General features: G+C 45.1%; 1 protein-coding gene and 1 long non-coding RNA gene across 2 annotated transcripts; both read right to left on the minus strand.

Moving 5' to 3' along the window:
- Positions 1 to 6,125: 6,125 nt before the first annotated feature.
- Positions 6,126 to 35,593, minus strand: npffr2 (neuropeptide FF receptor 2). Its single transcript, XM_033017938.1, has 3 exons — positions 35,266 to 35,593; positions 13,814 to 13,913; positions 6,126 to 6,973 (listed from the first exon to the last, which is right to left on the minus strand). Exons 1-3 carry the CDS (start codon positions 35,591 to 35,593, stop codon positions 6,127 to 6,129), a joined length of 1,275 nt encoding a protein of 424 aa, XP_032873829.1. The 3' UTR covers position 6,126.
- Positions 35,594 to 46,542: 10,949 nt separating this feature from the next.
- On the minus strand, positions 46,543 to 51,018 carry LOC116971099. Its single transcript, XR_004411400.1, has 3 exons — positions 50,834 to 51,018; positions 48,841 to 48,845; positions 46,543 to 46,573 (listed from the first exon to the last, which is right to left on the minus strand). It is a non-coding gene; the product is annotated as an uncharacterized LOC116971099 (long non-coding RNA).
- Positions 51,019 to 72,089: the final 21,071 nt, after the last annotated feature.

Consider the following 72,089-nt stretch of genomic DNA (forward strand, 5'->3'; position numbering starts at 1 on the left):
TATACCTTATTCTTAAACTGTGGCCCCTGGTTCTGGACTCCCCCAACATCGGGAACATGTTCACTGCCTCTAGCATGTCCAAACCCTTAATAATCTTATATGTTTCAATAAGATATCCTCTCATCCTTCTAAACTCCAGAGTATACAAGCCCAGCAGTTCCATTCTCTCAGCATATGACAGTCCCGCCGTCCCGGGAATTAACCTGGTAAACCTACGCTGCACTCCCACAATAGCAAGAATGTCCTTCCTCAAATTAGGGGACCAAAACTGCACACAATACTCCACGTGTGGTCTCACTAGGGCCATATGCATCTGCAGAAGGACCTCTTTGCTCCTATACAAGATTCAAGATTCAAAAGAGTTTATTGTCATGTGTCCCAGATAGGACAATGAAATTCTTGCTTTGCTTCAGCACAACCAAATATTGTAGGCATAAATAAATACAGAACAGATCAGTGTGTCCATATACCATTGACATACACATACACACATAAATAAGCAGATAAAGTGCAATAGGCTATTAAAGTTAAGATTTTTGTTTGAGTTGAGTTCAATAGTCTGATGGCTGTGGGGAAGAAGTTGTTCCTGAACCTGAATGTTGCAGATTTCAGGCTCCTGTACCTTCTATCTGAAGGCAGCGGAGAGATGAGTGCGTGGCCAGGATGGTGGGGGTTCTTGATGATGCTGCCAGCCATTTTGAGGCAGCGACTGCGATAGATCCCCTCGATGGTAGGGAGGTCAGAGCCGATGATGGACTGGGCAGTGTTTACTACTTTTTGCAGTCTTTTCTGCTCCTAGGAGCTCAAGTTGCCAAATCGAGCCACGATGCAACCGGTCAGCATGCTCTCTACTGTGCACCTGTAGAAGTTAGAGAGAGCCCTCCTTGACATACCGACTCTCCGTAATCTTCTCAGGAAGTAGAGGCGCTGATGTGCTTTCTTTATAATTGCATCAGTGTTCTGGGACCAGGAGAGATCTTCAGAGATATGCACGCCCAGGAATTTGAAGCTCTTGACCCTCTCCACCATCGAACCATTGATATAAACGGGATTGTGGGTCCCCATCCTACCTCTTCCAAAGTCCACAATCAGTTCCTTGGTTTTGCTGGTGTAGAGGGCCAGGTTATTGTGCTGGCACCATTTGGTCAATCGGTCGATCTCACTATTCTCTGACTCATCTCCATCAGTGATACGTCCCACAACAGTGGTGTTGTCGGCGAACTTGATGATGGAGTTCGCATTATGGTTGGCTACGCAGTCATGAATATAGAGTGAGTACAGCAGGGGGCTGAGCACGCAGCCTTGAGGTACCCCGTGCTGATTGTTATCGAGGCTGACACATTTCCACCAACATGAACAGACTGTGGCCTGTGAATGAGGAAGTCGAGGATCCAATTGCAGAGGGATGCGCAGAGACCCAGTTCTGAGAGCTTGGTAACCAGCTTGGAGGGGATGATTGTATTAAATGCCGAGCTGTAGTCAATGAATAACAGCCTGACATATGAGCTTTTGTTGTCCTAGTGGTCCAGAGTAGAGTGGAGAGCCAGCGAGATCACATCCACCGTTGATCTGTTGTGGCGGTAAGCGAACTGGAGTGGGTCCAGGGTTTTGTCGAGGTAGGAGTTGATTTGCGCCATGATCAGCCTCTCACAGCACTTCATCACCACAGACGTTAGTGCCACTGGTCGATAGTCATTGAGGCACGTCACCTTGCTCTTCTTGGGCACCAGTATTATTGATGCCCTTTTAAAGCAGGTGGGGACCACAGACCTCAGAAGTGAGAGGTTGAAAATGTCCATAAAAACTCCAGCCAGTTGGTCCGCACAGGTTTTTAGAACACGACCGGGTATACCATCAGAACCAGGTGCTTTTCGAGGTTTCACCGCTCTGAAGGATTTTCTGACGTCGACCTCTGACTGTGACCAAAATACTATCACGGCGAATGGGGGCTCGGGAAGGCACATCAGTGTTCTCCCTGTCAAAGCTTGCGCAATGAGCTCGTCAGGGAGTGATGCTTCGCTGACATTTGAGCTGCCTCCTGATTTCGCCTTGTACGAGGTGATTGCATTCAGGCCCGCCACAGCTGCCGAACATCTGTCTCGTCATCCAGCTTGGAGCAGAAGTCCCCTTTGGCCTTTTTGATTGCCTTACCAAGGTCGTATCTGGACCATGTAGACCTCTGTATCTTCAGACATGAATGCCCAGTGTCTGGTCTTCAGAAGAGTGCGGATTTTACAGTTCATCCAAGGCTTCTGATTGGGAAACACTCGGAAGGGTTTTGTTGGGATGCAGTCCTCCACACATTTCTTTATGAAGTCTGTAAAGATTGTGGAGTATTTATTCGTTCAGGTCCATTGCCGAGTCCCTGAACATTCCCCAGTTTACAGACTCCAAACAGTCCTGGAGTTGTTCCTCAGCACACTCCCCCCCCCCCCCCACCCCACCCCCCCGACCAGCTCCGAGTAGTCCTCACCTCTGGGGGTGCGCTCTTCAATTGCAGGAAGAAGCAGCACCGCAGTATGGTCGGATTTACCAAAGTGAGGGCGAGGGATAGAGCGATAGGCATCCTTGATGATCGTGTAGCAGTGGTCAAGGGTGTTTGGTCCTCTGGTGCTACAGGAGACATGTTGGTGGAAGTTAGGGAGCGATTTCTTAAGGTTGGCTTTGTTAAAATCCCCGACTATGGTGGTAAATGCCTCGGGATAAACCGCCGGTGCTTATTGACCACGGCATGCCAGATGGTCATCAGCCTGGGGTGGGATGTAGACCACGGTCAGGATGATGGAGGTGAATTCCCTTGGTAGGTAGAAGGGACGGCACTCCACAGCCAAGTGTTCCAGGTGTTCCAGGTGTGGAGAGCAGGAGTTGGACAGGACTGCCACGTCTGAGCACCATGCAGAGTTGACCATGAGTTGACCCCCTCCTCTCCCTTTCCCAGATGCTAGTGTACGCTCCATGCGATGGATGGAGAAACCATCAGGCTGGACTGCTGAGTCTGGGAAGCTGGGAGCCATGTCTGTGAAACAGAACACAGAGCATTCCCTCAGCTCCCTTTGGTGAAGCAGCCTTGCTCTTAAGTCCTCCACCTTATTTTCAAGGGACTGTATATTGGCCAGAAGGATGGTAGGGAGAGGGGGTCGAAGTCCCCTGCGCTTCAGTCTGACCTGAAGTCCTGCCCGTCTGCCACGTTTCTGGACACAATGGCCTCCCCGTTGTTTACAGGTACTGTACTTACTGTACCTGCTGTTTCTTCGAACCTGCGCTGGAACGGGGATTTCTTTACAGTCGGCAGCTTCAGCTCCATTACGAACGGGAGTTCTCTCGCAGTCGTCAGCTCCAGCACCGTTGATCCTGGGAGGTCCTGCCCATCGGCTCCGGAGGTCATCCTGTAGTTTCCAGGTACAGTACCTGTTGATCCTCCGTTGGGTCGGGTGTTTTCCAGCGAGCAAGGGAACGTTTACAGCAGCTGCGGGAGATCGCGATATCGCTAGTGCATTCAAGTGCACTAGCAGCTTGTCCGATACGGCGCCGATTTCTGCCAATTTCCTGATCTAGGTGAGTTGATTGAAGCTGTAAATAATCCTTTTCTGTTGGGCTGCTTTGCAAATGTCGCCACTGCCTGTTGTACCTGCATGCTTACTTTCATTGACTGATGAACAAGGACCCCCAGATCCCGTTGTAGTTCCCCTTTTCCCAACTTGACACCATTTAGATAGTAATCTGCCTTCCTGTTTTTGCTACCAAAGTGGATAACCTCACATTTATCCACATTAAACTGCATCTGCCATGCATCTGCCCAAAATGCTCCGAACTTGTAAGACTTGGATTTCTGAGCCTAATTCACTCTAATTTAGTTGAGGTCACCTATGCCACTTCAATATTTCTCATCAGCTCAGTTCTGAATTTGTTTACCTCCAAACTGGGCAGGTTAGACGATTCACATTCCGTCCATACAATTGCAAACTCACTTTTCACACGGGAATATTTAGGTGCAAGATCAGTCAAAAGTTTTAAATATTAAAAGCATTTGAATTGTTAAGGAATTAACTGGTGTGCATAGTAATAACTAATACATGATTCTGCAGAATTATCTTTAAATTATTTGAAATTAGGCTATTTGTAGCTGGTGGATTGTAAACTCCAGTTGATTTTTAAAAAAATGATATATTCACTGTTTTCCACTTGAGCAAATCAAGAAATAATAATTTCACTAGATGTACGTCCCACATGATAGGCCAGAGTGGAAGATTAGAACACATGAAATCCAGATGAGCTAGTCAAATAGATACAAAATCAGTTTAGTGGTAAGAGATCGATGGTGATTGTGGAGGATTGTTTATCAGATTGTGACCAGTGATGTGCTGGAGGGATTAGTGTTGGGTCTCCTGTTGTTTGTCATGTGTATATTGGAATAGAATATAAATGGCATGATTTGTGACTTTGCAGATTATCCCAAAATTGGTGGCACAGTGGACAGAGAAGAAGGCTACAATAAGATATTCAACAATTAAAAAAGTGGGCAAAGGAATGGCAAAGAATTTAACGCGGACAAGTGTGAATTGATGTATGTTAGGAAGCTAAACCAGGCCAAGAAACACACAGGGAAAGGTAGGGCCCTGGTGAGTATTGTTGAACAGAGAGTGTGGGGGATGCTACTACTCAGTTCCCTGAAAGTGACAACACAAGTAGAAAGGGCAGTGAAAATGTTTGGCACACTTGCCTTCATCGGTCATGGCACTGAGCACAAGAGTTGGGATGTCATGTTACAGTTGTATAAAACATTGTTTACACTTCAATTGCTAGTGTTGTGTGCAGTTCTGGTCACCTTATTATAGGAAGGATGTGATTAAGCTAGAGAGGAATTAGAAACAATTCACAAGGATGTTGCCAAGGCCAGGGGCTTGTGTTATGTGGAGAGGCAAGAGAGGCTGGCACTGTTTTTATTGAAGTGAAAGAGGCTGAGTAGTGACATTATAGAGGTATATACAATCACCAAGGGTATGGATAAAGTGAATGGTCACAGTTTTTTGCTCAAGATAGGGGAGCCTAAAAGTAGAGGGCATAAGTTTAAGGGAAGAGGGGAAGGATTAAAAGGGGATCTATGGGGCAAGTTTTTCACATAGAGGGTGGGAGGCATATGTATCAGGCTGCCAGAGGAGGTGGTAGAGGCAGGTACAGTTACAACATTTAAAACACATTTGGACTGATATATTAATAGGGAAGGTTGAGAGTAATGTGGGTCAATTGCAGGCAAATTGGATTAGTTTAAGTAGGCATCTTAGTTGGTATTGATGAGTTAAGCCACAAGGCTGTTTCCATGCTGTATAATCCCATGAATCTATGAATAAACTCAAGGAAGAGAAACGGGAAAAGATTGACAAAATGTAATGTTTTAGACGAGAAGTCTATAGGCCTTGGACTATTGGGCCAAGGAACCCCTGCAGTGATGTCCAGGGATCAGTAATTGCCAGCATCATTGTTCACGCCTGTGGAACATTTACCTCTTCATTCCCATTGTCTTCACTTTTATTTGAATATATTGGTGATGCACTCACCCATATACTGCCTTGATCTCAAGGGCAGTCACTCTCATCTCACTGCTGCAATTCAGCTCAATCACCGACACTAAACTAAGCAACAATATGAAGGACTCTGGAGAGCAATTGTTGCTTGGGCAGTAAATGGCTGGATTAGATTTGCTTAGCCTTTTGTGATTGGTTTATTCCCAGGATATGTTCCATATATTTGAGTGTATTTCAAGTGTTTACCTTGCTATAGTCCAGAGTTAGTGCATTAGCCACAGATCACTGCCTCCCGGTGCTTTCTGATTTAAAAACATAAAAGAGTTAAGTAGATGTCGATGAAACCCTATTTGTTTTCACGATCTACAGTCAAACTTGGAGAGTTAGCAGGTATGTACATCTGTGTGTTTTTATAAAAGGCCTGAAATGAACGACTTTCTTTAAATCGGCAGGTGGTAATAATGAGATCTATCTGAATCTAGTGGTGACATAAACTATTATTCATTTATGTGTGATTTTTTGCCTGGCAGGACTTACTTTGTTGAGTGTAATGGAAAAAGCATTGTAACTTCTTAATAATAATCTTGATCGGTGTATCATTGCTTTATAATGAAACGTCATGATCACTTTCCTTTATTCTATTATCAAGCTCTTCAAGAACGAGGTTTTCATTCCGTTTACAAACGTGTTTGTGTGCCTGACGTGTGCTGCAATCGTCCATTACCTCAGAGTTACTTGTGACAGGATCTTGCCCAATTTTATTCTGTGGCGTTAAGATGAATTTGTTGGATATTTGGCGAGTGTGGCTGACTTTAGAAGAGCATGGATGAAACCGGAAGACAGACTGAAAGCCTCGGCGAAAGTTCTTGTTGAAATAACCGTAAATGATGGGGTTGATGCTGCTGTTGCAGAAGGCCAACCAATGGGCAAAGGGGTAGATGTAGAAATTGATCACCCTCAGTTTATTGTGCGAGAGGCTGGCGTAGTCAGACAACATCATCAGAGTCCAAAGCGGCAGCCATGACAAGGTGAACACCAGAGCAACAATGCCCAACATCTTGATGGCTCGTCGCTTCCTTTTAGTCACAGCATTGCGACTTTCGTGCTGAGTCACTTCACTAACGGGCACGCTAGTTTTAAGGAGGGTCAGCCCCATCCTTGCGTACATAATAACTATAAGTGATAAAGGAGCTAAGTAAATGTTGGAAAATAAAACCGTCGTATAAATCTTTCTCATTTCTAGACTTGGCCATGCCTCATAACATTGATAGCAAGGGTATATATTCTTGCTGCTTTGGATGATCTTGACACTGTCAGGCAGCTTGGCCACCTGCAGCATGATTGCAGAAGGACACATTATTGAAACAGCGAGAACCCATATCACAGAGATGATGATGGCTGCAACAGTCATGTTCAGTTTCTGTTTGAAAGGGTAAACAATGCATCTGAACCTGCAAAAGAATTATACAAAGAACATATTTATTTAATTAAAAAAAAACTTATACAGTGCATGCACTTATAGTAAATAGTTTTACAGTAATATGGAATATATGGTCATGGCAAAGCAACTTCTTAGCAGATTGCTGGATCTCAGGAAAGGTGAGGCACCCTCACACAATGCTGCAGAGGCACAGTACATTCATATGAAGGGGAGACTTTACTGTCGTTGAACACTATTGACTGATGTTTGATTTGTGCAGATCAAACACTTGAATATTAGAAATGGGAGCAGGAGCAGGTCCTCTGACCTTCGATCATCTCGACCATTCATCAAGATCATGGCTGATCTTCTACCCCAATGCAAAGTTTGTGTTTTGTTCAAGATTCCAGGAGCTGTGCTTTCTTGTGTTTCTATTGCTTTCATTGTCCCCAGTTCTGGGGAAAACATGTGTTTGGTTTCAATCCATAAATCTGCTGAAATTCTGCTGAAGACATCTGAATCAGCATGCTGCAACTATTTTACCTCTTACTGGTTATTGACGTAACACCAAATCGACTGATACCTTGTCTTCCATTGCAAAACCACCACACGATCCCTGAATTAATATAAAAACATCTCTCGCTGCTCAAATCACCACAAACCATCAGCAGTGACCTAATTCCTCTCATGCTATCACTGATTCAGGTGATTCTTTTGGAAAAACTGCTAATACCTTGATGGCAAAACCTCCATTTCCATTGGTCCCATCCTTTTGCTTACTTAAGAAGATTCACACTATAAAATCCATTATGGATCATTGCAAATTGTGAAGACTTTAGCATTTATTGCACATACACATTCTCAATAGTTGATAGAAGATCATCCCGTGTGCGGACGTGGCGCCGACAGACAAGAAGCCGAAGCAAATAAGCCGAAGCCAAAGAACTGAATAGAAACGAGGCCGAAATGCCAAAGAACCGAAATTTCCGAAGACGAAACGCCTACTAACCAAAAGGATGGGACGCCTAAATGCAAACTAACCGAAAGGGCGGGATGCCTAAACGGCAACAAACCGAAAGGCTGCATCGCCTAAAAGCAAACTTACCGAATGGGTGCTCAGTCGAAACGCCACCTACCCGAAAGGCGTCGGCGCCTTCAGGTCAAAAGACCGACTGCCGCTCAACAGAAAAGTCCAATAACGGACTTGACGTTGCCGGGGGGCGGGACTTGTCAGCGATTGGTCCAGACTCCCGCGTCCATCACATCAGTGTGAAGGCATGAACATTGTCCCAAACCTCCGCTCCACCCGACCCGCAGCCCGCGGAGGGTGGCCGTGGGAGAGTGGGGGCTGTCCCGAGGGATGCGCACCTTCGGCCGCTTTCAACTTGGTGCTTGGGTTCAGATTGCCCAGTCACCTATGGCTTGTGTGGGAAAATGAACCTCACGCTCCCGTCTCCCTCTTCTCTCTCCCCTCTTCTCTCTCTCCCCCTCTCTCTCTCTCCCTTCTCTCTCCCTTCTCTCACCTCCTCTCTCTCCCCTCTTCTCTCTCTCCTCTCTCTCCCCTTTTCTCTCCCCACGCTCTCTCTCTCTCTTCTCTCTCCCTCCTCTCTCTCCCCCTTCTCTCTCTCTCCTTTCTCTCTCTCCCCTTCTCTCTCTCCCCTTCCCTCTCCCATTCTCTCTCTCCTCTGTCTCCACCCGCGGGAGTGTCCCACAGTCATTGACCGCGATGCACTGCCATCGGACCCCAACCTCCACACCAGGGTGAACCCCTCCCCCCCTCCAACCCCCGGTCATTGACACCCACACCGGGTGATTCACCCCAGCCACGGAGACAGGCGGTTAATTTATTACCGTCTCGGTGTTTGCGGAACGCACCCAAGCTCCCGCGCACAAAACAGGCAGCATCTCTGGAGAGAAGGAATGGGTGACGTTTCGTGCCGAGACCATTCTTCAGAGTGCGTTTGAAAGGTCTTGACCCGAAACGCCACCCATTTCTTCTCTCCAGAGATGCTGCCTCTTCAGCTGAGTTACTCCAGCATTTTGTGTCTATCTTTGGTGTGACGGTTGTGTCATTTCATCGGCTTCGTGTATTGCGCGCCCAGGAGAGAAGCTGGACATGCCGCTTGCATTTATTCAAACAATTGCGCTTAAATTGAAATCCCACATCTTTGCGAGGGAGGGATGGAATAGCTGTAATCACTGGCTAAAACAAAGGCCGTTAGGACAGGGAATTGATGCCACCAGTTAATTAACCATGTTCCCGAATGTAAGAACGATTCATAAATGTAATACATGTTATACATTTATACATGGTTAATTAACTGGCTGCGGGTCGGGTGGAGCGGAGGTTTGGGACAATGTTCATGCCTTCCCATCCGGTTAGTAGGCGTTTTGTCTTCGGACTCTTTCGGTTCATTGGCGTTTCGGCCTCGTCTCTATTCAGGTCTTTGGCTTCGGCTTCTTTCCTTCGGCCTCTTGTCTGTCGGCGCCGCGTCCGGGTACCGATCATCCTACTATTTACTGCACTCTGTCTTTTGAATCTGAGCAGGTGCAAAATAGTAATTCTTCTTGGAAGTGAATCTCTGGGTGACTGAGGAGACTACTCTGGGCGACAGAACTCTCTGGGCGACTGAGGAGACGACTCATGACCATACAGGTGGCACCCTGGTGACATGTCGTGGGGTGAAGCCTGCATGGTCATGAGTAGTCGCCCAAAGCGTCGTACCTTGTTCTGGTTGCCGCTGGATTTTCAACATGTTGAAAATTTTCAGCGACCTGCTGCATCTATGACGGGTACCGGCAAGTTGCCGAAAAAAATTGCGTGTGGGACTGGCCCATTATGCTCTGTTTATCTCACAACGTTGGCATCAACAATTAAGCTCATTATAGAAGGAGATTCAAGAAGTAAGTGAGGCAATACTGCCTTTTCACAAGCCATTTAATTTTGCAAATATGTGAATGTTTTAGGATGGCTATGTGGGTTTGATGCCATTAGACAGATTGGCTAAGATTGGTGTCCAGGATGCACAAATTTTTTTAACCAAAATCAGACCCATTACACTTGGTCAATTTCCAAGATGCATTGCTCAAATTAGTTTTACATTGCCAGTTTATGGGCTTTTGCAACTGCCTTATTGAGATGGATGTATTCCACAGAACATGATGATTTGGATTCACCATAAATATCACTTATTCAAGCTTTTTAAAATTGCTGTCTTCCACGTGAAGTGCTTTAATTTGGGCATAGATCATAGCAACAACGCAAGTTTACTATTGTTAAATTTAAAGACGTATACACTTTAAATGGGAAGGAATGCAAATAGAAATAACAATATTGGAACGTTCTGATCATATCAGGTTATGGGGAGAGTAAGAAAACATTTGCCCACTCCCAAGCTCACGTCTCATAGCACCCTGCTGTTATGCTTTATTCCCCAAGCTGCACATTTGTGGGCAGTCACACCTCCGCAGAAATAAAGGAACATGACCCACTGTGTCCTAAGAAGCAATTTCTGTTTGAAGGATTGATTGGCATCTGTGATTGACATAAGAATAACCATTAAAAAAATAAATAAAGGCAGGAGTTGTCTGGAACTTGGTAAATCTTCAGCCTTGATTTCATTTTCAAGCACTTTTTCGAGTCTCCTTCAAGTTTTCATATCCCTTAATCCACTTGAATTCCAGAAATCCCTCAATCTCTTTTGAATGAGTTTATTGAATGAGATTCCAAGGCCTTCTGGGTTGGAGAATTTCAAAGCTTCACCACTCTCAGTGAAGAATGTTTTCCTTTCAGAGTGCTAAACAGCCTACATGTTAATTTTCAGGATCTGGTCTGGCATTAATTTCTTATTTCATATTGTCCCGCAGGAGATGGTATGGTTTTGAGATGCAGCGCAGAAACAGGCCCTTTGGCTCACCGGCCAGCGATCCCCGTACACTAGCACTGTCCTACATATTAGGGAAAATGTTTATGAAGCCAATTAACCTTCATGTCTTTGGAATGTGGGAGGAAACCGGAGCACCTGGGGCAAAGCCATATGGTCACGGGGAGAATGTACTAACTCCATTCAGACAGCACCCGTAGTCAGGATTGAACCAGGGTCTCTGGTGCTGTAAGGCAGTAATTCTATCGCTGCGACATTGTGCTGCCTCTAAATGGACATTTGCTATTTTTGAATTAGAATTAGATGGCCTGGGGTTGGGATGATTGACCTACATCCTTTGTGCAAGGTTGTCTCCAAGCACGTAAGTATACTCCGTTTGATGCCCATTTACTTCAGTTTCACTAGGGCTCCTTGAGGCCACACTCAATCAAATGCTGCATTGATGCCACTCTCACTCCTGGTTCATACACTTTAGCTCTTGAGTCCATGTTTGGACTAAGGTTGTGATGAGATCAGCAGCGATTGGTATGAGTGATACCTGAACCAAGCATGAGTGATGAGGTTATTGGTGAAGAAGTGCCTATTGATAGCCTGTTGATGATGATTGAGAGTAGACTGATTGGGAGATAATTAGCCAGAGTAGATTTGTCCTGTTTATTGTGAGCAGGTTGTATCTGGACAACTTCACACAATGTCAGGTACCTGTAGGTGCAAGTGCTGTAGGTGTATTGGAAGTGTCTCGTAAGAAGCACAACTGGTTCTCAAAGAGAACAATTTCTGGAACAAAGAATGTCAGTACTGGGAAGTTGTCTGGCCCTTTAACCTTTATTGTAGCTATCCTCAGCCATTATTTGATCTCACAAGTGGTGAATTGAATTGGCTGGAGACCAATATGTTGCGCTGATATGCTGTGCTCAATCATCATTCAGGGGGATGTTTTTTGCGCTTCCTGGAGTCTTGTGCACATCCAGTCATATTTTACTGGTAAACTTCAGAGCCAGGAGAACAGCCTCTGTGGTGAACAACCCCTGGATGTCAGTTATAATAATGGGCCTGTCCCACTTAGGCGACTTTTTAGGCGAGCGCAGGAGACTCTGCACTCGACACATGGTCACCACATATTCGCTGATGGTCTCTGGTGAGTCTCCTTCATGGTCGCGAGGAGTTCCCACATTCTGGGAACTAGTCACGACCTCAGTGTGGTCCCTGCAAATTTTTCAACATGTTGAAAATTTTTCTGCGGCCAAAAATTGGTCGCCATGGTGAAAATCGATAATCCTGTAGTCGTAGGTGCAGTTGTAGTGGGGTCGCCATGTAGTTATGGGTAGTCGAGGTAGTCGTAGGTAGTTTTAGTTAATCGCCTTTGCTGACCGGTCATTTTCATTAGCTCATTGGGGGAAAAAGAACGTAAGCAGAAGTTTTCAGAACCAAGGATAACCGACTGGTAATGCTAATTGTCAGCCGAATTTCACAGCTGTGTATCTCTGGCTTATTAAAAGTTATCTGGCTTCTTAAAAGTTGTCTCCACTCCTTCTCCCCCCATCTCTTCCCCCCCCTCTCTTCCCCCCCCTCTCTTCCCCCCCCTCTCTCTTCCCCCCCCCCTCTCTTCCCCCCCCTCTCTTCCCCCCCCTCTCTTCCCCCCCCTCTCTCCCCCCCCCTCTCTCCCCCCCCCCTCTCTCCCCCCCCCCTCTCTCCCCCCCCCCTCTCTCCCCCCCCTCTCTTCCCCCCCCCTCTCTTCCCCCCCCCTCTCTTCCCCCCCCCCTCTCTCCCCCCCCCTCTCTTCCCCCCCCCTCTCTTCCCCCCCTCTCTTCCCCCCCTCTCTTCCCCCCCCCCTCTCTTCCCCCCCCTCTCTTCCCCCCCCCTCGCTTCCCCCCCCCTCTCTTCCCCCCCCCCTCTCTTTCCCCCCCTCTCTTCCCCCCCCTCTCTTCCCCCCCGCCTCTCTTCCCCCCCCTCTCTTCCCCCCCCCTCTCTCCCCCCCTCTCTCCCCCCCCCTCTCTTCCCCCCCCTCTCTTCTTCCCCCCCTCATCTTCCCCCCCCTCTCTTCCCCCCCTCTCTTCCCCCCCTCTCTTCCCCCCCCTCTCTTCCCCCCCCTCTCTTCCCCCCCCTCTCTTTTCCCCCCCCTCTCTTCCCCCCCCTCTCCTCCCCCCCCTCTCTTCCCTCCCTCTTCCCTCCCTCTCTCTACCTCTCCCTCCCTCCTACTCCCTCTCTCTCCCTCTCTCCCCCCCTCTCTTCCCCCCTCTCTTCCCCCCTCTCTTCCCCCCTCTCTCCCCCCCCCTCTTCCCACCCCCTCTTCCCCCCCCTCTTCCCACCCCCTCTTCCCCCCCTCTTCCCCCCCCCTCTTCCCCCCCCCCTCTTCCCCCCCCTCTTCCCCCCCCTCTTCCCCCCTCTTCCCCCCCTCTCTCCCCCCCTCTCTTCCCCCCTCCTCTCTTCCTCTTCCCACCCCTCCTCTCTTCCCCCCCTTTTATTTCTCCAGTTTATTGTATGGTATGAAGATCAGCAACCTCCCATAGACAAAACCAAGCACCAATCAGCAATCTGTATTAATGACATTGACCCAAGCTCATAGTGCAACCAGGATTTCTGTGTTTGTGTTCAGATGCCATTCCAGATACCCAAGCATAAAAAGTAGGCTGACATTGTAATACAGCAATGACTGAACAGTGCACTCTTTGAGGTGTCGTAATGTGTGTGTGACATGGCACCTTAGCTCAGTTTATTTTCTCAAGTTGACAGAAAGGAGCCGAGGATTTGTGGGGACAATGTAATACCAATGACACGATAGTGACCACAATTAAAATGTATTTCAGTGGCTGGAAAGAGCTGTGGAGCATGTGATGCCAAGAAAGTGCAAACTCAATGCATGGTGTCTTTCATTCGCATCCAAACTTACATCACACAATTTATTCTCAAAAACATCATAATACTAACTTGTGCTAATGGAATGTGTGTTTTAGTGAAATGTATGCAATAAGTTCTCATCACCTTACCTGTCCACTGCTATTGCAACAAGAGTAAAAACTGAGGCTGAAACGGAGATTCCTTGAATCAATCCACTCATCTTGCAAACAAAGTTTCCAAAGGGCCAGCCTGTGAAACAGAAAAACAGTTAAATTCTTATGCACAGGGATGTAGGTGGATTCCCTTTGAAAGCTATTGATATTGATTTATTATTGTCACGTGTACTGAGATACAGTGAAAAACTGATCAAACAACATCATTACAGATTCTAAAAAAAGACCAGTGTGAGGCCCCGTGGATATCCATGGTAAAGAAAGAAACAAACTGATAGAACTCTCGTCTCCTGAACTACAGTGATATTAATTCTACATTCATTGTGCCTCTTCGTTTTTTATCTATTTTTATCTATTCATCAAGAGTCGTGAGATAAAACATGGTACGTGATATATTCCAATGATATTAACAGCCCTGGCGTAAGTGATATTGATATTGCTTAGCACATAATTTTACTTCATTGCTCATTGGTAATTTGTGGACTGTCCATGCTAAGTTTCAAGAATTCTGCCGAGTGCCCTGTGCCATGTAATCACATTCCAGCTGGTCAACAACCCTTTATGCCAGACTTTGTTCTCCTTTGTAGTGATGCATGTTATATGAACATCCCCCTGTTTAAGCACATAAGTCTTACACAAACATTTGCAAGCTATGTGTTCAACAAAAAAGTATTCCTCCCTTTTCATGGATCCCATTGTCTGGATGTCATGAAAATAAAGGAAACTATGAGTGCATTTTACTCGCACATTGTTCCACGGAAAAGGGGAAACTGACTTTATCGTTGTCTTCTTCTACTGCCACTGCTGTGGTAATAGTAAAATAAAATGGAAGTCTGTAACTGTAGATTGAAAAGAGAGCTGTTGTAATATCTTCAGCAGTACCGTGCAAGGTACTAGGCTCAGATATATCATGAAAAAAGGAAAGAATTTTCAATCAAATTACACGTCACATGATCTTAGAATGTCTTGAATTGTTTCCCATTTGCAGTTTAGTATTATGGGGAAATCTGGCAACTCACTTGCTCAATGAGATCCTAAAGTAATATAGAAAAACCCCCCAAGAAAAAACATAGAAAAATAGGGCAGGAGTAGGCCATCCGGCACTTCGAGCCAGCATCGCCATTCAATATGATCGTGGCTGATCATCTAAAATCAGTACCCCTTTCCTGATTTTTCCTCAGATCCCTTGAGGCCTTTAGCCCCAAGAGCTAAATCTCACTCCTTCTTGAAAACATCCAGTGAATTGGCCTTAGCTGCCTTCTGTGATAGAGAATTCCACTGATTCACAACTCTCTGGGTGAAAAAGTTTTTCCTCATCTCAGTCCTAAATGGACTACCCCTTATTCTTAAACTATGACCCCTGGTACTGGACTGCCCCAACATCGGGAACATTTTTCCTACATCTAGCCTGTCCAATCCCTTAAGATTTTTATATGTTTCTATATTCCCTCTCATCCTTCTAAATTCCAGTGAATAGAAGCAGTCGACCATTCTTTCATCATATGTCAGCCCCGCCATCCTACTGAACCTACGCTGCACTCCCTCAATAACAATAATGTCCTTCCTCAAATTAGGAGACAAAAATTGCACACAATACCCCAGGTGTGGGCTCACCAGGGCCCTGAACAACTGCAGTAGGACCTCCTTGCTCAAAAACTCAAATCCTCTAGCAATGAAGGCCAACATGCCATCAGCTTTCTTCACTGCCTGCTGTACCTGCATGCTTACTTTCAATGACTGATGTACAAGCACACCCAGGTCTCACTGCATCTCCCCTTTTCCTAATCTGACACCATTCAGATAATAATCTGCCTTCCTGTTCATGCCTCCAAAGTGGAAACCTCACATTTATCCACATTAAACTGCATCTGCCATGCATCTGTCCACTCACCCAACCTATCCAAGTCACCCTGCAGCCTCATAGCATCCTCCTCGCAGCTCACACTGTCATCCAGCTTTGTGTCATCCGTAAACTTGGAGATGTCACATTTAATTCCCTTATCTAAATCATTAATATATATTGTTAATAACTGGGGTCCCAGCATCGAGTCTTGCGGCACCCCACTTGTCACTGCCTGCCATTCTGAAAATGTCCCGTTAATTCCTACTCTTTGTTTCCTGTCTGCCAACCAGTTTTCTATCCATGTCAATACCCTACCCCCATTACCATGCGCTCTAATTTTGTACACTAATCTCTTGTGTGGGACCTAGTCAAAAGCTTTTTGAAATTCCACATACACCTCATCCACTGGCTCTCCCTTATCCATTCTACTTCTTACATCCTCAAAAAATTCCAGATGATTAGTCAAGCATGATTTCCCCTTCATAAATCCATGCTGACTTTGACCGATCCTGTCACTGCTTTCCAAATGTGCTGCTAAAACATCTTTAATAATTGACTCAAGCAACTTCCCCACTACTGATGTAAACTAACTGGTCTATAATTCCCCATTTTCTCTCGCCCTCCTTTCTTAAAAAGTGGAGTTACATTGTCTACCCTGCAGTCCATTGGAACTGATCCAGAGTCGAGAGAACATTGGAAAATGATCACCAATGCATCCATGATTTCAAGGGCCACCTCCTTGAGTACTCTGGGATGCAGGCTATCAGGCCCTCAGATTTATCCGCCTTCAGTCCCAACAGTTTACCTAACACAATTTCCTGACTAATGTGGATTCCCTTCAGTTCTTCCCTCCCACTAGATCCTCGATCCCCTAGTATTTCTGGGAGATTGTTTGTGTCTTCCTTAGTGAAGACAGAACCAAAGTACTCATTTAACGTTTCTGCCATTTCCTTCTTCCCCTTTATAAATTCACCTGTCTCTGACTGTAATGGACCTACATTTGTCTTCACTAATCTTTACCTTTTTACATATCTAAAGAAGCTTTTACAGTCAGTTTTTATATTCCCCTCAAGCTGTGTTTCATGCTCTTTTTTCCCTATCTTAATTAACCCCTTTGTCCTCCTCTATTGAGTTCCTCTTTATAAGCCTCCTCCTTGGCTTTAACACTATCCTTGATTTCCCTCATTAGCCACAGTTGAACTGCCTTCCGTGTTTTATTTTTTCGCCAGACAGGGATCTTAGCCAATTGCTGACTCATACCTTCAAAGTCTCCTTTCTTTCAGTTCAGGACCCTAGTCTCTGAATTAACCGTATCACTCTCCATCTTAATGCAGAATTCCACCACATTGTGGTCACTGTTGCCCACGGGGCTTTGCAGAACAAGATCGCTAACTATTCCTTCCTCATTACACAATCCCGAGTCTAGGATGGCCTGTCCTCTTGTCGGTTCTTCTACATGTTGGTTGAGAAAACCTCCTCCTCAGCGCTGTTACCAATTTGGTTGGCCCAATCTATATGTATTGTAGATTAAATTAGAATTAGAATTAGAATTAGAATTAGATCCTTTATTTGTCATTCAGACCTTTCGGTCTGAACAAAATGTCGTTGCCCATGATACCTGTAACTGCTGTACCTTTGCTACATGCATTCCTAATTTCCTGCTTGATGCTATCCCCAACCTCCCTACTGCTGTTTGGTGGTCTGTATACAACTCCAACAAGCGTTTTTTGCCCTTGGCTATTTTGCAGTTCCACCCATACCGATTCTACAGCATCCAAGCTAATGTCTCCCCTTGATATTGCATTAATCTCCTCTGTAACCAGCAATGCCACCCCACCTCCTCCTATTTATCCTTCCTGAATATTGAATACCCCTGCATGTTTAGCTCCCAGCCTTGGTCACCCTGGAGACATGTCTCTGTAATTCCAACTATATCATATTCCTTAACTACTAACTGTGCATTCAATTCATCCACCTTATTGCAAATACTCCTCGCATTAGGCACAAAGCTTTCAGGTTTGTTTTTCTTATCTCCCTTCTACCTTTTGCTTCTGTCATCCTTTTATGGCCGTCTGTCTCCCTGCATTGGTTCCCATCCCCCTGCCCTATTAGTTTAAACATGACCTTTCCTACACTCTCTTTCTCGTTAACTGCATGCATACGATTCCATGTTGTTGAATCCACCCCCACACTGTTTAGTTTAAACACACGTGGAGCACTAGCAAAACTGCCTGCCAGAACGTCGGTCCCCCTCCAATTAAGGTGCAACCCGTCCCTTTTGTACAGGTCACCCCTGTCCCAGAAGAGATTCCAATGATCTAGAAATCTAAATCCCTGTCCCCTGCACTAACTCTTCAGCCACACATTACGATCCACTATCCACTTCAGCCACACAATAAGATCCACGATCACTATATGTGGATTTGGAAGCAACAGCAACAAAGATAAGCAGGAGAAAACACTGATTGGCTCTAGCCCAAGTGGGAGGAGAGAAGTGAGTCAGAAGGGGGAAAACAGTTGAAAAGGAGAGGCAAAGCACAGGCAGACTTTACTCAGAGCTGCTGTGGATTTGGAAGCAACTGAAAACTGAGGAATTTGGTTTGTAAATTGGTAAATTAGGCAATTTATCAGTCAATATAAGCAAGACGGCTCTTAGGGAGCGGCAGTGAGGGAAGTGCCCTGTGAGAAAAGTGTGAGTCTTTGGCTCGAGAGTCCCCTGTGAGAAAAGTGTGAGTCTTTGGCTCGAGAGTCTTCAGCGAGGAGGCTGAGGAGAGAAGGCTACGCAAAACGCTGGAGAGGGAGAGACAAAAGAAGGAGATGTCAGGCAAGCTGATTCAGTGCGATGCTTGCAGTATGTGGGAGGTCAAGGACACTGCTGGTGCCTCTGGCTGCTACAAATGTGAGAAGTGCATCCAGGTACAGCTCCTGAAGGACCGTGTTGGGGAACTGGAGAAGCAAGTGGATGACCTCAGGTTCGTCCGAGAAACTGAGTCGTTCCTCGACAAGTCCTACAGTAAGATTGTTACACCTAAGGTACTGGAAGAGAGAGGTGGGTGACGGTGGGAAAGGGAGGGAAGCATGGAATGCAAACGTCCCCGGGTGTTGTACCTCTTGTGAACAGGTTCACCCACTTAGAAGCTGTCGGGTCAGAAGACGTTATTACACTGAGCGGTGGACTGGCTTGCGAAGCAAAAAGGGCTGTTGAGCCAAAACCAAAGAGGCCAACGTCAGGCAACGCCATTGTAGTGGGAGACTCCATTGTGAGAGGTACGGACAGGGGTTTCTGCGGCAACAGACGGGATTCGAGGATGGTGTGCTGCCTTCCTGGTGCCAGGATCCAGGATGTCACGGACAGAGTGCAGAAAATCCTCAAGGGCAAAGGCGAACAGCCGGAAGTGGTAGTGCATGTCGGCACAAACGATGTCGGAAAGAAGGGGATGAATATTCTGCAGCGTGACTTCAGAGAGCTCGGAAAAATGCTGAAAAGCAGGACCTCCTGGGTTGTTATCTCCGGTTTGCTTCCAGTTCCTCGTGCTGGCGAGAGCAGGACCAGGGAGATACGGGACCTGAATGTGTGGCTGAGGAACTGGTGCATGGGGCAGGGATTTAGATTCTTAGATCACTGGGATCTGTTTTGGAGTACGGGGGAACTGTACAAAAGGGACGGATTGCATCTTAACAGGTGGGGGATCAGCATTCTGGCAGGCAGGTTTGTCACTGCTACATGGGTGGTTTTAAACTGAATAAGGGGGGTGGGGTGTCAAATGGGATAGTCAAGGATGGAGTTAAAGGGAAAGGGTTTCTTAAATGTGTGAGCGTAGAGACAGAGGGGTGTAAAAATGAGGGTAGAAGCAATAGGTAGCAAGGTGAAAAGTAAAAGTGGCAGGCAAACAAATCCAGGGCAAAAATCAAAGGGCCACTTTTCAACATAATTGTATAAGGGGTAAGAGTGTTGTAAAAACAAGCCTGAAGGCTTTGTGTCTCAATGCAAGGAGCATTCATAATAAGGTGGATGAGTTGAATGTGCAGATAGCTATTAATGACTATGATATAGTTGGGATCACAGAGACGTGGCTCCAGGGTGACCAAGGCTGGGAGCTGAACATCCAGGGATATTCAATATTCAGGAGGGATGGACAGAAAGGAAAAGGAGGTGGGGTAGTGTTGCTGGTTAGAGAGGAGATTAACGCAATAAAAAGGAAGGACATTAGCTTGGAGGATTTGGAAGCGATATGGGTAGAGCTGCGAAACACTAAGGGGCGGAAAACGCTAGTGGGAGTTGTGTACAGGCCACCTAACAGTAGTAGTGGAGTTGGGGATGGCATCAAATAGTAAGATTAAACGAGTGTATTTTATGAGGAGTTACGATGAGGGATTACATGAAGAACCCGTCCAGCACGCATGCGCGACATACTTCAAAGCAGCGGTGTGGAATCACAGGAAACACAATAATTGAAATAAACATAGTAAAGAAAAGGAGAATATCAGTTGATCTCTATAATTGAGTGTGGGAGCGGAGGGCACATAATCTCTCATCGTAACTCCTCATAAAATACAGATCAAACTTCAAACTGGTAGGTTCTCGTTTAATCTTACTATTTTACTTCAGAGTCACGTGAGTGACTACGTGAAGATTTTATAGCTCTGTGATTTCAAACCGTGTAACAGTCCATACTTCACTCGCTGCCGGTCATCCAAGGGAGGAAGTATGTTATCGTAACCAAACCTGAATCTGTTTGTAATACAACAATGGTATTATTTGAAAATAATAACAAAGAAATTAATGCTCCCCCGGGCTAAATTATATATTTTTGCAGCGTCTAAAATTCTCTCTGCAAATGAAACAGGTTTTAATGGCTTGTTGTAGAATGTTTGAAAATTCTTCCCATGGACCACCCCGCTGTTACCAGGTTAGGTCCAGTGGCACATTCATACTGTTAGCCACCGACGTGGATGCTGCTCTGTTGGAGTGAGATGTAAATATCGGTATCCACTCCAGCAGCTCCTAATACCTGTTTGAGTCATTTAGAGAAGATTTGACTCGGTACCCTGACCCAGTGGTTTATTTGTGGCTGACCCATTTTGTCTCCCTCGGGAATTTTAGGTTGTGTTGATACATTGTAGAAGGTGAGTCATGACATATAACGGTGGTCAGGTGGGTACGCCCGGAATTTCCATAATGAGTCCTGCAGTTTCTGGTCTGCTCTGTTTTACCAGCTCCTGAATGGTGAATGTTATTTGGTCTGGTGTTAAGACCATATTGTGCAGTCTGAGTAGGTAAAAAGACTGGATCCTTATGCTGAGACTAAGCCATCAGCATGGCCGAATACAGGATAGCTGTTTTCAGAGTAACAAAACTGGCTGGTGGCCATCCCTTAGGTATGTCAGGACAATGCTGACACCCCAGATCTTGGTATATCTGGGTCTTGGGATTTTGAATAGAAGGTACCTCTCATAATTTGGCCACCAGTGGACGAGACCTATGGCCTGTTTCCTTTGGTGCCTGTCTTAGATAGGCTGACAGTGCACTTCTAGCACATTTGATCGTGCTATAGTTCAGACCTTCACCTTGGCGAAGGCTGGCCAGGAACTCTGGTACATAGGTATGGTGGTTGATTAGTAGGTTGTCTCTGTTCTCGAGCAGTTTGTTTCCCATTTCTTATACTGGAGAGATATTGTTTCTTCGTGGAGTCGGTGAGATGCTGTCATCGTCTTCCTGGTCCTATTTGACAATCCCAGGTCCATCAAAAAGTATTTTTGTAATCTGCAACCCAGTAGGCTTATTCTGTCATGGCATGGGTGACTTACGCCTGATGCAGGGTGGATCAGTAGTTCTGGTCCGTGGGGAATGGTCATGGGTTTCAATTACCTCAAGGGCCAGTCGGGTACTACCAAAAGTCCGAAGCAAAATTCATCTGTGTTTTGCGTAGTACCTGACTGATGAGGTAGAAAAGGGGAGAAAATCATAGAGATTAGTTCCCCCCCCCCAAATATGTTTGATGACATACCATTACCAAATTGTGTTAATCAAATTGTCACATGATATCGATTTTATTCCGCCCATGTGGTTTAGTATAGGCCACCACTGTGATATTGTCAAATTATAAACGAACATGCAAAGTGGTGCACTATTGAACACTATGCTTTTAACCTATAGAATGCACCCAACATTTCCAACTAGGTTTTTTTTGTCCAGTGTCTGTAGTGGTGATGACTCTAGATTAGTCCATTTACCACCTGTTCTGGATATGGGTTATTTTGTTTAAACGCTAGTACCTTAGCTCTAATGGAAAGGTACAAGTTAAGTAGCTGGTAATGCTGCTACTAATTCCCCAATTACTCTTGCAACTTTGTCGAATGGTTGGTTGATTGTTAACCATTAATTTATTAGGTTTGTGCCAATTATGCTGATTCTCCTTTTGGCAACGTTATAGACATGTGGACTGAGTTAATTGAATACCAGATAGTCCATAGTTGTGGATGGTGTCAACGTAGATTTATCTGGATTGTATGACAAAGCCCAGGCTAAATAAGTTTTTAGTAGCTAATGCTGCTGATTTAGTTAATTCCATGGTTTTGTCTGTTGTTAATATCATCGAGATATGCCATGACAATGTGTTTCCTTAATAGTGTCAGGGCAGGTTTGAACATCTTGGAAAACAGTTTTGGCTCATATTTAGCCCTTAGTCAATAATTTATACTGCTATAGTTACCCCATAGTTTTATTTTTTATTTTTTAGTATGTTTTAAAGTGTGTATTTTGTGTTTCTTCGTGTGTTTTGTGTGGGGGGTGGTGTGGGGGGGTGAGGGGGAAACCGCTTTGGTCGCCTCCTCCATGGAGAGGCGACTTTTTCCAGGTCGCCTCCCCCGTGGCCTAACATCAAGGATCGACGCGGCCTTTCCCGGAGACGCGCCCGGGGCTTCAGCGGCGGGCACAGCGTGGACTCTCGGCGTGGAGCGGGAGAGCCCTCGCTGGAGGGGAGCGCTCCGTTTCGCTGGCACGGGGCAGCCGGCAGCCTGAAGCCGCGGTCTGCAGAGCTCCAGCTGGTGCGGCGTCTACAGCCCGGGATCTCACGTTGGGGACCCGGGGGAAGAAGAAGCCATCACTGCCGGCCCGCGGCCAACTTCTACCGCGGGGCCGGCATGGACTTACCATCACCCCTGGAGGGGAGCTTCGACCGCCGGCCCTGCAGTCTACGGTGCTTCTGGCTGCGGCAGGGACTTTAAATCTCGACCGCCGGCCTGCAGCCTACAACAATCTAAAGCCGCGGTCTCCGGTGAGGAAGAGCCGATCCTGGACTGACTGGACTCTGGTCCTGTACACGGGGGGGGGGGAAATGGAGGAGGACTGGCCAAATTTTTGTGCCTTCCACCACAGTGATGAATGCTGTGGTGGATGTTTGTGTTACAGTTTTATTGTGTGTTCTTTATTATTGTACTGCTGCTGACAACCCAAATTTCTACCAACCCTGGTTGTGTGGCAATAAATTATATCTATAAATTATATCTATCTATAAATTATATCTATCTATCTATCTATCCAGGTAAATTTTAGGTATCTCCGATGATCTTTATGAATGGGTACTGAATAATATGCATCTTTTAAGTCGATGCCTACCATAAAGTATCTTTAGAAAATCCATGTTTGGCAGTTACAAATATTTTCCATTAAAGTGTGAATACCTGGTGAAAGTATTCAAAGTGGTTCAGTCAATGATGGTGCGACATTCACCATCTTTTTTTATTTTATTTATTTTTGGTTAATTAAACGGTTCCAAAGGTTCATATTTAGGCGTCTTTATGACCCCTTTGTATGTCTTATCCAGTTCAGCTTGTCCCTCGTGTTTTCCTTTTTAGTGAGAGGGTAAAAACCCCTTTGGGGTGCATGCTGAACTGGTGGCAAGTTTTTCTTAAATTCAATTTTTATCCTTGAATACTTTTGGTATATAACTACCAAGTGTGATAGTTCTTCATGCTTCCAAAACCAGGTGTGGTCCCCCCCCCCCCCCTGTTAGCACAATCCCCTCACCTTTTTATGTGATGGTAGGAACCATACTCACCTATCTCCACTGTTGTTTAGTGGTGTGTTCATTTCTTCGGTTTCTGGTTCCTTGTCCATCGGGGTGGAGTTGTTGGGGGGTGGCGCATTTTCCATGGGGCCCGCTCTGGACCCTGTCCTGAAAGACTTGCGGGGATGGCATGCGGGCCCCGAACTTTCATCAGTACCATGAAGAAGACGCCTACTGGTGGATGCATGGAGGTACTGCTGTCTGGTTTTGTGTGGTTTGCTCATTCCAGGACCTGCCCTCATGAGGCCGAATATTTTGGATACTTTGACCAGTTTTTAGGCTTGATTTGGTAACTTTGCCAGATAGCAGGATCTGTGGATCTGAGGTCAGCGTTCTCACAGTCCTGAATTTTTTAGGTTGAGGGCAGGTTTTATGACTTATAACTGGGTTGTTGATCACATACTGTGTTGAACAGTAGGGTCAGGTGTTTTGCCATACTACCCTGCCTCTCTGGAATGAGCATGCAAAATGATAGCCGACGTCAGGGGTATCAATATTGCAAATTAAGATTTGGGGTTTTAAATGCACTGCGCAATGTACCCCCAATAATGGTAGGCACTTTGAGCAAATGCAATTTTGGGGAGGCGTGATAAACTCCAACGCCTCATCTTCCGTGTGTCTGTCTCCAGCCCGTTGCGACAGGTCGCCAACTTTGCTCATGCGGCTGCCTCTGTCGTTGTCGCGGCGAGTCTCCTTGTCGGAGTATGCAGGGATTACCAACCGGTCTGTATCTTGATTTGCCTCCAGCCCGCTGCTGTTGGTCAGGCAGCGCTAGCGGGCTGGGCTCGGCTCGGTACCCGTGACTGTGGACGAGTTCTTCACGTAGTCACTCCCGTGACTCCGAAGTAAAACAGGAAATTAGAAATGTGTGCCACAAAGGTAAAACTGTTATAATGGGTGACTTCAATCTACATATAGATTGGGTGAATCAAATTGGCAAGGGTGCTGAGGAAGAGGATTTCTTGGAATGTATGCGGGATAGTTTTCTAAACCAACATGTAGAGGAACCAACGAGAGAGCAGGCTATTCTAGACTGGGTATTGAATAATGAGGAAGGGTTAGTTAGCAGTCTTGTTGTGCGTGGCCCCTTGGGCAAGAGTGCCCATAATATGGTTGAGTTCTTCATTAGGATGGAGAGTGACATTGTTAATTCAGAAACAAGGGTCCTGAACTTAAAGAAAGGTAACTTTGAAGGTATGAGACGTGAATTGGCCAAGATAGACTGGCAAATGATTCTTAAAGGGTTGACAGTGGATATGCAATGGAAGGCATTTAAAGACTGCATGGATGAGCTACAACAATTGTTCATCCCAGTTTGGCAAAAGAATAAATCAGGGAAGGTAGTGCATCCGTGGATAACAAGGGAAATCAGGGATAGTATCAAAACAAAAGATGAAGCATACAAATTAGCCAGAAAAAGCAGCCTACCAGAGAACTGGGAGAAATTCAGAGTCCAGCAGAGGAGGACAAAGGGCTTAATTAGGAAAGGGAAAATAGACTATGAAAGAAAACTGGCAGGGAACATAAAAACTGACTGCAAAAGTTTTTATAGATATGTGAAGAGAAAAAGATTAGTTAAAACAAATGTAGGTCCCTTGCAGTCAGAAACAGGTGAATTGATCATGGGGAACAAGGACATGGCAGACCAATTGAATAACTACTTTGGTTCTGTCTTCACTAAGGAAGACATAAATAATCTGCCGGAAATAGCAGGGGACCGGGGGTCAAATGAGATGGAGGAACTGAGTGAAATCCAGGTTAGCCGGGAAGTGGTGTTAGGTAAATTGAATGGATTAAAGGCCGATAAATCCCCAGGGCCAGATAGGCTGCATCCCAGAGTACTTAAGGAAGTAGCCCCAGAAATAGTGGATGCATTAGTGATAATTTTTCAAAACTCTTTAGATTCTGGAGTAGTTCCTGAGGATTGGAGGGTAGCTAACATAACCCCACTTTTTAAAAAGGGAGGGAGAGAGAAAATGGGGAATTACAGGCCAGTTAGTCTAACATCGGTAGTGGGGAAACTGCTAGAATCAGTTATTTAAGATGGGATAGCAGCACATTTGGAAAGTTGTGAAATCATTGGACAAAGTCAGCATGGATTTCTGAAAGGTAAATCATGTCTGACGAATCGAGGATGAAACTAGTAGAGTGGATAAGGGATAACCAGTGGATGTGTTATATCTGGACTTTCAGAAGGCTTTTGACAAGGTCCCACATAAGAGATTAGTATACAAACTTAAAGCACACGGTATTGGGGGTTCAGTATTGATGTGGATAGAGAACTGGCTGGCAGACAGGAAGCAAAGAGTAGGAGTAAACGGGTCCTTTTCACAATGGCAGGCAGTGACGAGTGGGGTACTGCAAGGCTCAGTGCTGGGACCCCAGCTATTTACAATATATATTAATGATTTGGACGAGGGAATTGAATGCAACATCTCCAAGTTTGCGGATGACACGAAGCTGGGGGGCAGTGTTAGCTATGAGGAGGATGCTAGGAGGCTGCAAGGTGACTTGGATAGGCTGGGTGAGTGGGCACATGCATGGCAGATGCAGTATAATGTGGAAAAATGTGAGGTTATCCACTTTGGTGGCAAAAACAGGAAAGTAGACTATTATCTGAATGGTGGCCGATTAGGAAAAGGGGAGATGCAACGAGACCTGGGTGTCATGGTACACCAGTCATTAAAAGTAGGCATGCAGGTGCAGCAGGCAGTGAAGAAAGCGAATGGTATGTTAGCATTCATAGCAAAAGGATTTGAGTATAGGAGCAGAGAGGTTCTACTGCAGTTGTACAGGGTCTTGGTGAGACCACACCTGGAGTATTGCGTACAGTTTTGGTCTCCTAATCTGAGGAAAGACATTCTTGCCCTAGAGGGAGTACAGAGAAGGTTCACCAGACTGATTTCCTGGGATGTCAGGACTTTCATATGAAGAAAGACTGGATAGACTCGGCTTGTACTCGCTAGAATTTAGAAGATTGAGGGGGGATCTTATAGAAACTTACAAAATTCTTAGTGGGTTGGACAGGATGGATGCAGGAAGATTGTTCCCGATGTTGGGGAAGTCCAGAACAAGGGGTCACAGTTTAAGGATAAGGGGGAAATCTTTTAGGACCGAGATGAGGAAAACATTTTTCACACAGAGAGTGGTGAATCTCTGGAATTCTCTGCCACAGAGGTAGTTGAGGCCAGTTCATTAGCTATATTTAAGAGGGAGTTAGATGTGGCCCTTGTGGCTAAAGGGATCAGGGGTTATGGAGAGAAGGCAGGTACAGGATACTGAGTTGGATGATCAGCCATGATCATATTGAATGGCGGTGCAGGCTCGAAGGGCCGAATGGCCTACTCCTGCACCTATTTTCTATGTTTCTATGTTTCTCCCTGTTCCGACCCTCACTTGCATGAGATACTGGAAGCCACCCAGAGATAACCATCCTAGAAGTCCTGCTTTTCAGCCTCCTACCTCGTTTTCTATTCTCACGTTGCAGAACCTCCTTCCTCTTCTTACCCATGTCTTCTTACACATGCACAACTACTTCCGGCTGTTCACCTTCCCTCTTAAGTATGTTCTAGAGTCGGTCTGAGACGTCCTGGACCCTGGCACCAGGGAGGCAGCACACCTTTCTGTAGTCTCACCTGTTTCCGCAGAATCTCCCAAAGATCATAGAGCGGAGGGGAATCCCCTGTCCGCACCTCTGATTATCGAGTCGCCTACCACTATGGCTCTGTTGACGACACTCTTCCCTGTTGAGCCTCAACACCAGGGTTGGAGTCACAGCCATAACAAGGACAATTGCTAAATAATTTGGTTTTACTGATGTTGGTTGAGGAATAAATTTGATAAGCACAGTTCACCCTTCACAAGTTCCTCAGAATTTTTTAATGAAATAATATATGCATTTTTCCCCTATGTAACTATGTGTTTATAATTTCCAACTCCTCGTTGACTTTGTGTCAGCTACTTTGTATTCAGATTACCATGCCCTGAAATTTCATGTAACATTGTAAGTTGAAGTAGTTCATCTTGGATGTCAACAAGTGGCATGCATCATATTACGTATATATATATATATGAAAATGTCTTGTGACTGAATAATATCTTCTCAAATCGTCTAAAGGGAATTTTGAGCCCATAATTTTCTGATAAAGAAGTAACAGTATAGAATCACACAACACAGAAACAGACAGTGGGCTTCCCCATGTCCAAATACTCATTTACCACCCCAGCTTTCCAGTCTCGGCCCTTCAGCCTGAAGGTTTCTCCATCCATCGACCGAAAAAGGTAGAGGTGGCGGCGTCTGCTTCATGTTAACTCATCATGGTGCTCTGAGCTAGCACTCTTGTCCAACTCCTGCTATCTGCATCAGGAACCTCTAGCCATGAAGTGCTGTCCCTTCTACCTCCCAAGGGAATTAATCTCCATCATCATGACTGCTGCGTACATCCTACCCAAGGCAAATGTTTGGCACCCACTGGAGGAGTTGCACGCCATTGCCAACAAACACCAGGCAGCTTCTGCAATGCCTTTCCCATTTTCAACTTTCAACAAGGCTAATACCACTACATTTCCTGCAGCGCCAGAGGATCAAATAATTGTGACTACTGCTACACCACTATCAGAGATACCTATTGCTCCATCCCTTGCCCTCACCTTGGAAAATCAGACCACCGAGCTGTGTTCCATCCCATTGCAAATATGTAGTGACTGAAGAGCACAGTTCCAACATTGAGGATTGCACAGAGCTGGTCAGGGAAGGAAGGAATGACTCTGCGACTGCTTGGCTTCAGTATACTGAGTGATGTTCTAGCAAATGGTAACGGACTGAATGAATATGCCAACTTCATAAGGAAATGTGTGGAGGAGTGTGTTTCGATCAAGACAATCCAAACGTCCCCTAACCAGAAACCTTGGATGAACCAGGAGGTTCACATTCAACTGTGTACCAGATCTCAGGCAGTACACAGATGATGCAGGGGCATACAGGAAATACAGGTCTGACCTTGATGAAGACATCAAAAAAGCAAAGAGACACTTCCAATATAAACTGCAGGATGTGATGGATGTTCAGTTGCTGTGGCAGAGCTTGCACACCATCACTTCCAACAAGGTGAAACCAAGTAGTAGCACAAGCGACAACAAGGCATCACTTCTGGACAAGCACAGTGATTTCTATGCTCACATCAAAAGAATGTTCACGTACCTTCTCAGGCCCCTGTTGCCCCCATCGACACTGTAATCTCAGTCACTGAGGCTGGTATCAGAAGATCTTTCATGAGGTTAAACCCTCATAAAACGACTGGTCATGGACTGCGTCCTGCGACTCTGCATCCCAAGGTTTTGCGTTTTGTATACCCTCCCGCTACCGGGCCGGCTGCTCCCCTATAAGAGATTGTGTCCCCCGCGGCCTCCCCACGGCGTTCATCACCAAGCTCGCCTATTTCACCACCTCCATCCGGCGGGTCCCCGGGCACATCCCCGGTTCCCTCCCCAGTCACTTCACCAATGAAAGGAGGAGATTCGTATTCGCACCGCACACGTGTCGGGCAGGTCAGCAGGCCAACAATTAGATGCGGTGATTTTGTGTAACTATCTATATTTCCCCCTTATGCGTTATTAACGTTCCGGCTACTGAGGAAGCCAAGTCATTATGTATTTTTAAGGCGGAGAGTGACAGGTTCTTGATTCGTAAGAGTGTCAAAGGTTACGGGGAGAAGTCAGGAGAATGGGGTTGAGAAGGAAAGATAGATCAGCCATGATTGAAAGGTGGAGTAGATTAAATGGGTTGAATGGCCTAATTATGCTCCTATGACTTATGAACATCGTACTCCCATTGGAAAGCTGATTGGCTTGTATCCCGGGTAAGGCTTTATTGTATTCGGATAAGGGGGAGAATGAGGGCCAGGGCAGTTTACTGTTCTGGATGTCAGATGTGGGAGATCATGGAGTCTGAGTGCCCTCCAGACGTCCACATCTGCGCCAGGTGCGTCGAGATGGGGCTCCTAAGGGACCGTGTTAGGAACCTGGAACAGCAACTCGATGACCTCTGTCTGCTCAGGGAGAGCGAGGAGGTCATAGAAAGGAGTTACAGGGAGGTGGTCACTCCAAGACCACGGGAGACAGAAAACTGGGTCACAGTTAGGAAGGGCAATGGGCAGAGGCAGGGACTGGTGAGTACCCCGGTGGCTGTACACCTTGAAAATAAGTACTCATGTTTGAGTAAGGGTGGGGGAGACAGCCTACCTGGGGGCAGCGACAGCGGCCAGGCCTCTGGCATAAAGACCGGTCCTGTTGCTCAGAAGGGTAAGGAAAAGAAGAGGAGGGCAATTGTAATAGGGGACTCTATAGTCAGGGGGTCGGATAGGCGATTCGGTGGACGCAGACAGGAGACCCGGATGGTAGTTTGCCTCCCTGGTGCCAGGGTCAGGGATGTGTCTGAACGGGTCCAAGAAATCCTGAAATGGGAGAGGAGCCTGAGGTTGTGGTACATATAGGTACCAACGACATAGGTAAAAAAAGAGAAGAGGTCCTGAAAGAAGAATTTAGGGAGGTAGAGAGTTAAGGAGAAGGACTGCAAAGGTAACAATCTCAGGATTACTGCCTGTGCCACGCGACAGTGAGAGTAGGAATGGAGCGAGGTGGAGGATAAATGAGTGGATGAGGGACTGGTGCAGTGGGTATGGATTCAAGTTTTTTGATCATTGGGACCTCTTTTGGGGAAGGTGCGACCTGTACAGAAAGGACGGGTTGCACTTGAACTCGAGGGGGACCAATATCCTGGCGGGGAGATTTGCAAAGGCTACTGGGGAGACTTTAAACTAGTATGGTTCGGGGGAGGGACTCAAATTGGAAAAGCTAGCAGTCAGTCTGTGAGGCAGGAGGCAGAGAATGGTAGCACTCTGACCCAAAATGTAGGGGAGAGAGAAGAAACAGACAATAAACAGAGAATAAGAGAGGGTGGGTTTCTTAAAGGTGTATATTTTAATGCTAGGAGCATTGTAAGAAAGGTGGATGAACTTAGAGCCTGGATTGACACCTGGAAGTATGATGTTGTGGCGATCAATGAAACATGGTTGCAGGAGGGCTGTGATTGGAAACTAAATATTCCAGGATTTCGTTGCTTCAGGTGTGATAGAATTGGAGGGGCAAGAGGTGGAGGTGTTGCATTGCTTATCAGGGAAGATATTACAACAGTGCTTATAGATTAGATAGGATAGATTAGAGGGCTCGTCTAGGGAGGCTATTTGGGTGGAACTGAGAAATGGGAAAGGGGTAGCAACACTTATAGGGGTGTATTATAGACCGCCAAATGGGGAGCGAGAATTGGAAGAGCAAATATGTAAGGAGATTGCAGATATTAGTAGTAAGCACAAGGTAGTGATTGTGGGAGATTTCAATTTTCCACACATAGTCTGGGAAACACATTCTGTAAATGGGCTGGATGGGTTGGAGTTTGTAAAATGTGTGCAGGATAGTTTTTTGCAGCAATACATAGAAGTACCTACTAGAGAAGGGGCGGTGCTGGACCTCCTGTTAGGAAATGAGACGGGTCAGGTGGCAGAGGTATGCGTTGGGGAACAGTTCTGGACCAGTGATCACAATACCATTAGTTTCAATATAATTATGGAGAGGGTCAGAACTGGACCTAGGGTTGAGATTTTTGATTGGAGAAAGGCTAACTTTGAGGAGATGCGAAAGGATTTAAAAGGAGTAAATTGGGACATTTTGTTTTATGGTTAAGATGTGGAAGAGAAATGGAGTACATTTAAAGGTGAAATTTTAAGAGTACAGAATATTTATGTCCCTGTTCGGTTGAAAGGAAATAGTAAAATTTGGAGAGAGCCATGGTTTTCAAGGGAAATTGGACACTTGGTTCAGTAAAAGAGGGAGATCTACAATAATTATAGGCAGCATGGAGTAAATGAGGTGCTTGAGGAGTATAAAGAATGTAAAAAGAATCTTAAGAAAGAAATTAGAAAAGCTAAAAGAAGATATGAGGTTGCTTTGGCAAGTAAGGTGAAAGTAAATCCAAAGGGTTTCTACAGCTATATTAATAGCAAAAGGATAACGAGGGATAAAATTGGTCCATTAGAGAGTCAGAGTGGACAGCTATCTGCAGAGCCAAAAGAGATGGGGGAGATATTGAACAATTTCTTTTCTTCGGTATTCACCAAGGAGAAGGATATTGAATTATGTGAGGTAAGGGAAACAAGTAGAGTAGCTATGGAAACTATGAGATTCAAAGAAGAGGAAGTACTGACACTTTTGAGAAATATAAAAGTGGATAAGTCTCCAGGTCCGGACAGGATATTCCCTAGGACATTGTGGGAAGTTAGTGTAGAAATAGCAGGGGCTATGACAGAAATATTTCAAATGTCATTAGAAACGGGAATAGTGCCGGAGGATTGGCGTACTGCGCATGTTGTTCCATTGTTTAAAAAGGGGTCTAAGAGTAAACCTAGCAATTATAGACCTGTTAGTTTGACGTCAGTGGTGGGCAAATTAATGGAAAGTATACTTAGAGATAATATATATAAGCATCTGGATAAACAGGGTCTGATTAGGAACTGTCAACATGGATTTGTGCCTGGAAGGTCATGTTTGACTAATGTTCTTGAATTTTTTGAAGAGGTTACTCGGGAAATTGATGAGGGTAAAGCAGTGGATGTTGTATATATGGACTTCAGTAAGGCCTTTGACAAGGTTCCTCATGGAAGGTTGGTTAAGAAGGTTCAATGGTTGGGTATTAATGGTGGAGTAGCAAGATGGATTCAACAGTGGCTGAATGGGAGATGCCAGAGAGTAATGGTGGATGGTTGTTTGTCAGGTTGGAGGCCAGTGACTAGTGGGGTGCCACAGGGATCTGTGTTGGGTCCACTGTTGTTTGTCATGTACATCAATGATCTGGATGATGGTGTGGTAAATTGGATTAGTAAGTATGCAGATGATACTAAGATAGGTGGGATTGTGGATAATGAAATAGATTTTCAAAGTCTACAGAGAGATTTATGCCAGTTGGAAGAGTGGGCTGAAAGATGGCAGATGGAGTTTAATGCTGATAAGTGTGAGGTGCTACATCTTGGCAGGACAAATCAAAATAGGACGTACATGGTAAATGGTAGGGAATTGAAGAATGCAGGTGAACAGAGGGATCTGGGAATAACTGTGCACAGTTCCCTGAAAGTGGAATCTCATGTAGATAGGGTGGTAAAGAAAGCTTTTGGTGTGCTGGCCTTTATAAATCAGAGCATTGAGTATAGAAGTTGGGATGTAATGTTAAAATTGTACAATGCATTGGTGAGGCCAATTCTGGAGTATGGTGTACAATTTTGGTCGCCTAATTATAGGAAGGATGTCAACAAAATAGAGAGAGTACAGAGGAGATTTACTAGAATGTTGCCTGGGTTTCAGCAACTAAGTTACAGAGAAAGGTTGAACAAGTTAGGGCTTTATTCTTTGGAGCACAGAAGGTTAAGGGGGGACTTGATAGAGGTCTTTAAAATGATGAGAGGGATAGACAGAGTTGACGTGGATAAGCTTTTCCCACTGAGAGTAGGGAAGATTTAAACAAGGGGACATAACTTGAGAATTAAGGGACTGAAGTTTAGGGGTAACATGAGGGGGAACTTCTTTACTCAGAGAGTGGTGGCTGTGTGGAATGAGCTTCCAGTGAAGGTGGTGGAGGCAGGTTCGTTTTTATCATTTAAAAATAAATTGGATAGTTATATGGACGGGAAAAGAATGGAGGGTTATGGTCTGAGCGCAGGTATATGGGACTAGGGAAGAATACATGTTCGGCACGGACTAGAAGGGTCGAGATGGCCTTTTTCCGTGCTGTAATTGTTATATGGTTATATGGTTATATGGAAAGCCTGCTTTGTTTCTAATTTGCCAGTTTACTTTGAATCTAAAGGTCTCTCCCCAATTGGACATGTGGGGCATGGTCAAAGGTCTCACTGAACTCAATCAAATTAGCCGAACTGGATCTCACCATCAAGAATTCTGATGACTAACTCTGATGAACACTGAGTGCAGGTTAAAGATTGTCAAGTGGAGGTTACATCTGGATTAATCAACTTTGAAATAATTAATTCAATGCCAAAATGATGCATGACAATGTTGGAGGGAAAATGTAAGCAACAGAGAAGCCAGAAGTGTTCTTAAGGGTTGACATATATCAGAATTAAGTCTGCACCAAATTATATGTCCTGCTGATCCATGTCATGCTGTATCCTTGGATAACCTTCTTCACTGATTTTTCTGTTGTCTGCAAAGTTACTAATCATACACGCCCATCCTGGTCGTTTATATCTATTACAAGCAATGTGTTCCAGTGCCAGTTGCCTGTTACCGATTTTTATTCCCCACCCCTACACCTCACCCCCGATATAAACTTTAAGATCCTACAATACATCTCAAAGAAGAACAAGGACGATCTCTCAAATATGCCCACAACATTACTTTTTATGGGACCTAGTTTTCGACTCTGATTTGTTATTGCATGATTATTTAACAGGAAGCATACTTGTATAAGATTTATTAATTGTATTATAATTAACAAAATAATTATTAGATACTGTCATAAAACATTTTGTTCTTAGCAGTTTATTTGGACAATATTTCAAACACAACCTGCTGTCAAGTTACGAGTTTACTACTGATTCTTCTGGAGATGTATATGATTTTGAAATGACACAGAGTGAGATAAAAAATAAAATGACAGAAACACTCAGCGAAATAGGCAGCATCTTTCAGAGATAGTTGGATTTCATGCATCACTTTTTATCAGAAAGATAAGCAAGTTCTGAGGACGTGCGTTGACCTGAAACATTAACTCTTTCCCTCTCCACAGAAACTGCCTGACCTACATTTTTCTGGCATTTTCAGTTTTTTGAGTTGCACCATTTTAGTATTTTGCTTTTGGATTGCCATTAAGGGAGCACATTTTCAACACATCTTTGATTTGAGTTTGAATCCATCCCAGAATGAGACAGTAAAGTAGGCCCTTTCCAATTGCTGTAATTGATATGTGGGCAGTCAAAATGTTTCTATTTGCTGCTGTATTTTTGATTGCTTATACACAGAATTTTGGAGTGGAGTTTAGTAATTTCCTCTTAATAGAAATAATATGTGCTCCTATTGGAACCCAATTTAGATAATTCTGCCTTTTGATGATACAATGGAACTGGTGATAGTCGATTGCTGGTTTTGCATCTGACCAATAGAAATAATTATCAGTTGTTAATACGAAAAGGACTGTTATTCATTTTACACTATCACTCAAAGATAAAATCTTTCCCAACATGAAGATGTCAAAGGAACAAACAACTTAACCAACCTCTTTCCCAGATCTTGATTTTTTTCTTGCTTGATAATAACTAAAACAGAAATTGTGGAGTTTAATTCCAGAAATGAAACAGATAAGTATTGCCTGAATCACGCTGGAGCTTTTGATCTCATCCATAACGTATATGATGCACAAAACGAATGTATTGAAAAATAGCACTGTCTGCGCTTACCTGTAAGAATATTGTCTACAAGGGTGGTAGGCATACAGAATATCCCAACAAGGAGGTCGCTAATGGCAAGGTTAAGGATGAAGAGGTTGGTTACTGTCCGCATGTGTCGGTTCTTCATCACAATGAAACAAACCAAACTGTTACCCAGCATACAGAGCAGGAAGATGAGCAGGTACGAGATGATGAAGACTGTGGCCACGGAAGCGGTGTGCTGATAAAACGGAAGATATGTCACGTTGTTTTGAAGATAAAAATAGGAAGTTGATCCATTAAAAAAGAATGAATAGTATTCCTGAGCTGTAACATTCTGATCCAGTTCCTCACTCATCGTGCTTCTGCATTGAATAGGAAGACAGCAGTGTTAGTGACATCATTTATTAAGATACAGTACACACATAAATGCATCACTAATTTCAATAACCTCTCATTGCAAGGACACATAAACGCATAGTGCTTGTGTAATTGCTGTCTATAATGTCACACTTCTCGTGTCTCATTTTCTTAAAAGTCATTTGGACAAATATATATGGATATGGAGCATTTAGAGGGCTATGGGCCAAATGTAAGCAAATAGGACAAGCCCAGCATGGACAAGGTGGGCCAAAGAGGCTGTTTCCATGCTGCATAGCTCTATGACTCTATGATGTCTGATTATTTTGGTTAACATATGTACAGTAAATACTTTGGAGTTTGGTTTTTCGTTGTTTAGTTTAAAGATACAACGTAGAAACAGACCCTTTGGCCCATTGAGTCCACTCCAACCAGCGATCACCTCCTACACTAGCATTATCTTACACACTAGAGACAATTTACAATTTTATTAAAGCCAATGAACCTACAAAACAGTACGTTTTTTGGAGTGTGGGAGGAAATGACTGTGTCGCCAGGTCCACTACTAACCATATCATCAAATACGCGGATGACACAACAGTAGTGGGCCTCATCCGCAATAACGACGACCAGGCATATAGAGAGGAGGTGGAACAGCTCGTGAGCTGGTGCAGCAGGAACAACCTTCTCCTAAATGTGAACAAAACCAAGGAGATTGTCGTCGATTTCAGAAGGAAAATTCAGCCCAGTCACACTCCACTTTGCATCAACAACTCAGCAGTGGAGCAGGTGAAAAAGATCAAGTTCCTGGGGGTGCATATAACGGACACCTTAAACTGGTCCACAAACATTACATCTCTGGCAAAACGGGCACAGCAGCGGTTGTACTTCCTCCGCAGGTTGAGAAGTTTACACCTCCACCCTCCCATCCTCGCCACCTTCTACAGAAGCACAATTGAGTCGGTCATGACCAGCTGCATCTCTACGTGGTGCGGCAGCTGTACAGCTGCGGACTGGAAGTGCCTTCAGAGAGTGGTGAGGACAGCGGAAAAAATCATTGGGACTTCTCTTCCTTCCATCATGGACATGGGGTACAAGCGCTGTCTGATTAGAGCTAAGGGCATTACCAGAGCCCCCACACACCCACAATTCGGACTGTTTATACTGCTTAACTCTGGGAGGAGGTACCGCAGCATGAAGAGCGGGACAACCAGGTTCTGCAACAGCTTCATCCCCCAGGCCATAAGATTACTGAACAATCAACAAAACCGAGGCTAGAACTTTTAAAATATCGACATTTAAAAAAAAACAAAAACTTTTTATATATATTTATTTTACAGAACCATGCACATGAGGCATTTTTATGGACGCACCTAGCACTTTTACTTTTACTATTTACCTGATTGGAGAGTCAAATGCAACGAAATTTCGTTCAAGGTGCATTGTGTCTAGGTGTATATCTGAATGACAATAAAGTTTTCATTCATTCATTCATTCATTCATTCATTCATTCATTCATTCATTCAAATCGAAGCACCCACCGGAGAAAACCCACGCGGTCACAGAGAGAACGCTCACAGGGAGACAAATAACTAAAATAATGAAATTTAGGTTATCAACTTAAATTTCCCAACTGCAACCAATTGAACTGTCGCATCAAAACTAGAGAGAGGAAATACCAACTATACCAACTAGAGAGAAGAAATTGTTATAAAAAGATCGAAAGTATTTATTAATTTTATTGGGTCATTATTTTTCATCCAGTTTTCTAGATAAGAATAGTAATAATCACAACCGTGGCATCTATTGTGATCTTTCTCAGTGGAAATCTGTAAGGATACTACTCAGTAGGTGCAGCAGTATGTTCTTGTGAGAGGTTCGAGGAGCAATATTCATTGGTAATTCCTCGGACAGTCAGGCCTACCTTTAGTATTTAGGAGATTGAGAGGGGATCTTATAGAAACTTACAAAATTCTTAAGGGGTTGGACAGGCTAAATGCAGGAAGATTGCTCCCGATGTTGGGGAAGTCCAGGACAAGGGGTCACAGCTTAAGGATAAGGGGGAAATCCTTTAAAACCAAGATGAGAAGAACTTTTTTCACACAGAGAGTGGTGAATCTCTGGAACTCTCTGCCACAGAGGGTAGTCGAGGCCAGTTCATTGGCTATATTTAAGAGGGAGTTAGATGTGGCACTTGTGGCTAAGGGGATCAGAGGGTATGGAGAGAAGGCAGGTACGGGATACTGAGTTAGATGATCAGCCATGATCATATTGAATGGCGGTGCAGGCTCGAAGGGCCGAATGGCCTACTCCTGCACCTAATTTCTATGTTTCTATGTTTCTATGTTTTGCAACACTGGAACGGGACGCACAAAAGGCATGTTCCATTCTTACATTTTGGTCACCCATCTCATGGCACTAACAGTCCCATCCGTTCCTTTTCCCACATCATCCACTCCCCATTCTGATCACAACACTTGATCACAACCCTCCAATCTCCATTCTGAGCTTTAACTGGACCAATTTTCCTGATCCAAATTTCTCTCAGGTTCCAGTGAAGCCAAGGATGAAAGCCCTGATCTTGACAATTATTCTGGCCTCTGTCCACTTATTTTGCTCACCTACAGACCCCAGTTCCTGATAGAGCCTCCAGACTGCCAACATCCTGGAACCAGTCTTGATCCCTTTCATCAACAATAAATGTGCACACGGCCCTGAAATCAACACCCAAGAGGGTGCAATAGAAATTCTAGGCAAGAATGTTTTAAGATTATTCTGAAAGTAAATCCATCTCAACATTATATTTCAGTGAGGGAGACAATAAGTTAATCATCTTTTGAATATACAATCAACAGGTTCCAGGGAATGGGATAAACCTTTGACAAGAATACAGATTATATAATAAGCCAGAAAAAGTAAAAATATGAAAATATTGTGCCTTAGCTATACATGCACATTATATATCATATGTGCACAGATCAAGAATATATTATAATGTAAGAATAGACGGAGTACTCCGTTAACCAGGACATTTCAAGGGTGTGGGGCTGTGCAATCACGAGGAAGCCCTGGAGTGTGGGGAGTGTGATTGTTTCCTGGACTTGTGTTACACTCTAACACCAAACAGCATTTTCAGAAGCGTTCACATTGGGGGCAGATGGTATAAATTATAGGTCAAATCAATCATTGAAATAAACCTTGTTATTATAAAATGCACTTGTGTGATCACGGATTACAAGCAAAGTTAGTACTGCTTGTCCAACAATCTTGGTAACTTCAAGCAAATTCACTTAATCTTTCAAACTCACAGAGATGCTCAAGGTCAAGGAGAAGAGATGTCAATGGGAGAAAATTCAATTGATGAATATAGCTTTTTCAGGATATTAGGCTTGCACTTCTTTAGTTGAGAGATACAGCGCGGAACCATGTCCTTCGGCCCAACGGGTCAGCACCGACGAGCGATACCACAGATTAACACTCTCCTACACACATTAGGGACAATTTACATTGATACCAAGCCAAATAACCTACACATACCTGTACGTCTTTGGAGTGTGGTAGGCAACCGAGGATCTCGGAGAAAACCCACGCAGGTCATGGGGAGAACGTACAGACTCCGTACAGACAGCACCCATAGTCGGGTTCAATCCCGGGTCTCCGGCGCTGCATTCGCTGTAAGGTAGAAACTCTACCGCTGCGCCACCGTGCCTCTTACATGCCTGATGCATTTGTGCACAAACCTCTTCAAAGTTCCTTGTGTGAACAATGTCCTGCCTTCACACCAGTAACACCCTCCACACAAATGATGGGACTCCCATCATGCTAAATGGGGTGTGTAGGAGCCATTTATGTTTAGGCTAGCTACTGTTGGCACATTAAATTATTTTGTCTAGATATATCTAGCAGTATTATTTTGGACAATTGGGGACAGTCATTAGATGCACAGATGGGCGTATATATATGGGCATTGTGGACAGGGAGTGGCAGACTAGGCACACGGGAGGAGTGTATACAGTTTTCACCAGACCGGGAAGAACAGCTAGCTACAACTTGTATGCAGAATGACGAAAGCCTGGTAGTCCATTTCTTTGTTTGTATAACTACTTAAATAAAAAGAACCAAGAACTGGAAATAACGACAGGAAAATCTGTTCTATTTGGTCTGCGTATGATCACCCCTACTTACCTGTGTAGTAATGGCAACAGAAAGTTGGACACTGGAAGGATTGGATATTTGTCATTCCATTTAAGTGATAACTGGTTCTATGAGTGAAACTGGAGCTTGTGAAAACCTGGGAACAAGGATTGTTTATTTCACAAGCCTGACGCCGCCAACCCGATCAACTGGACAAGGTCGCCACCTGCGCTAATCTGGCTAACAGAGATTGGAAACCTCGAAAGCCGACGCGCAGCGAGAGTGAGTACGTATAGCATTAAGCTTCATTGGATAATCTATATATGATAAACTGTATTGGAAAACGGCTACTAAAATGGAGTATTGAGAAGTGACCTTGAGAATCAGAGTGATATCAGCTGTTTGCAATACCAGCCGCAGTCACCCGGTTTTCACGTCAACGAGTCGTAAAAGGATAGTGAACAGGTATGTCTAAAGCTCAGTCACAAGATGGCGATGTTGGAAAAGATTCTGAAAAGGAAAGAAGAGTTATTAAACACACTGACAAAGGCTGGGAATTGTTCATGGGAAGGTGTCAGAAGACAAGAAACTCGATATGTAAGCAAGCTAACAAGTTAATTGAAAAGCTGAAAGAGCTCATGAAATCAAAGGAAAATGAAAATGAAGTACAATCTAACTTGGTTCAATTAATCAATCTCTGTGATGAAGTCAGCGAAAACCACGAATCATTGGTGAAGGTACCACTGCCTGAAAAGGAGCTTGAAAGGCAAAAGTTTCAACAAAGAATGGAACCTTTTAATGGTTTTATACAAGAGGTAAAGGTGTGGTTATCTGATGTTGGACAGCAAGCTACACATTCCATAGCTGAAAGTGCCATACAACAGAGAGTTGTAAACACAGATAAAATTGGATCTGATGAGAGTGTTTCAAATGTCAAAAAAGCCTAAATTAAGCAATAAATCTAGTTCTTCATTATGTGTATCTTCAATGGCCTCTGCTTATATTAAAGCTCAGGCAGATAGGGCTGCTCTCTTGGAATGGGCTGCCGCCATAAACAAAAAGCACAAGCTTGAGGCACAATGGAGCAATTGAAAAGAGAGACTGAGCTGGCAGCAACCAATGCCAAGCTTGAGCTTGAGGCACAAGAGGAACAAACACCAGCCGAATTCTGAACATCCTCGAGAGAGAAGGTGAACAGCCGGCAGTAGTTGTGCACGTAGGCACAAAGGACATCGGGAAGAAGAGGAAGGAGGTTCTCCAACATGACTTCAGAGAGTTGGGAAGAAGACTGAAATGCCAGACTTCTAGGGTGGTTATCTCTGGATTGCTTCCAGTACCACGTGCTAGTGAGGACAAGAGCAGGGAGATAGGGGATCTGAATGTGTGTCTGAGGGGCTGGTGCAGGGAGCAAGCATTTAGATTTATAGACCACTGGGATCTCTTCTGGGGTAGGGGTGGCCTGTACAAAAGGGACGGGTTACACCTTAACTGGAGGGGGACCGACAGGCAGGTTTGCTAGGGCTACACGTGTGGGTTTAAACTAAATAGTGGGGGGGAGGGATTGACAAATTGGGAGTATAAAGATGGAGTTGAAGGGGAAGTGGCTACAGGAAAAATTAGAAAAGATTCCCGAATTAATGGGAAGGAAAGCTTGAGAATGAACAACAGAGTAAGGTCAGGGCCAATTGCGAGGGGGGAAGTGAATACGGAGGTCAAAGTACTGTAAATGAATGCGCAAAGTATAAGGAATAAAGTGGACGAGCTTGAGTCTCAGTTAGAAACTGGCAAGTATGATGTTGTGGGAATTACTGAGACATGGCTGCAAGAGGGCCAGGGCTGGGAACTGAATATTCAAGGGTATACCTCCTATCGAAAAGACAGACAGGTGGGCAGAGGGGGTGGGGTTGCCCTGTTGGTGCGGAATGAAATTCAGTCGCTTGCAAGGGGTGACATTGAAACAGGAGATGTGGAGTCAGTATGGATAGAACTAAGGAATTGTAAGGGTAAAAAGACCCTAATGGGACTAATCTACAGCCCCCCAAACAGTAGCCTGGACATAGGGCACAAGTTCAATCAGGAATTAAAAATGGCATGTAGTAAAAGGAATGCTGTGGTTGTTATGGGAGATTTCACCATGCAGGTAGACTGGGAAAATCAGGTTGGTACTGGACCCCAAGAAAGGGACTTTGTAGAGTGCTTTTGTGATGGATTCTTTGAACAGCTTGTATTGGAGCCTACCAGGGAGAAGGCAATTCTGGATTTAGTGTTATGTAATGAACCGGATTTGATAAAGGACCTCGAGGTTAATGAGCCATTAGGAGGCAGTGACCATAACATGGTCAGGTTTAAACCCCTGTCTCATGGTGCAAGTTGACCCACGAGTGACCCCGAGTTTAAAACAAAGGAAACTCGTGGTAATCACGTACAATTAACGTAGTGGGAACGTCAAAATTCGAGGATGCAACTTACGACTGGTGGCGCTAACGGCAGGTACCCGGGAAACTTGTCAACTCTTGAAAAACTTTAAATATGGTTAAAGATTTCCACGTGTCAAATTTACTCTTGAAGTTAAAATTTGAAATATTTAAACTCGTTGTAAGAACGTAGTGGCCCGTGAGTTTACCGTAGTGACTATTGAGTCTACCGTGGGCACTCTTTAACTCAGCGGGCAGGCAGCATCTCTGGAGAGAAGGAATGGGTGATGGGATGATGTTTCCAAAATTCTGCTGCATCTTTGTTTTACTCCATCACTGTGTGTTCACTTTTTGTTAACTAGCATCTGCCCTTTCTTGTGTATGACATTATTTGTATGCGTGGCAGTTGATTGTCGCTCCCTTCAGTTTCCCAGGGGGCGAGGACGGGACTGTAGTTGGGAGGGAAAGGTGGAGGGGAGGGAGTGGGGGGAGGGGAGGTTGGGGTGACTTGGTACGGGAGACAAGTGTACGAGGCGTGTACTGACTGTGTGGACAAACACTTTGGTAGTGATTGTCCATGGGGTTCACTGCAGAGAGCATCATAAACAGTGGAGCGATTAACCCTGGAAAGGGGGGGAAGACTTCTCTCTGAGTTGGACCCAGGAAACTGAAGCAGGCTCACGTAGACTTAATATTTTCTTGAGGTTATTAACGACAGATAAATGGATGGGAAGGGTTTAGAGGGCTATGGGCCACATTCTGGCAAATAGGACTACCCCAAGACGCCAACTTGGACGGCACGGCCAAGCTGGGCCGAAGTACCTGGTTCCGTGTTGTACAGCACCATGACTAAGGCCTATCCAGTGGGATTGACATGTTTTCTATTTTTCCTTTCTAAAGATGCAGTGCATTTTGGTGACTATTGCACACTGCAGTCCAGAAGCGCCTTCAATACCCAGAGAGAAGGGATGGGCGGGTTAGGTGAGCAGGAGAGTGGGGTTGTTTGTAGTTGCAGAGGGAGGGGGCAAGTGCGGTACAGTCTCAGCTCCTGTTCTACCGAGCGTGTGGACGTGGACGGGTGGCTTGGTTGGCGGCGGCCCATGGTGTGGCAGAGCCGGCGTGCCCGCTGACTCCCATCCCCCCCCCCCCGGGGCCACGCTGGGAAAGAGCCCCCGAGCACCTGCCCCGGGGCGACTGGCACTGACCTGCTGGCGTCGCCGACGTGAAGACGGTGCAAAGCCCCCGCGCCCGGTGCAATGGGCGGGGAGCTGGAGAGGGGAGGGAAGGGGTCACACACATGGCCAGGAAGCAGAGGGGTGGGGGTGGGGACAGACAGGGCCAACAATGAGATGGAGAAAGACAGAAACACCGACAATAGTGCATGATCTCTCTCGCGTTATGGCGGGTGATTGTTGCCTGCCCGCTGTTTCTGACGCTAAAGCCTTGGGATCGTTGTCCTTCATGTTGGTGTGGAGGGGGAGGGGGGTATTGTGCTGTTTGATTGCCCCCTGCTATCCCAGGGACAGGGAGACACAGCGGCTTTTGTGACTGGTGGGCAATCACTACCAAAGTGTCTGCCCATACAGTCAGTACACCTCTCCTACACTTGTCTCCCATACTAAGTCATCCCAACCCTGTTTCATTATGTTCTGGCTCTTTCTGGACTATAGGGTGATTTCACGAAAGGTCACTGGAGTGTAAATCCCCACTCACGTGACCAAAAATTTTAACTGGGGGACAAGCGTCACTTCCGGTACATGTTAGTGGATGGGAAAACACGCACTTTCACACCCGTTAAAAACATCGAAAACGGCCAGGTTTTGAGCTGCAATTAACTGTACCAGTCGGGGTGACCCTGAGGAACAGCTACCTAAATTTACAGTCCAAAAAAAAGATAGAAACTAAGGTAAATTCAAGAAGGAGCTGAAGGGGCCGAAAAGGCGGAAGTTGATAAGTTTGGAAATCAATTTTACTCAGATGCAAGCTAAGGAATGGGATAATTGTCAGCTGATAATTGGACAAAATCAGGAGATTTTATTATTTGCCAGAATATATTTCTCAATGTTTCTTGTTTAAAGCCTGCACAATCACCCAAACTACTTATTTATTTTTCATCTAATAACAGACAAGCCTGCAGCATGGAATGATGTCAACAATCCTGATTGGGCACCCACTGTGAGCAGGATAGTTGATTTCCAATTGATTTCCAAACGCATTGAGAGTTTACGATTATTTAAATGGTAAATGGAGCTTCAGAAGCGTGTTCATTTTGCATGGTAAAACCCATCCGAGAACCATGGGCGATTTTGCAATTTTACTGGCGGATTTCTAACTTTTAATACTTTTCATCTAACAAATGAATAAAGATAACAAAGTCAATAATGCCACTTTTGATGAAATGCAGCGAGCAGATGCGATAATTCCCGATATTTTGGATCATTAATCTCCACGAAAAATGTCCGCTATCAACTTCCGCCTTTTCGGCCCCTTCAGCTCCTCTTGTATTTACCTTAGTTTCTATCTTTTTTTTGGACTGTAAATTTAGGTAGTTGTTCCTCACGGTCACCCCGACTGGCTCACTTAATTGCAGCTCAAAAACGGGCCGTTTTCGATGTTTTTAACGGGTGTGAAAGTGCGTGTTTTCCCATCAACTAACATGTACCGGAAGTGACGCTTGTCCCCCAGTTAAAATTTTCGGTCACGTGAGTGGGGATTTACGCTCCATGTGACCTTTCGTGAAATCACCCTATACATAATGGACGATTAAAGCAGTCTTGCTTACTAGATCTTTATTGTCTTTGTGCAGTCATCCTCCATGCTGTGTCACGAGCCTGGTGTCACCTCTAAAACAGTCCCCCGTACAACAGTACTTAAATAAACAATCCTATTGTTACATCTTTCTTTTTCTTTTTTCAAGTTAGTCTCTTTCCCTTAGGTATTCTAGTGCAACAAACGTACCATATGTTCTGCTCATTTACAACAGATCTAACAACAGAAGCAATAATAAATCAACAGTTCAAAACATCCGTTTTCCAACAAGTGCATCAACAACACATTTTCATTTTTTTCTTTTTTTTTCCCCCCCCCATAGTCCATACTCTAATCACTGAGTATAGTCTGTCAGGTAGCGGGGTCTGACAACTTGTCGACCTGACCTGGTGACCGTGTCTTGGTTCTCTGCTGGGCCCTCTGGCGGTATGGCCGCCTCAGTCACTGTTGGTGTGGGTGTGTTTTGTGTTGGTGTGAGCGTGGTGAGATTGTGTCTGAGGTGGTGACGATTTTGTCTCAGAACACCTCCTGACTCTAACTCCACCTCATACGATCTATGGCTCACTTGTTGGACCACTCTCGCTGGTCTCCAGCCCTTGTGTGTGTCCCAGGGCTGTACTCTCACACTGTCCTCTCTTTTCAGAGTGTCCATGTCTTTTGCTGTGCGATTGTAGTACTTTTCCTGTCTCTGTCTGTTGTATTTAAGTCCCTGTTCGTCGTGTGTCACCTCTGGCTTCAGCAGAGTGTCCTTTGTGGGAAGCAGGGTCCTGGTCCTCCTGCTTAGGAGTCTCTGTGCCGGGCTTGTGTTGAGGCCCTGGCTCGGTGTGTTGCGATGATCCAGCATTGCCAAGTACGGATCCTGTCTCGCCGCTGCAGCCTTCAGCATCAGGCGCTTGGCTGTCTTTACCGCTGACTCCGCCTTCCCATTACTCTGCGGGTATCCCGGCGACGATGTCCTGTGTTCAAAGCCCCACTTCTGGCTGAAGTGCTGAAACTCTTGTGATGCATACTGGGGTCCGTTTTCCGAGATAACAATGTCAGGAATCCCCTGTCGGGCAAAGTGGGCCTTGAGTTTTTTGATCACTGTGTTGCTCTTAGTGTCAGGTAGATAATCGACCTCCCAAAAGTTTGAATAATAATCTACTGTTATCAGATAGTCTTTATTGTGAAAGGAGAAAAGGTCCATTCCTACCTTGGCCCAGGGTCTGCTGGCCATGTCATGTGGATGTAGTGTCTCTCTTTGTTGCTTTGGGTCCACTGACCTACATATGTCACATTTGGCGATGAAGGTCTTGATCTCCTCGTTCATTCCAAGCCAGTATACACACTCCCTCGCTCGCCTCAGACATCCTTCTACTCCTAGGTGAGAGGAGTGGATCCTGTGAGTGATGTCCACCCTGAGTGCGTCAGGTATCACAACTCTGTCTCCTCGGAACACTATGCCGTCCTGGAAACTCAGTTCATCTTGGAAAGTGTGGTAGTGCCTGATGTCACTTGGTAAGTCATTTTTTCTCTTGGGCCACCCTGACAGTATTCTGTTTGCCACACTCTGTAACTTTGTGTCATAGAAACATAGAAACATAGAAATTAGGTGCAGGAGTAGGCCATTCGGCCCTTCGAGCCTGCACCGCCATTCAATATGATCATGGCTGATCATCCAACTCAGTATCCCGTACCTGCCTTCTCTCCATACCCTCTGATCCCTTTAGCCACAAGGGCCACATCTAACTCCCTCTTAAATATAGCCAATGAACTGGCCTCGACTACCCTCTGTGGCAGGGAGTTCCAGAGATTCACCACTCTCTGTGTGAAAAAAGTTCTTCTCATCTCGGTTTTAAAGGATTTCCCCCTTATCCTTAAGTTGTGACCCCTTGTCCTGGACTTCCCCAACATCGGGAGCAATCTTCCTGCATCTAGCCTGTCCAACCCCTTAAGAATTTTGTAAGTTTCTATAAGATCCCCTCTCAATCTCCTAAATTCTAGAGAGTATAAACCAAGTCTATCCAGTCTTTCTTCATAAGACAGTCCTGACATCCCAGGAATCAGTCTGGTGAACCTTCTCTGCACTCCCTCTATGGCAATAATGTCCTTCCTCAGATTTGGAGACCAAAACTGTACGCAATACTCCAGGTGTGGTCTCACCAAGACCCTGTACAACTGCAGTAGAACCTCCCTGCTCCTATACTCAAATCCTTTTGCTATGAAAGCTAACATACCATTCTTTTTCTTCACTGCCTGCTGCACCTGCATACCCACTTTCAATGACTGGTGTACCATGACACCCAGGTCTCGCTGCATCTTTCCTTTTCCTAGTCGGCCACCATTTAGATGCTCTACTCAGCGTGTCTGCAAGTGTCATCTTGTGTTGCAGCCCTGATGACACTCAGCCTCTCTGGTGAAATGGGTAGGTAGCTGACCATGTTCACAGTCTCTTTATCTGTCTCATTCTCTCCCTTAGTGCTCTCTGGTAAGTATGCTCTACTCAGCGTGTCTGCAAGTAGCATGTCCCTGCCTGGAACATAGGTCACACTGATATCATACTGCTGCAGCCTGAGTAGCATTCTCTGGAGTCTCTTAGGTGCACTAAGTAATGGCTTTCTGTGTATATTTTCTAGAGGCTTGTGGTCGCTTTGTACTGTGACCTCTCTACCATAAGTATACTGATGGAACTATTCCATCCCAAACACTATGGCTAAGCATTCTTTCTCTATTTGGGCATAGCCCCTTTCAGTTGGTGTGAATGCCCTACTACCAAATGCTACCGGTTTACCTTTCTGTGTCAGGGCGGCCCCCAGTCCCGTGTCAGATGCATCACACTGAAGTGTCAACTCCTTTTCCTTGTTGTAGTACTGTAGAACTGGTGCTTTAGCGATTTTGTCTTTCAGTCTTTGAAACGCTCCTTCTTGGATGTCCGTCCATTCCCACATGTTCTCCTTGCGCGTGAGTTGTCTCAGAATCTCAGAGTCATCTGAAAGGTGGTCATAGAACTTAGAAAGATAGTTGACCATCCCAACTAATCTCTGTACCCCTTTCACGTCCGTTGGCCTTGGCATCTCTCTGATTGCCCGTACTTTCTCCGGGTCAACCCTCAGTCCCTCGGCCGTGAGCAGATGACCTATGTAGGGTACCTCTTTTTGTCTGAGCTTGAATTTGTCCGCGTTCAGCTTGATGTTGCGCTCTCTGCACCTGGTTAGAAAGCGTCTGACTTTCTCGTCGTGGTCCTTTCCTGCCTCCTCTTGTGTTGCTCCTTCCCCCATGATTAACACATCATCTGCTATGACGCAGACTCTTGAGAGGCCCTCCAGGGCCTGCATGAGCTTTCTTTGGAACACTTCAGGTGCTGGGCTTATTCCCATCGGCATCCTGTCATCTATCTCTATTCTATATTCACCCTCCATGCAGCCATCTCCGGTGAACACATCCTCAAACTCCTCATTTATTTTGTCCATGGTCACGTGTTTGCCACTATCTCCCTTTGTCACTGGGCTCGGCTCTTTCTTCACTATGTTGTCTATAGCCAGAATATTCTCGTACTGTACTTTTATCAACTTCATTGCCTCGCTGGCTTTTCTGCCCAGTAAAGGGATTCTGCTACTCTGGTCAACCACTTGAAACTCTAGTCGGTACAGCTTGTTGTTTCTGGGGTTTCTGACCTTAACCTTACATGTACCCAGAGGAGTCAACTTGGTGTTGTTATACATCACTAGCACCTTCTCAGTGTGCTCTAACTGTGTGTCTGGGTTTAGTAGATCAATGGAGATGATATTACAGGTGGCCCCACAGTCTATCTGGAAGTCAACTAACTTTTCCCCTATCTTCATTCCTGCAAAGAGCTGCTGGCCCTGACTGTGGCTGTTTTTAACCTGGTTTACAGTTTCATCCTCTCCATTTGCCTCAGTTATACAGTTGACATCCTCATAAGAGTCACTGTCACTAGTCTGCTCTGTAACTGCATGCACTTTCTTAGTTTTCCTACTGCTCTCTTGTCTCAATCTGCACTGAGCTGCAAAATGATTTTCCTTTCCATACTTCTTACACTTTTTTCCAAAAGCTGGGCATTTTTTCTTATTCCTCTCGTGTGTTCTACCACAAAACTTGCACAGTATCTCATTGTCTTTTTGTCTCTCTTCTGCCTGTTTCAGTGCATGTACCTCCTCCACTGTCTGTCCTTGCAGTGTTCTGCTATTCTCCCTTGACAGCTCTGTAGCTCTACAAATGTGCAGGCATGTCTCAAGAGTCAGCTTCTCTTCCCTGAGTAATCTCTCCCTCAGTGCTGAGCTATTTGTACCACACACAAGTCGATCTCTAATCAATGAATCTCTAATGTCCCCAAAATTGTAACTACTAGCAAGTATCTTCAAGTCTGTTACATAGCTGTCCACGTTTTCATCCAATCCTTGGTTCCTCATGAAGAATCGGTACCTTTCCACAGTCTCGTTTACCTTTGGGTTGCAGTACTCGTCAAACTGTATGATCATTTAACTCACTGTGGTCCTCGCTGAAGGGCTAGCACTCGACAAAGTTGCCCAAAGTTCTCTGCCTTTTTCTCCGATGAGATAGTTGAATAGCTTGACTTTTGTGGTCTCTTCGGCGTCTGGCATGGTAAGGTCTATGTACAGTGTGAACTCCTCCTTCCAACTTTTCCATGACTTCGCCAAGTTGTTGGAGTCCGAAACCAAAGTTCCAGGGGGTTTTAGCCCTTCCATCGCTGTCAGCTAGCTGTTGTTTTTTTTTTTTTTCTTTGCCGGCTTCTGTAAGGCTAACGTTAGCCTGCTGCTAGCTAGCTAAACTTTCACTTTTCTAGTTAATTCTGACAATTTTCGACGTCCATCCCACCGCTGCCACCATGTTTCATTATGTTCTGGCTCTTTCTGGACTATACATAATGGACGATTAAAGCAGTCTTGCTTATTGTCTTTGTGCAGTCATCCTCCATGCTGTGTCACGAGCCCGGTGTCACCTCTAAAACAGTCCCCCGTACAACAGTACTTAAATAAACAATCCTATTGCTACAAACCCCACCCCCCACACCCCCCCCCCACTTCCCTCCCCTCCCTCCCCCCCCCCCCACCTTTCCCTCCCAACTCCAGTTGAAGAGGGAAGAGGAAAAATTAGTTAAGACCAAAGTTGGACCCTTGAAGACCGAAAAAGGTAAATTTATTATGGGGAACAAGGAAATGGCAGATGAGTTGAACAGGTACTTTGGTTCTGTCTTCACTAAGGAGGACACAAACAATCTTCCTGATATATAAGTGGCCAGAGGATCTGGGATGACAGAGGACGTGATGTGTGCAACCAAAATCATCCTGAAATACTGCACATTGAACAAAAGAACAAAGAGAAGAAGCCGGAGCTTACAGAGCAGAATGAGAAGCCAATTGTGAGTAATTTTGTTCCCTCACCTCATATGTGTGGGCATATTGGGGCCGGTGAAGAAGCCTGCATCTTCTCCATTGTACCAATACAGGTACAAAGGCGCAAGGGGGACACAGTGTTGCAAACATACGCATTTTGGATCATGGAAGTTCATCTACCTTTTGCACAGAAAGCTTGATGGGAAGGTTGAACATTACAGCACAAAAGACAAGTATTCTCTTGCGTACAATGAACCAAGTGAAGGCTGTGATCAGTCATCATATCTCAGATTTGGAAATATCCAGTCTGGACAAAGACGATTTTATTCAACTATCGGCAGCGGCTCGACTACGGTCCTTCTGTCTTTTTAAAATTTTTGTCTTGTTAAATGTATGTCTTGAGTCTAGTTTTTTAATTTTTTTCTTTAGCTGTGTATATATGTGGGTTGGGTGGGGGAAACCGTTAGTCTCATCCCCGTTCGGGGACCCGACTTTTTCCCTGTCAGGTCTCCGATGCCGTTGGGCCTAACATCGTGGAGCCGGCGGCGGCCTGCGGCCGGGACCAACCTGATGGCTCCAGTCGCGGAGCCTGCGAACCTGACATCGCGGAGCTAGCCAACTTCGGAACGGGAAGAGCCGTGGTGGCGCCCGGCTGCGACCCGACTCCGGAGCTTCGGAGGCTCCAGCCGCAGGCCCGGGGGACAGTAACATCGGGAGCTCGCAGGTCCCTGGTGGGAAACCGCTTCTCGGAGCACCCGCAACGGCAACTTCTCCCGCTGGAATCGCGGGGTTTAAAGGACACGAAGCTGGGCCTAACATCACCCGGCGTGGCTTAAACAGCCACAGGATTTACCATCGCCCGCTGGGGGCTTTAACATCGGGAGCCCCAGTTCGCATCAACGCTGCAGTTGGACTGCTGGATCGTGGGAGAAGTACAAAGGGAAGAGATAAGACGTTGCCTTCGATCACAGTGAGGAGGTGTTGAAGATCCACTGTGATGGATGTTTATGTAAACTGTTTTAAGTGTGGGTCTTGGGTTTTTTTGTAATGTAAGACTGTAGAAAATGCAATTTTGTTCAAACCAAGCTGTTTGAATGACAATAAAAGGCATTCTATTTTATTCTATCTGATGTGTTCACACATAAGACCATGCTGGTTTCTCAGCTAAACATTGCCAGACAAGAAGAGCTGATACAATGGCCTTACTTGAAGGATATCAAGATTCCTGAAATAGACTCTGGCATTGATCTACTCATTCGGACCAATGCTTCAAAGAGATTGGAACCTTGGGAGCTGGTCCAAGGGGATGGACAGTGTGCCGTGAGGACACTACTGGGGTGGGTCATCTATGGTCCCCTCAGAAGAGACAATGAAAGCAGGGATGAAAATGGCTATCCTGCTGCTGCTGTCAATCGAATATCCATTGTAAACCTAGAGGAGCTACTGGTCAAGCAATACAATCACGACTTCAATGAAAGAACCAGCATCGAAACAGAAGACATGTCCAGAGAAGATGTAAAGTTCTTGGATATTATGAACCACTCAGCAAAGATGATAGATGGACACTATTGTCTAGACTTACCTTTCAAACAAGAAAGTGTCAGCATGCCAAATAATCATTGCATAGCAGAGCGGCGCATCCAGAGCCTGAAACGCAGGTTTGGTAAGAATAAGGAACTTCATGATGAACATACATCTTTCCTCACAGAAATGATTGACAATCATTTTTGATTGGCTGAAATGGTACCAGTGGGCCAGCTGAAGTAAAGTGATGGAGAGCTCTGGCACATCCCTCACCATGGGGTGTATCACTCAAGGAAAGGATCCTTAAGGGTGGTATTTGACTGTGGAGCAGTCTTCAAAGGAACATCACTTAACTGCCAACTGCTGCAGGGTCCAGACCTTACCAACTCACTCATTGGAGTTCTCATCAGATTCAGACAAGTACCGGTTGCTTTGATGGCTGATATCAAAGCAATGTTTCATCAGGTCAAGGTATCAGAAAAGCATGTTGACTATCTGCGATTCCTGTGGTGGCCGGAGGGTGATGTGCAGCAGGATCTAGTTGAATTCCGGATGAAGGTACATCTTTTTGGAGCAGTGTCATCACCAAGTTGTGCAAACTTTGCATTGAGGAAGACTGCTGACCTACCGGACGGAGGCTGACCTACCGGACGTGAGCACACAGTTAGCTGCAGACTCCGCCCAGGACAGGAAGGCTCTGCAGGAACGGAAGGGACGTCACGACCGCGGTGCCACAGGTGCTGTCGCCGAGGGAGGACGGACGGACGGAGCCGCGGCTCGAGAGACTCGAGAGACTAACAGAGACTAACAGAGGCAAAGAGGTTTGCCACGCACTGCAAGGGAGCAGTGGACCAGATAGGAAGAGCGGAAGGAATTACCACTAGACAGCCAAACCAGTAGGTAATTTACGGCTGGGGTGAGTACTTTCCCATTTATAGGAGGTAGGATTATATAAATAAGGGGTGTATCAATACAGTAGGGGATTCTTAAATAGGACCAGTTAATTACTTATATAAGATGGGCGGTCAGGAGATGTGCCAATACTGCGAGATGTGGGAATTTGTCGACACCATTGATGTAGAAGATCCCTACAGCTGCAGTAAGTGTTTGAGGCTAGAGGAACTCCAGCTCCGCATTGATGAGCTGGAGACCCAACTTCATACGCTGCGGTACATCAGGGAGGGGGAGTATTACCTGGATGTTTTGTGCCAGGGGATGGTCACACCGACCAGTTTAACTAATTCAGTAGGCAGTGAGCAAGGAAAGGAAGGTGTGGCCATAAGCGAGGCAGGTAGGGGGAACCAGGAGGAGATGCGGCAGGAGCCACAGCCCTTGTCCCTGACGAGCATGACCGAGGCTCTTACTCAATGTAAGGACGGGATCAGGGGCTGTGGGAGGGATGAGCAACCTGGCTGCAGCACCGTGGATCAGGAGGCCATTCAAGAGGGGGGAGTTAGAAGAAATGCCGTAGTGATAGGGGATAGTATTATTCGGGGGGTAGATAAGGTTCTCTGCGGCCAGCAGAACATGTCCCGAAGGCTGTGTTGCCTACCCGGTGCTAGGGTTAAGGATATCTCTGCGATGCTGGAGAGAAATTTGCAGTGGGAGGGGGAGGATCCAGTGGTCGTGGTCCATGTGGGGACCAATGACATAGGAAGGACGAGGAAGGAGGATCTGCTGAAGGAGTTTGAGCAGTTAGGGAATAAATTAAAAAGCAGAACCTCGAGGGTACTGATCTCCGGATTGCTACCTGAGCCACGGGCCAAATCGGCGAGGGTACGTAAAATTAAAAAGCTAAATGCGTGGCTCAAAGACTGGTGTGGGAATAATGGGTTTGGTTTCTTGGGCCACTGGCACCAGTACTGGGACAGGGGGGATCTGTTCTGTAAGGACGGACTTCACCTGAACGGTGCTGGGACTGGGGTCCTGGCAAATCATATAACTAGGGCAGTAGAGAGGTCTTTAAACTAAGTAGCGGGGGGGAGGTATCAAGGGGGGTAATAACGGCAGGGGTAGAGGAAATAGAGCAGGGTATCAGTGGGGAAGCGGTAAGTCAAAATGAGACAGGAGACAGAATGTGTGAAGATAAAGCTCTAGATGTAAAAGGGGTAAAAACGGAAAGGAAGGGTAGTAAAAATCATCTGAAAGTGCTTTATCTAAATGCACGGAGTATTCGAAATAAGATAAATGAATTAACGGTGCAATTAAGTATATATAGTTATGATATCGTGGCCATTACGGAGACATGGCTGCAAGGGGATCAGGACTGGGAGTTAAATATAGAGGGGTACTCGACAATTAGGAAAGATAGACAGGAAAGAAAGGGAGGAGGGGTGGCCCTTTTAATAAGGGAGGGAATAACGGCAATAGAGAGGAAGGATATTGCGTTGAAGGATCAGGATAGTGAAACAGCTTGGGTACAGATAGAGAATAATAAGGGGAAAAAAACACTAGTGGGTGTAATTTATAGACCTCCAAATAGCTGTGACGCTGTTAGTCAGAACATAAATCTGCAAATAGTTGACGCATGTAAAAAGGGAACTGCTGTAATCATGGGGGACTTCAATTTTCATATTAATTGGGCAAACCAAACTGGGCAGGGTAGACTAGAGGAAGAGTTTATAGAATGTATTAGAGACGGGTTCCTAGAACAGTATGTCACAGAACCGACAAGGGGGGAGGCAATCTTGGATCTGGTCCTGTGTAATGAAGCAGGATTAATTAAAAATGTCATAGTTAGGGACTCGTTGGGAACAAGTGACCACAATATGGTCGAATTCCATATTCAAATAGAAGGGGAGCAGGTTGAAACTCAGGCTAGGGTGCTTAGTCTAAATAAGGGGGATTATGAAGGTATGAGGACTGAGCTGATCAAAGTTGACTGGGATAGCAGACTCAAGAATAAGACGGTACATGAGCAGTGGTGTACGTTTAAGGGTATACTGTATAACCTTCAAGAAAAATTTATTCCTATGAAGAAAAAAAGGGGTAAGGGTAAGAACAGTCAGCCATGGCTCAGTAAAACTATAAAGGATAGTATTCGGCTGAAGGCAAGGGCATATAAGGTAGCCAGAGATAGTGGGAGGGTAGAGGATTGGGAAGCATTTAAAGTTCAGCAAAAAATAACTAAGAGATTAATTAAGACGGGGAAAATAGACTATGAAAGGAATTTAGCGAACAACATAAAAACTAATAGTAAGAGTTTTTATAGCTATATAAAAAGAAAAAGGGTGGCTAAGGTGAACGTTGGTCCATTGGAGGGTGAGACTGGAGAGTTGTTGGTGGGGAACATGGAAATGGCAAAGGCATTAAACGAGTATTTTGTATCAGTCTTCACCATAGAAGACACAAAAAATATTCCAACGCTGGATAAACAGGGGGCGGTAGGAATGGAGGAGCTAAATACTATTAAGATCACCAAGGAGGTGGTATTAGGGAAATTAATGAGACTGAAGGAGGATAAATCCCCTGGGCCTGATGGATTACATCCAAGGGTCTTGAGGGAGATAGCGGTGGGGATTGTGGATGCATTGGTGATAATTTTCCAAAACTCCCTGGAGGCAGGAACGGTCCCAGTGGATTGGAAAATGGCCAATGTAACACCTATATTTAAAAAAGGAAGTAAACAGAAGGCGGGTAACTATAGACCGGTTAGTCTAACATCGGTGGTGGGTAAAATGTTAGAGACAATTATTAAAGAAACACTAACGGGGCACTTGGATAAACATGACTTCATCGGACAGAACCAGCATGGTTTTGTGAAGGGGAAGTCCTGTTTAACGAATCTGCTCGAATTCTTTGAGGAAGTAACAACCCGGGTGGATAAAGGGGAACCGGTGGATGTGGTATACTTGGACTTCCAAAAGGCTTTTGACAAGGTGCCACATAAGAGACTATTGCTAAAAATAAAAAATTATGGGATTGGGGGTAATATATTAGCATGGGTAGAGGATTGGCTAACAAATAGGAAGCAGAGAGTGGGGATAAATGGTTCATACTCGGGATGGCAACCGGTAACTAGCGGGGTTCCGCAAGGGTCAGTGCTGGGACCCCAGTTGTTCACAATTTATATAAATGATTTGGAGGAGGGAACCAAGTGTAATATATCAAAATTTGCGGACGATACAAAAATGGGAGGAAAAGTAGGGGATGAGGAGGATAGGAAGAGTCTGCAAAAGGATATAGATAAGCTAGGTGAGTGGGCAACAACTTGGCAGATGAAATTTAATACTAATAAATGTGAAGTCATTCACTTTGGGAAAAAAAATGATAGGGCAAGTTATTTTCTAAATGAGGAGGAGCTGCGTTGTAATGCAACGCAAAGGGATCTAGGGGTATTAGTACATGAATCACTAAAAGTTAGTATGCAGGTGCAGCAAGCAATCAGGAAGGCCAATGGAGTTTTGGCCTTTATTGCTAGGGGGATTGAGTATAAAAACACGGAGGTCTTGCTGCAGCTGTACACAGTATTAGTGAGACCACATTTGGAATACTGTGTACAGTTCTGGGGTCCATACTTAAGAAAGGATGTACTAGCCCTGGAGGCAGTGCAGCGAAGGTTTACAAGATTAATTCCTGCAATGAGGGGATTGACATATGAGGAAAGGTTAAGTAGGCTGGAACTCTACTCTTTGGAGTTTAGAAGAATGAGAGGCGATCTCATTGAAACATATAAGATCGTGAGGGGCCTTGATCGGGTGGATGCACCGAGGATGTTCCCAATGATCGGGGAAACTAGAACTAGAGGACATAGTTGCAGAATAAGGGGGGGCTCTTTTAAAACTGAGATGAGGAAGAACTTCTTCACCCAGAGGGTGGTTAATTTATGGAATTCACTGCCCCAGGGAGCAGTGGAAGCAGAAACTTTAAATATATTTAAGACTAAAATAGATGGTTTTTTAGCTGCCAAGGGGATAAGGGGCTACGGGGAGAGGGCAGGGATATGGACCTAGGTATGGTTAGTATAGTAAGACCTGAGTGATCTCCTGGACAAGTGTCGATCGCCTGGATTGGGGTCGGAGAGGAATTTCCCGGATTTTTTTCCCGAATTGGACCTGGGTTTTTATCCGGTTTTTTGCCTCCCCCAGGAGATCACGAGGTTCTTGGGGTGGAGAGGGGTGATAGCGGTATAAAGGGGAGGGTAGTGTCTTGTGTTCTGTGTCTTGTGTCTACTGTTTGTGGGTAAGTGTGTCTGTTTAGTGTTCAGCCATGAGCGAATGGCGGTGCGGGCTCGACGGACCTGGTGGTCTACTCTCGCACCTACTTTCTATGTTTCTATGTTTCTATGCTGAAGGCAACAAAGCTCGCTTTCTAGCAGAGGTGACAAACACAGTATAGAACAACTTCTATGTAGATGATTGTTTAAAATCCATGCGTTCGGAACAGGAAGCAGTTCAAATGGCAAGAGACCTGACTTCTCTCTGCCAAATGTGAGGATTCATGCTGTGAAAGTGGATCAGCAACAGCTGTGCTGTATTGGCATCCATTCCACAAGAAAACAGAACAAAGGAGACCAGAGAGTTGGACTTGGACAAGGACTGTCAATGGAAAGAGCACTGGGATTGCACTGGTGCGTTGAAACAGATGTATTCAAGTTCAGAATTGCTGTACAGGAATGGCCATGCACAAGACGGGGCATCTTGTCCGTGGTTGGTTCTATATACGACCCTTTAGAATTTTGAGCACCAAATTTACCAGATGCCAGCAAAAGTGGCTATGGTGCTGTTTCATATCTAAGACTGGAAGATGATAACAAAGAAGTGCATGTTGCATTCATAATGGGGAAATCCAGAGTGGCACCATTAAAACAAATGACAATTCCCAGAATGGAGCTGCACAGCAGTCCTAGCTGTCAGAGCGGACATAATGCTGCGAAAGGAATTACAGCTTTAACTGGACAAATCCATCCATCTGCTTAAGTACATCAACAATGAAACCGAACGCTTCCAAACATTTGTAGCAAACAGGATCTCTTTTGTAAGGGATGCTACTGATGTATCTCAATGGAGATATGTTCGCACAATGGAAAATCCTGCAGATGAAGCCTCTAGAGGACTAACAGCAGACCGCTTCTTAAGCTGTAAGAGATGGATCAATGGATCAGAGTTTCTCTGTAAACCAGACAGAGAATGGCCAAAGTATTAACTTGGAATCTGCAATCTCTGCTAATGATCCAGAAATCAAGCAAGATATCACAATTAACGTCATTGTCAAGGACCCATTGAACCCCACAGACTCTCTGATCACCTATTTCTCATCATGGAGGAATCTGAAGACTGCTGTAGCTTGGCTTCGAAAGATAAGGATAAGAAGAAGGAAGAGAAGAAGATTGAAGAATTACTAAAGAAGATTAGATGCCAACACATAGTACATAACTTTTTTTGAATATATTTAAGTTTTTATAGCTCCTTTTATTGTTTATTGGTAATTGTTTTGTTGTATACGTAGAACAATCAAGAGTCAGTGTGTAGGAGCCATTTATGTTTAGGCTAGCTACTGTTGGCATCTATATTACTAAAAGTCTGATCTTGACCACTTCCTGTTGTTCTGTATATTGATTTTAGAAAAAATGCTGCCACTTACTGCTGTGATTTTTGGCTATCTTATTCAGAGTCCCCCTCTGCTGTGCAGGGCAAGAGGATTTTTCCCATCAATGAAAAATAAAAGATTTATTAGTGTTTACAAAATGTTGAGATTCTCTCTCCTGAAGGCCACGCCCCTTCCGGAGGGACTAAACCCCGGAAGTGTTGGGTGCCTCAGTCAGTCGCTGCAAGATGGGGGAGTGAGAGCGTCACGTCTCTTAGTCTGAGCTGTGAATAACACTGAACACATGTCTACTAAACTGTGAGTGTGGTTTTACTGACCTTGAGTGCCTTTAATGTGGTTTGAAAATTAAATTGTGGTTGGTTTGAAATAAAGCACAGCAAATGGTTGTTGGTGGTGGTTGGTTTGGAATAAAGCACAGCAAATGGTTGTTGGTGGTGATTGGTTTGAAATAAAGCACAGCAAATGGTTGTTGGTGGTGGTTGGTTTGAAATGGCAAATGATTCAAATTCTAAACTTCACAACTTCCTGTTTGCACTGTATATTGATTTCAGATAAAATGGTGGGAAACTGCATTTGAATTTGGTGGCCTTGCACCCTGCTTGAAATGGAATTACAAGAATAGCCGTGAGTCAACTGCCAGCCTCGCTCCCTTCAGTTTCCCAGGGGGACGGGACTGGAGTTGGGATGGAAAGGTGGGGGGTGGGGGGGGGGACATGGGTGGGTTAGGTGAGCAGGAGAGTGTGGTTGTTTGCAGTTGCAGAGGGAGGGGGCAAGGGCGGTACAGTTCCCAGTCTCAGCTCCTGTCCAGGGGGGGGCCGGAGACATCAGGACCAGCGGGACACCGACCCCAGGCCCACCAGGCCCACTGCAAGCACGGAGAACCCAGAGGCCAACAGCCAACAGCAACTCCAGCCCAGCCCCGCTCCAACTCCAGAGGAATCCGCTCCCCGATGGGCCGCTACGGCGACAAGTGGCAGTTCGCCCACAGCCCGAGCTGCGCCCCCTCATCTGCCACCCCAAGAACAAGACGTACCTTGCACACCATCAGAAAATTTCAAACATGTTTGATTTTTTGCAAGAGTCGACAAGTTACACGAGTACCTGCCGTTAGCGCCACAATGCACTACGTTGCGTCCACGAATGCCGTACGCTAATCGTACGTTATTACCACGAGGTTTAACTCGGGTTACCTCTTGTGTCAACTCGCAACGTGAGAATGGCCTTTTAGTGTACGGTGTGATCGCTGGTCAGCACGGCCTCAATAGACAGAAGGGCCTTTTCTGCACTGTTTCTCTAAAGTTTAAAGTAAAATAACACATTGGGAGCAGCACTAGACATATCTAAACATGAGATGCCAAAGCTGCAGTAGAGAACTGCATGAATGCTGAATAACAAAAGAAGCATGCAATAGATGAAGCTAGGCAATGCCATAAATAAACGCTCTGTCATATTTGTTCTAAAATTATGGTGGATGATTAAAAAGCTAAAGGGAGGAGGAGGTTCCAATAACATCCGCATCCTCAACGATGGTGGGGCCTAATCTGTGCGAGCCAAAGGCCATTGAAGGATGTGTAACTCTGTTCAGCCAGAAGAGACAAATATATAATCTATCTTGGTGTCCTTCTGAGGTTGTCACCAGCATAGAAGCTAGCCTTTACCACTTCAAGCCACTCGACATGATATATAGAAACAAGCGAGAGGACTGGATGTAGCAAAGATTATGGGGCCGTGCAACATGCTGGTGTAATACTGAGATATCCCAAAATAAATATATCTCAATCAAGCTAATTCAGTCCGGCCACAACATTATTCATCTCTCTGACAATGTGAAAAAAAATTCCAGCTATGTTTTGTCCATAAAATGCAGAACAAATTCAATCTGGCTAATTATTGTTTCCATCAAGCTGTTCTCAATCATCATCTGATTGATGGAAGGTGTCAGGCTATTCAATGCTATACAGCAGCATGTGCTCACCAATTTTCAATTCAATGTTTCACCAGGACTGGTCAGCTCCAGACCTCATATCCTTGGTTCAAATATAATCAAATAGCTAAATTACAAAGGTGAGGCAGGAATGACAGTCTTTGAATTCAGGAAGATACTTTAATATGGCATCTAGGAATACTGGTGTAAACAAAGAACATAGAACGGTAAGTGCACAGGAGCAGGCCGACAACCCACATTCTCTGTGCCAAACATAAGACCAACCCTTATCTGCCTGCACATAACCTATATCTCTCCATTCCCTGCATATTCATGTCCCTTTCCAAAAGTCTCTTGAATGCCACCATCGCATCAGTCTCCAACACCACCATCTCTGGCAGCATGTTCCAGGCACTCACCATCCTCTGTGTAAAAAACTTGCCTCACATCTCCCCTTTAGACTTTGCCCCTCCCACCTTAAACCTATGCCCTCTAATATTTGATATTTCTATCCCAGGAAATATATAATTTTAAGTGTATCAAATATCCCCACAACCTCTGCCATTCCAGACAATCCAAGTCTGTCCAACCTCTACTTGTAGCTAATGCTCCTAATCTAGGCATAATTCTAGTAAACCTCATCTGCACTCTTTCTAAAGGCACCACATTCTTCTTGTAATGGGGTGACCACAACTGCACGTATAACTGAAATCAAACAGCATCAAGGAGAAAAAGATTCCCATGTTTAGAATCATTCCTCACATAGCTTCTTCCCAACTATTAGTCTATTGAATGGATCTGTCACAAGCTAAGGATGTATACCCAATTCCCTAACTTCCGTCACTGTGGTCCTTGCACTTGTTTATTTTATCTGCACTTTCTCCATAGCTGTGATACTATATTATCACCCTGTTTCCTTTCTCTTTCTACTAACTGCTGTATACAGGCAAGGTTTTGATTGGAATTATGCATAGATATTTTTCATTGAATAGCACGTAAAATCAAGTTTTTCACTGTATTATGTGTGACCATTACCAACACCAATACAAAGTGAGATGTAATTGTGGCTATGGGAAGTCAACCATTCTGGTCTCAGTATTCCCACTGGTGACCTCCCACTACATCATGTCAGAAATCAGGAGGTTCGCTAATGGATTGCATTAAGGACAATCGCAGATAGAATTAAGGACAATCACAAGCGATGTTATAAATACATAAAGGGAAAAGGGGTAACTAGAGAGAGAGTGGGACCCCTCAGGAATCAAAGCGGTCAACTCTGTGTGGAGCCATAGGAGATGGGCAAGGTCCTCAATTAGTATTTCTCCTCTGCTTTTACCGAGGAGTAAGACAGAATGACGGGGAAACTTGGGGCAGTCAATGGAAATGTCTTGGAGTATGACGGTCAGTATTATGGTCGAAGTGGTGCTGAAGATACTATCCTGTACGAAGGTAGACAAATCTCAAGAGCCTGATCAGATATATCTGAGGACATTGTGGGAAACTAGAGAGGAACTTACGGGAGCTCTGGTTGAAATTTACGAGTTGTCTTTAAACACAGGAGAAGACTGTAGAGTGGCAAATGTTGTGCCTCTAATCAAGAAGGACTGCAGGGAAAATGTTGGGAACTGTAGGCCAGTGAGCTTAACATCTGTAGTTGGCAAATTAGTAGAGAGTGTTCTGAGGGATAGGATATACATGCATTTAGAGGGACAAGGGCTGATTAGCGATATTCGGCATGATTTTGTATGTGGGCGGTCGTGTCTCATGAATCTCATTGAGTTTTTTGAAGATGTGACCAAAATGGTTGATGATGGCAGAGCTGTCGAAGTATATATGGACTTCAGCAAAGCATTCACCAAGGTTCCACATGGTATGCTGCTCTGGAAGGTTAGATCACATGGGATCCAAGGAAAGATAGCTGAATTGATAGAAAATTGGGTTCATGGAAGGAAGCAGGGTAATGGTGGAAGGTTGCTTCTCAGACTGGTGGCCTGTGACCAGTGGTGTGCCTCAGGGTTTGGTGTTGGGCCCATTGCTGTTTGTCAACCATGTCAATGATTTGGATGAGAACGTACAAGTTTGCAGATGATACAAAAGTGGGGGGTTTTGCAGATAGTGAAGATGGTTGTGAAAAATTGCAGCAGGATCTTGATCGATTGGCCAGATGGATTGAGGAGTGGTTGATGGTAATTAATATAGAGAAATGTGAGGTGTTGCATTTTTGGAAGTCTAACATGGGCAGGACCTACACAGTCAATGGTAGGGCTCTGGTGCATGTTATAGAGCAGAGAGATCTAGGAGTGCTGGTACATAGTTCCTTGAAAGTGGAGTAGAAGGAAGATAGAGTGGTCAAAAAGGCTTTTGGCACATTGGCCTTCATCAGTCAGAGTATTGAGTAAACAAGTTAGGAGGTCATGTTGCAGTTATACAGTATACGATGTTGGTGAGGCCGCATTTGGAGTATTGTGTTCGGTTTTGGGCACCATATTTAGGAAAGATGTCAAGCTATAATGGTACTGAGAAGATTGATGAGGATGTTGCCAGGATTAGAGGGTCTGAGCTATAGGGAGATGTTGAGTAGGCTGGGACTATTCTTTGGAGTGCAGGAGGATGGGGGGTGATCTTATAGAGGTGTACAAAATCATGAGAGGAATAGATAGGGTAGATGCACAGGGTCTCTTGTCCAGAGTCGGGGAATCGAGGACCAGAGGAAATAGGTTTAAGGTGAAGGGGAAAAGATTTAGTAGTAATGCTTTCACACAAAGGGTGGTGAGTTTATGGAATGAGCTGCCGGAGGAGGTAGTTGAGGCATGGACTATCGCAACATTTAAGAAATAGTTAAACAGGTACATGGATAGGACAGGTTTGGAGGGATATGGGCCAAACACAGGCAGGTGAGACTAGTGTAGCTGGGACATGTTCGCTGGTGTGGGAAGTTGGGCCGAAGGGCCGGCCCAGAGTGTCTATGACTCTGAGGACTGATATTAAAGTTGAAATACAGAGGGCTATAGAAATTTGAGTGCAATAATTGAGAGGTATTGGATGAAGCAATACCTCGTGAGAATTATTCACACAATGGAAATGGGTAAAGGGAGAATTGGAGGAACTTTTGAAGTCCAATGAATTTCTTGATACAATGAATTTCTGTACAATGAATTACTCCTTAAATTATGATATGTCATGTAAAGTAAATGTTAGGCATGATTTTAGAGATGGAATCTTGATCAAATGTGCAATTCAAATGTAAAAACCAAATAATAGGTTAATTGGCTCAGTGTTTACTTTGTTTTGTCAAAAGGAACTTTTGGATATTTTGCCACAGTTCAAAATGTCAATGCAGTCCATTTCTTTCTTTCACAATTTAATAATAGAACAAAAGAGCTTGAAGAAATGTTGTTCGGTGGTAAACATAAGATTGGCGAATGGGAACAGATAATGCCTAAGGAGAAATTGTACCACGGAGGGAGGCAGAGACTGCAAATATCATAAGCTATTATCTTAGCTAAATGCGCATGCTGCATATTACACAGAACAACTAAGGAGGCTTCGAGAGCCTGGACCAGTGCTTCCTGTGAAGGCAGGTTGTAGGAAAGAACTGCAGATGCTGGTTTAAGTTGAAGCTACACACAAAATGCTGGAGTAACTCAGCAGGACAGGCAGCATAGCTGGAGAGAAGGAATGGGACCCAAAATGTCACCCATTCCTTCTCTCAAGAGATGCTGCCTGTCCCGCTGAGTTACTCCAGCATTTTGTGTCTCAGGCAGGTTGTAGCCCTTGTGCATTAATATTTCATTCAACAACTTCGGATAAACAGGCCTTACTGTTTTTGTCAGAACTGGTGAGTTCTGATGTAAGATTTTACTTCGGAGTCATGTGAGTGACTACGTGAAGAACCCGCTTACGACGCATGCGTGTCATTACGCTACACGCATTCGAACTCGTCATTGCTGGAGGAAGGACGTTCCTCCCAAACGGCAGGGGTTGAACCTGCAACAGTAAGGTGAGGGAACGTCGTTTCTTTTACTTACCTTTTTTCTTTCTACAGAAGGCTGATGAGAACTGGCTGGGGAGAGTCTGCAGAACTGCAGGAAGCCAGCAACGGCCGGGGCACTGCTATCTCCCTTAAAACGGGAGCCGGAGCCGACTTCAGCTCCAGGAGCACGCCGACAGCGGTGGAGCATGTCTGGAGCAGTCATTTCCGACGACTCGGACTACAGCCCCACGGACCTATACATGGGTCCGAGCGCTGGAAGGAGCGAGAATGCTGGCGGGGGAGAACCTGCAAAATTGCGGGCAGCCGGCAGCAGCAGCAGCAAACGGCACACTGATCTCCCGTAATGGGAACAGCTGTGCCCGATTTCGCTCCCGACTTCGCTCCCGCGCCGGCCCCGGCCGGTCGGGAGAGGAGCAGCCGCGAGCGACCAGTGCCCGTGAGCACCGGGGTCGGTTGGAGCGGCTGCAGCATGACTAGCAGCCGTGACGGCCGGTGCCCGTGAGCACCGAGGTCGGTTGTAGCGGCTGCAGCATGCAGAATAAAGAGCAGCCGGGAGCGGCCAGTGCCCGAGAGCATTGGAGCCGGTTGGACCGGCTGCAGGAGAAATTAAGCAGCCGCGAGCGACCAGTGCCCGTGAGCACCGGGGTCGGTTGGAGCGGCTGCAGCATGACGAGCGGCCGGTGCCCGTGAGCACCGAGGTCGGTTGTAGCGGCTGCACCATGCAGGATAAAGAGCAGCCGGGAGCGGCCAGTGCCCGAGAGCATTGGAGCCGGTTGGACCGGCTGCAGGAGCAGTACCCCTTGTGGGGCTGCAGAGTGGAAATACTCCAAAGTGGCAAAGCCACAGTGGGCAATTAATAAGCCCCACAGCAGTACTCCTTGTGGGGCGGCACAGAGTTCTCACTCATCAGAGGGGAACACCGAGACTCAATCCTGGGCTGGCTGCAGGAGCTGGAACAGGAGCAGCTTCAGGAGCAGCCGTGACGGCCATTGCCCGTGAGCATTGGAGCCGGATGGAGTGGCTGCAGGAACTGCAGCAGGAGCAGCCTCAGGAGTAACGGCTTCAGGAGCAGCCGCGATGGCCAGTGATCATGTGCATTGGAGCCGGTTGGGTGCCCGAGAGCATCGGGACCAGCTGGAGCGGCTGTTGGAGCATGTAAGTGGCAGTTCCATGAGATGGAGACTAGTCACAGAGGGGCAGCTAGTAAGTCCTACAGCGGTACCTCTTGTAGGGCTGCACAGTGTTCTCCCTTCTCAGAGGGGAGTATAGGGGGTCAAGTTTGGGCTCCACTTGAACAGGGGAGCAGAACATATCCCTAGTACACTTAGGGTGCGGAAAACCTATGGGAAAACACTTACCAACAGGGAACTGCAAAACCTGAATGTTCCCAGTATCAACCTAAACATGGTAGGGCAGGGAATTGAAACGAAAGAATGTTCTAAGTCCTAACAGATGAAAACCTGGAACCTCCCAACCTCCAATATTAAAATTTGGAGGCATCTTATCTTAACAGGGAAAGATCTTCACACCGAGGGAACTCTGGGACACATTAAGGAACGTCTTAAAAACTACTTCCTGAGAAATGTGCTACCCTCATCAGACACCGGCACCTCAACGACCACGGAGGATGACGAAATAGTAACTAACCTACCAATAGGAACCAGGGAGGTTGGTAGTGGATAACAGATCTATCTGTATGCATAAAATTATTCTACCGACACTTAAAATTCAGAAGTACAGGGGTATACCTTGGAATTCTTCATTCCATTATCCTCCAGTTCAGCATGTACCGAACTGAATGTTCATGCTTACAGGGAAAGAAACAACTAAAGCGCATACTGAACTACAGTGCCCATATATTATAGGACTTATGGAGGACATCCACACGAATCACAGGAATTCGTGTCCTAAATATCCTTCTCATAATTTAGAGGTGGTTGCCACTTCATCTTCGATTGACTAATTTGAATACTTCGTACTTTATATTCATTACAAATGGGAACCTTTGGTGCAACTAAGGGATTGATCCTAGGGTACTACATGGCAAGCATGGTATTAAAATACGCTTGCTATATAGGACTCATTGAAGGTGCCCACAGATGTATTTAACACAACAGATCATCTGCGGTCCACCGTTAACACTCTTCACATGGCAGTACTTTGCCGTAAGAAAGGGTACAGCCTTTATGGAGGCTTCCAGGGAACTAAACCAGCCATCAGACTGGTAGTAGAATAATTGGCATTAGGGGCTGTGTGACAGCCACATGATATCGGACCTTTACATAATCATAGTACAGAGCGCTACACGCGTCACTCAAGAAATTATGTGGGGGTCATTCTGACAGACTTATGAAACAACCAACACAGTTACCCGTCTATGGAACCACATACTGATGGGCCTTGGATTGGGATGCTACTAATTCCATCTCCAGCTGTGGGGGAGATGGAATGCTCAGGAGGCATCACTACTAACGTTGGGCATATATACCTGGGGAAGTGAGAGCTAGTCATGGCTTTAAGTCAAATTGTTTTGGGTTATAACACCAGTATGTTAATCTACAAATTGACAACACCACCGGAGTAGCATATGTCAACCATATGGGTAGAAACATATCGACACCATGTGACTATCTGGCCAACACTATTTGTGAATTGAATTGAATTGAATCCTTCTTGTCAATCAGACCTTTCGGTCTGAACGAGATGTTGTTGCCTGCAGCCATACATGTAATACTAGCAGCACACAATGGACACGGGCTGGCATCCGCCGCGGTGAGTTCACCGGGTACCTCCACACTGTGATGCAGGCAATAGTCTTAGAGTCACTGTCTGTATTAACCTGGATTAATAGCGTATCCAGATAGAGATTGGATATCAGCTTCCAACTACCAGGGAAACTGAATTTAGTGGCAGACAACAGGTCACGCTAAGTCTAAAAACACTGTATGGATGTTGGATAAAATATGTATTGCTGGAACAGCTGGTATGGAACACCAGATAACGACCTATTCACATCCATGCTCTTACCAGTTATCAAATGATGTTCTTGGGAGCCAGAACCTGGGGCAGTGGTTCAGATGTATCTTCGCTGATTGGGGGATCATTTATGTATCCCTCCCTTTGCCTCATCAGTCGGTTATTTAGGAAGAAACTATAGACTTCACGTCTCGAATCTTGATATACCTGATTGCCCTACGCAACCATGGGTCCTGGTGATATCAACATTGGTCAGAACCATACATCACCATCCATCATAGACCTAACTTACTGGGTCTTCCCGCAACAAGGGGAGTTACCCGTCACTATTATATATTAACCTATTTATTTAGAGTTGAAAGCACCTCTTCTACACCTGGGACTGATGGACCGAATGCGGAATTATTTCAGCGGGTCACAGACAGTCCACCTAAACATCAGTACTTGGTATCATCTAGTAATGGGAAGTACTGTCACAACAATAATCATCACCCACAGATCTATGAACATCCCGTCTGTTCTGGAATTCCTGGCAAGCCTCCATTACGATTAGAGGCTCAGTCATAGTGCCATCAACTGCGCCAGAGGTGCTCTGTCAATATACCTGTCGAAGGTACAGAGCGGCATTCTGTTGGGACAAACCCTGGTAAACAAACTCATGAGGGGCATTTTTAAAATTAGTCCCCAAGAACCAGGTACTCCCAAATGTGGGATGTGAGCATTGTACTGACCATGTTAAGAAACTGGTCTCCAGCTACAGCTCTGTTCCTACGGAAACTGACTATGAAAACAGTCATGCTGATGGTCCTGGTCACGCCACAAGGGTCCAGTCACCACAGAAAACAAGGTTGGACAACATGATTAATTCATCTGGAATTTAAGGTTTACATCAGTGTAATAGTCATACAGAACAGACAGGGGTCAGCAGGCCTAAAAAACAATTCAGGGCCTACCCTACAGATGGTCGTCTCTGTATTATAACACACTTACTATCATACTTGAAGTATACTAAGATCATCAGAAGGGAGGAATGTCACTTTAATCAGCTACTAACAGCCATTTAAAACAGTGACAGTCCAGACCATCTCTGGATGGCTAAAACAAGTCCTAAATAGGCTGGAGTGGGAACTAGCATTTCAAATCTCACTCCACCAGGGCTGCAGCTACATTAGCAGCTATGAAGTTGGACGTACCAATGGACCAAATCCTCAAGACAGCAGGATGGCCAACGGAGGAATTTTCCAACAACTTTATAACAAACCAGTCATTGAACCTGAAACATTTACAGAAACAAATTTAAGTTCTGTAATATAATAGACCCATAAATAGGGGCAATAATTGGTGTTCATAATTTTACTGTTGGATTTCAATATCGTATTGATGTCTAATGTTGTTAACTCTACTCTCCCCAAAAATCAAGGCAGATGTGATGCATGGACTCGTTCCACGGCATGAAATCACAGAGCTTTAAAATCTTCACGTAGTCACTCACGTGACTCCGAAGTAAAATAGTAAGATTAAACGAGAACTTACCAGTTTGAAGTTTGATCCTTATTTTATGAGGAGGAACGTTGAGGGACTACGTGCCCTCCGCTCCCACCCTTGATCATAGTCTGAACTGGTATCTGTTGTCTAATCTTACTATGTTTAGTCATTATAGTTATCTGTGATTCCACACCGCTGCTTTGAAGAATGACACGCATGCGTCGTAAGCAGGTTCTTCACGTAGTCCCTCAACGTTCCTCCTCATAAAATAAGGATCAAACTTCAAACTGGTAAGTTCTCGTTTAATCTTACTATTCTTCACCCTGTAACAATAATTCACTTTTTCTTTCTTCACAGATGCTGCCTGATCTGCTGGGGTTTCCAACATTCCCTTCTGTATTGGATGTCCAGAAATTGCAGTGATGGCAGTTCATGTGTTGCTTTTCATTCTTAAACTACGGACACTGACGGTAGGGCCCTCATTAGGAAAAGAGAGACCATGTGAGCAGGTCGAAAGATACCAGCAGATAGATTATATAGCACAAGGGATACTTGAGCAAAAAAACAAACAGCTGGAGGAACTCAAGAGTCAGCAAGCATCTGTGGAGAGAAATGGACAGATGACATTTCAGATCGGGACTATTATTCAGGTTTAATCATCAGTCTGAAGGGTCCTGATGCAAAACATTGTCTGTCCACTACTCTCCACAGATGAGTGTTTGTCGGCACTGGGCTTGTACTCACTGGAGTTTAGAAGGATGAGATGGGACCTCATTGATACTTACAGAATAGTGAAAGGCTTGGATAGAGTGGATGTGGAGAGGATGATTCCACTGGAGGGAGAGTCCAGGAATAAAGATCAGAGTCTCAGAATTAAAAGATGTTCTTTTAGGAAGATGAGGAGAATGTCTTTAGTTAGAGGGTGGTGAATCTGTGGAATTCTTTGCCACAGAAGGTTGTGGAGGCCAAGTCAGTGGATATTTTTAAGGCAGAGATAGATTCTTAATTAGTTTAGGTGTCAGAGAATATGGGGTGAAGGCAGGAGAATGGGGTATGGAGGGAGAGATAGATCAGCAATGATTGAATGGCACAGTGGACAAGATGAGCCAAATGGCCTAATTCTACTTCTACCACCTATGACATGACCTTATGATGCTGCTCCACCCGCTGAGTTTTTTATTGTTTGTTAATTTGTTTTTAGTTTGCATAGTTTGTTTTTTGCTTTAGATTCCAGCATCTGCAGTTTCTTCTGTTGCCATTTGGGACATTTGGCTTTATCAGCTAGAAGATGGAACATAATAGCAGGTAGTTTATGGTACAACATTATAAAATATTGTTTAGGCCACCACAACTGTTGTGACAGTGAATGAGTCTTCCTTGATGGGAGCCATAGATGTAAAAGGTCTTTATTCATCATGTCAAACAAGCATTTTGGACGATCTCTGGAGAAATTCTGGAGAAATACTCGGGAGAATCTCACAAACTCAAAGTACGTTGATCTTGTTTATACTCTTAAAAACAACGATAGCAGCTGGTGTTTAAATGCAATTTCAAAGGCTACATTAATATAGTTTGAACACCGACAATGAGTCCATCAAATGACATATTTACAATAAGAGCACATCTAAACTGACAGGATAGACACAAAATGCTGAACGGGTCAGGCAGCATCTCTGGAGAAAATGTATAGGTGACGTTTTAGGTCAGGATGCTTCTTCAATCTGAAGAAGAGTCCTGACCTGAAGCATCATCTATCCATTTTCTTCAGAAATGCTGCCTGACTTGCTCAGGAATCCAGCATTCTGTGTCTGTCATTGGTATAAATCAGCTTCTGCAGTTCCTTGTTATTACATTTTAACTGAGTATTCAGAACATCTTATTCCCTTGCAGCACAGTGGGGATTGTGGAGGAGCCGTTGTGGTGGATGATTATGTCAAATTTTTATGTAGTTGCGTGTCTTGTTGTTTTTTTGGTATGACTTTATGGCGAACCAAATTCCTCGTATGTTGCAAAACATACTTGGCTAATAAATTACGATTATGATCATGATTATGATTATTATGACAAAGTAATTCACACATGGTCTTAGACCTTCAGACGAAGAGAACCCAGACACACAAAATTAGTGTTGTGAGGGTTGAATCTCTAAATACACCAATATCCCAACTACAGAAGACATATGCTAATGATCCTAAACCCTATAAACCCTTCACCAGGAAAGATTGCTCTTTGGCCCATGCCAACTAAGATGTCCCATCTACCAGTCCCTCCTGTCCACATTAGGCGCATATCACTCGAAACCTTTCCTATCCATGTACCTGTCAAAATAGCTTTTAAATATTATTATAGTACGTGCCTCAGCTACCTCCTCTCGCAGCTCGTTCCATGTACCCATCACCCTCTGTGTCTTTAAGAACACAAACTGTTAGTTACACTGTGGGAGTCATAAAAATTGACAGGTAATTGCTTTGATTGACATTTGTGCATAGATGAATGATACAAAGTGTGGTAGTAACTCAGCAGAGTATCTGCAGTGTTCTTTTGTTGTAAGTTTTATTATGTACAGTATTCCTATTCTGACTATCGGTCCTGGACCTTCTCATTGTCAGAGTGAGGCCAAACGCAAATTGGAGGAACAGCATCTCATATTTCGCTTGGACAGCTTACAACCTAGTGGTATGAACCTTGATTTCTGTAACTTCAAGTAACCCTTGCTTTCCCTATCTCTCCGTCCCTCCCCCACCCTAGTCCTCCTACTAGTTTCACCTATTCACACAAAGGGTGGCGGATGTATGGAACAAGCTGCCAGAGGAGGTAGTTGAGGCAGGGACTATCCAAGCATTTAAGAAGCAGTTAGACAGGTACATGGATAGGTTTGGAGGGATATGGACCAAATGCTGGCAGGTGGGACTAGTGTAGCTGGGACATGTTGGCCGATGTGGGCAGGTTGGGCCTAAGGGCCTGTTTACACACTGTATCACTCTATGACCATGACTCTATAGCTATATCCTCCAGCAGCTCATTCCATATACTCACCACGCTTTGTGTCTTCTTATTGAGTCCACACACAAGATTAGAAGTGATCAGCCAGAGCTGAACACACTTCTCGGCATCTGCATACAATGGTGTCTGCCTTGTGCTTCTTGTGCTTCTTGCGAGTCATGGTGGAAAGATTGGTGGAAACAGGCCGCGACGTGAAAGCCCTTTCCTTGACTCTATTCTTTGTGTTAAAAAGTTACGCCTCAGGGTTCTTTTAAAGCTTTCCCCCTTCTCTTATACCTATGTCCTCTTGCTCTCAAATCCCCTACTCTGGGCAAGAGACTCTGTGCATTTTCCCAACCTATTCCTCTCATGATCATGTACACCTCCATAAG

The sequence above is a fragment of the Amblyraja radiata genome, chromosome 3 (assembly GCF_010909765.2).
Source record: "Amblyraja radiata isolate CabotCenter1 chromosome 3, sAmbRad1.1.pri, whole genome shotgun sequence".
NCBI classification, from domain to species: Eukaryota; Metazoa; Chordata; class Chondrichthyes; order Rajiformes; family Rajidae; genus Amblyraja; species Amblyraja radiata.

What these genes read in the sequence shown, in the direction of transcription:
- npffr2 (XM_033017938.1), bottom strand. Translation starts at nt 35,593, where the DNA reads ATGAGTGAGGAACTGGATCAGAATGTTACAGCTCAGGAATACTATTCA. An exon ending in TGTAGACAATATTCTTACAG is followed by an intron (nt 13,914 to 35,265) that starts GTAAGCGCAGAC and finishes TCTGTTTCACAG; the next exon opens with GCTGGCCCTTTGGAAACTTT. An exon ending in GTTGCAATAGCAGTGGACAG is followed by an intron (nt 6,974 to 13,813) that starts GTAAGGTGATGA and finishes ATTCTTTTGCAG; the next exon opens with GTTCAGATGCATTGTTTACC.